Below are 72,089 nucleotides of genomic sequence, written 5' to 3' on the forward strand. Positions count from 1 at the left end.
GTCCAAGTAGCAGTTACTTTGAGTAGCCACGTAAAGTACACTAAGTCTGAAAGATTCAAAATTACATGCGCGGAACATAGATATCCTCTTGCGACGTAACTGGGCACGTGTCAATGTCGCCCGCTTGTATTACAGAAAACTAAGCTTCAATGCAGGAGCTCCCAGTCGTTCTGAGCTCCGTCAATTAAAAATGCTGTACCGGTCGTATGGCTTCAGTATTCCTGCTTCGGGAATCTGGAATTCTCACCTTTGAAGAAAAGCAAACTGGGACATGCTGGCTCTTAGGCTGTAGAAACTGCCAGAAAGATTTGCGATTAGCTGTGTCCAAGTATCAATTTCTTTGACCAGCCACCTACAGCACACTAAGCCGGATAAATTCAAAATTACATGTGCGTGACACAATATGCCTCTTGTGACAAAACTGGGCACACGTTTTGTCGCCTACAGCAACACTGAAGCCAGGCAGACAAGCGGTACGGCACCTTTAATTGACGGAGCTCAGAACGAGTAGGGACGCTTTCACTGAAGCTTGTTTTGCTGCAATACACACGTGCATTGCAGCAAAACAAGCTTCAGTGAAAGCGTCCCCAGTCGTTCTGTCAATTAAATATGCCGTACCGCTTGTCTGGCTTCAGTATTGCTGCTTCAGAGCAATCTAGAAAATCTAGAATCCTCACCTTTGAACGAGAACGAACTGGCGCCGGCTGGCTTGTGGGCCATGGAAACTGCAAGAGAGGTTTGCGATTAGTTACGTTCAAGTAACAATTTTTTTGGGTAGCCACCTACAGCACACTCAAAACTACATGCACGGGACACAGATGCCTCATGCGACGGAACTCCCTTCGTCCTTGTTTTCTGTTAACTCTGCTCACCTTCACCACTCGCCTCCAATTTCTGCGCCACTTCTTTAATCTCAATTCCCTGGTTCCCAAAGGCCATGCCATGGCTTGCGCCAGTCACGGATCTGTCAGCTCTGCGACTGGCGCTATTGTGGCAAAGACGCTACAGCACCTGGCGCTTGATGTGCTCTTTCAATATTTTGAGCACGGCTCAAAACAGGTGGATGGGTGTCTGGTATGTCCTTTGCTTATTTGCGGATCGTTCCGAATCAGAGGGTAGGCGCCTCTGCGACCTGGGCGCATGCTCGGTATTTTACAATAGTTGAAACCAAACTCTGCAGGAATCTTGAAACATAACAAACATAATGTGCACGCCAAAAGGCATAGCAAATGAAACACCCACCATCTATCTATTTTCGTTTCTTGTCCGCAAGAAGCTGTCGTATATGTAGCCTCCCTTGCTTAAGCCGTTCCTTCCTAGTGTCCCGGTTGGGTCTCGTCCTGATGAATCGTCGGTGGAGACCTGAGGAGCGGTCAACATCAGATTAGACCTTTTTGAGACAGAACCATATACTTGCTAAGAGGAAGTGCACCCAAACAAATCTCAGGCATGTCATTTATAGTGCGTTTTAAATTGAGACGAATGATGTAAAATGAGACGTCAATACTGACGCACCCCTTTTGCGAACCCAAAATTTTGAAGGCCTTGTCCCCCTCGCTAGGGGGACAAGGCACATGAATCCCGGCATGTGGATGAAATTTTTACCTTAACATCCCGACTCAATGCCCATCCCTGAATATTCGACCACCACACTTTTAGAAAAAAAATTTTTTTTTTAGAAAACATCGAGTTATTTACCGCTTTTACAAACGCCTGAACCAAGCATACTCATACCGTGGCTTGTTTGCTCAGTGCCGCCCCCGAGTTAATTCGGGCCGACAATGTTGAGTATTTTTTTTTTTTCAAATGGAACCCACATTCTTAGTTTTGGTTTGTCTTGTAGAAGCAGGTGGATACTTTTATAAAGCTTCCTATGCGCTTCCGAGTCAACATTTTTGCAATGGCCAACCCCCGGGCTTTGATTTTGCACTCCTTGATGAATGCTGAAACTCATATAGGCGGGCAATAGCTCGCCTTGAAAATACTTGCTTTTGGTGGCCGAGAAGAAACTCGTTTTCCTGATTGGCAGCCACTTGCTGCCAAGAATTGCTGCACATATCCTAAAGATTAGTCTAACACAGATGCTTTGGCCGGACAGAGACACAAAAGCCTGAAACAAGGCCACTATAAAGACAGGACATAGAGTGTCTGTGAGGAATGAAACAAACAACTCAGATAGGCATCAATCACTCACCTTGAAAACACTTGCCATGCGCGGCAAAAAACAAACTTCTGGCCTTGATTGGCTGGTTCTTGCCACCAAGCCCTGCATGTGTAAGAAAGAACCCGGTCTTAATTAAACTTGGGTGCTTTTGCAGAAGAGAGACAACAAAATACTAGTGCAAGACCACTACACATAGGTTATGGCATTCAAGAGGAATGAAATACAAAACTCATATAGGCGGGCAATAGCTCACCTTGAAAATACTTGCTCTCGGTGGCCGAGAACAAACTCGTGTTCGTGATTGGAAGCCATTTGCTGCGAAGAATACCTGTAGATATCCTAAAGAACCAAGTCTTAGTGTAACACAGATGCTTTGGCCGGACAGAATACAAAAGTCTGATACAAACCACAAAAAGCAGGAAATAGTGTCTGCGAGAGATGAAAAAAGACCCAAGTGGAGAGGCTCGTTCTGTTTCACGTTAGTCAAATAGTGTAGCTCATTTTGCTAAAACGATGCATATTTGCTAAAAAAAGTATCTATATTTTGCCCCATTTAGCAGAGTTTACTGCCAAGGGTACCTGCACACCAGAATAAGTCAGAATTAGCCAGTTTTTTTTTCTTCTTTTGATGAGCGACAACAGAATCCTAAACAGGTGATGAAACAAAATATGAACCCAGCAAGACAGGCTAGTTTGCCTTGATGCAAGCACAGTGCCTCGGCCAACCAAATGAGGTTCTATTCTTTATCACTTGTCACATTTGGTGGGAATAGTAAAGTAAATGAAAATAAGGCAACCTCTCTTCTAGCCGACAGCTGCAAACAAAATTCATATACCTCGATGAACGACCTGGAAATAAAATTGGGTGGTGACCAAGTGGTTTAAGGTGTCAAATTTCAAACTTACAGAATGTAGTTTTGGTTTAAGTCCTCCTGGTGTATATTTTTATCCTTAAAACTATATTTACATTGTTTTTTGTATTTTTGAGGCACAAGTACTTAATTTATACGCTAATTCACCTTTAGAAGCGTTTTAATTACACTCCATGCCTTTCTAGTGCTCGTAATTGATTCTTGGTGAAAGCGGTCTTAAATTTTTCTTTTCTTGCTGTCGCTGCTGCTTGCTTTCTCACCTTTAGAATGCTGACAACTCGACACAAAAGTAATGAAAAATGTGTTTAACATGTCATGAAGATTAGCATTTCCAAGCTCTACCCCTGCTTCATGCCCCGACCATGCCACCATACCATAGCTGAGTGCAGTGACAAATGGTCCCAGGTTCGTCACCCGACCAATTTTTGGGCTTACGGTGTGGCGCGACTCATGAAGCACCCAAGCTTCGCGATGGAGCCAGTGAGCGAGGTGTGACACACTAGAGCTGTGCAAGCCACAGCTTTACAGCCTGCAAAGCGTGGGAAGATCCCTCTCCCTTCGCAGAGCTGGCATTAGCTCACCGAGAAGCTATTGCAAGCACTAGAAAGCCACAGAGTGTGAATAAAAGCGCTTCTGAAAATGAATTAGTGTGTAAATTATGCATCTATATGTTAAAACTTAAAAAGAGTATATATGTATATATATATACCTATTTAAATAGTAAAAAAGGCAAAAAAGAAAAAAAAATGTTTCCAGGTGGGCTTGCACCCAGAGCTCCACGGCCCCTTGAATTCAGTTCCCTAAAGCCCGCTTCAGACAGAACAATTTCGCCCAGCAACTTCATGTCGCAACACCAGCAACACGGGCCGCCCGCGTTCACATGCAGCAACCAAATTGCTACGACTTGCCATCATCATCATGAAATTTTATTTTTTTTACAGTATTTAGACGCACAGTTATATCCTAAAAACATGTTTTATATCTTTAAATTGCGCTGAGAATACTAACTCATCTTTTTGAAACAGTTTATTTTCAAAAATGATCCATTTCAAACCTGAACTAAGTCCTCAGTTCTCATCATCACGACCACAGGGGTGTCACGTGAAAATATTGAAATCCTGATTGGCTGCTGCCGCTTCAAACATCTCCGAGTAGTCAAAGTTGCTCGTCCGCTTCGAGCCGGACCCAATCTCAGCAATTCGTGTTGATCTAGGGAAAACTAGGGAACAACCCGCCAGCAGCCCCAAAATTGCTGGAAAGGTTGCCCCGTCTGAAGCGATCCTATACTCTGTTTCTTACATAGAGTGCAACGCAGTCAAAGCTAGCGCACCGGTTTGCATTGCTGACCGTGCCTACGTTCGCCCCATAAGATAGTGCGTCCCCTGCAAAAAAAATTTTAAAAGTCGGAAAATGTGCCTCCTCGGGGCTAGTAACTGATAGTGGCGTTATGATTTCAACGGAGCACAGATGTTTTTCAAGAAAAAGGAAAAGATAATGTAAACCACCTTAAATTGTTTTCGTGTTCATCCGTGTGGCAGCCGCTGTGGGTTTTCGGGTTGTGTGGCACTGGCTGGTTTTGAGAAGATGGCGTCTTATGCAGCAAGCTCAAGTACCTCTCCTGCTCGGATGTTTTCGAAGATTCGTTGTGCGAAAATCTTGAAAGAGTGCAAGCAGATGATCGCCAATGTGTACGGGAGTATAAGAACACATTCCCCGGAGAATTCGGTCGTGAAGTCCTGGACACGGCCAGTAACGACACTGGAGTGTGCCCTGTACTGTCGCGAAGTGCAAGGCGCAGTGCCCATCTGGCAAGGTGGCGTCCCCGAAGCAAAGACCTCGCAACGTGAAAGTTTCGAGCACGGGGACCGTCAAGCATGACGAGTTCTCACAGAACGCCATTCACCTGAAGGAGCATCGCAAGTGCTCCGAGAGGGAGATTCCTACCCTTGACAGCTATTTCAAAATAAACTGTACAGGCCACAACTATTGTCGATTAACGTTTTATTATATATTTTGGGACAAGGCCGCTATCAGGGCGATTCCTCATTCCACGCTGCACGAAAGAAAATATAACTCGGCGCTGGAGGCAAATAACACTTGCAAAGCGGCAGACCAGCTGGTAGAAATCTGGCCTCTCGGCGACTTATAAATAAAAATCAAGAAGGAGGAACTGAAATATGCACTTCGTGAATGCGCACAATCTTGCACAAAAAGTATGTCGAAAAAAGAAAAAAAAAAAAAAAAAAAAACTTTGCGCGTAAAATGGGTTCAAACCACGGCCACCGAGACGTCAATATCGCCAGAGCAGCGCCTTCTACCACTCGTCCACGAAACGCGCGGAGTAACACTTTTTATATTTTTTCATGCGCACCACTTTAGTACCTTTCACAGCGTTGCACGCTAAGTATGAAACAGAGTATAAGACACCCTATTGTCTGGTACAGATACCATTTATGAACGCTTGGGTGTTTAAACGATGTACTGCACATTTTACAAAAAGAAAAAAAAAACATTGGGTGGTTAAACGTTGTACTACCCCTTTTTCAATAGAAAAAAGCTACAATAAAAAAAAAGAAACATTTCAGAAGAAAAAGTTAAGGAAACGGTATGTACCATTATGTTCAGTGAAGTTTGGTGACAAGACTCGGGACTCGAGCAGGAATGCAGTTATCCTTGGTGTGACCCCATGAGACTGTCTTGCTGCCTTTGCTGGGGTTTATCTAACTGAAGTACCTGTGCGAAAAGTAGAACACATGTGCATAACACTCATTATTCACAAGAAAATTTGTCAATATCCAAAATGACCCATGAAGAAAATTATGCGAGGAATTTTCTGGCTGCGTGGCCGAGTCACCTCTCGTGGCCAATGTTTCATAGCAACTTTAATTGTAGTGAACAGTTATAGGGTATATTGTCACGGGTGGTGAGTCGTGACCAATAAACAAGAAATAAACAGAAATAAATAAACGTTTAATGTGGCGAACTTGTGCCAAAAATAAAGAAGGAAACAGAAGAAAGCAGAGCGTCGCGGGCGTCGAAGTCGGCGTGTCAGCAGAATCGAGCGCTAGGGCGAGACTGACTCGACAAGGTCGCGGGCAGCCTCTTATCTAGAGTGAGTCAGTATCTCGAAGATTCGGTGGAGAAGGTTCGAGCGTAGCGCGCTCGGGGCGAGAATGAACAAGCACTTTCTAGAACAACTAAAACAGGGATGAACGACAGTTATGTCCGCAGCAAGAGTGAACGAGAACTTTCTAGAAGTCCGTGACCCCTGCGCGCGGCATTATCCCCCCCCTTTAAAAAGTGCATCGTCCCGATGCAGCACAAAACGAAAAACAACAAACAAAAACAAATCCAAAACAAAAAGGCAGCAGAATCGCGAGCCGCAGTTCACAGTTCACCCGTCGACGAGAGTGGAAAGTTCTATCGTTCGTAATACGGCTTCAGCCGGACGACGTGCACCACCTCGGGTCGCGGCTGACGTCTTGCAGATGGGCGCGTTCCGTCGGGGAGGACTTCGTAGTTAAGATCACCGAGGCGACGAAGCACTTTGTAGGGTCCAAAGTATCGTTTCAGCAATTTCTCACTGAGGCCGCGGCGACGGATGGGCGTCCATACCCACACCCTATCTCCGGGCTGGAAGTGGACGTCCCTGCGACGAAGGTTGTAGCGGCCGGCGTCGACGCGTTGCTGGTCTTGAATCAGGAGTCGGGCGAGCTGGCGAACTTCTTCGGCGCGTTGAGCAACCGCCTGGGCGTCGTCGCTCTCGTTGTCAGATGGCTCATGGGGCAGCATGGCGTCCAGCATGGTCGTTACGTTCCGACCATGTACCAGCTGGAAAGGGGTGAATCCAGTGGTCTCTTGAACCGCCGTATTGTAGGCGAACGTGACGTAGGGCAGCACCTCGTCCCACGTCTTGTGCTCTACGTCGACGTACATAGAGATCATATCGGCGATTGTCTTGTTGAGTCGCTCCGTCAGCCCGTTGGTCTGCGGGTGGTACGCAGTTGTACGACGATGGCTGGTGTGACTGAGTCGGAAGATTTCTTGGGTCAGTTGTGCCATGAACGATGATCCGCGATCTGTAATCAGAACCTCTGGAGCGCCGTGCCGGAGGACGATGGACTCAATGAAAAACTTGGCAACTTCCACAGCAGTCCCCGAAGGAAGAGCTTTCGTTTCGGCGTACCGCGTGAGATAATCTGTGGCGACGATGATCCAGCGGTTCCCCGACGTCGAAGGCGGAAAAGGACCAAGTAGATCCATTCCGATCTGCTGGAAGGGTGCAGTTGGAGGAGAAATAGGCTGCAGGAGTCCGGCCGGCCTCGTCGGAGGTTTCTTGCGTCGCTGGCACTCGTGGCATGATCGTGTGTACAGGTGGACGGTCTTGGGGAGCTTGGGCCAGTAATACTTTTCACGAATACGGGCCAGTGTCCGGCTGTATCCAAGATGTCCGGACGTCGGGTCGTCGTGACATGCTTGAAAGATCTCCCCTCGAAGGTCGGTCGGTATTACCAGCAGCCACGGCGAGTTCTTGTTCCCGAAGTTCTCTTTGTAGAGTACACCTTGTCGAATGGTGAAAGTCGGCACGGCTCGTGAGAAAACACGGGGTACGGTACCGCCGCGCCCTTCCAGGTGCTCGATTAAGGCTCGCAGCTCCGGATCGTCTCGTTGACGTCGTGCCATGTCATCGGTGTTCACTGCCCCTAGAAAGCACTCGTCATCATCGTCGTCGCTGCTGCCGGAAGGTGTTTCGACAGGGGCCCTGGACAGGCAGTCAGCGTCGCTGTGCTTGTGTCCTGACTTGTAAACCACAGTCATGTTGAACTCTTGTAGCCGGAGGCTCCACCGAGCGAGGCGTCCTGACGGGTCCTTGAGGTTCGCAAGCCAGCAGAGCGAGTGGTGGTCCGTGACTACGCGGAACGGGCTTCCGTACAAGTACGGACGAAACTTCGTGATTGCCCAGACGACCGCAAGGCATTCTTTCTCAGTCGTGGAGTAATTTCTCTCTGCCTTGGACAGTGTCCGACTTGCGTAGGCGATGACTCGTTCGGTGCCTTCTTGTACTTGAACTAGTACCGCGCCAAGTCCTGCGTTACTTGCGTCAGTGTGAATCTCGGTGTCCGCATCCTGATCGAAATGTCCAAGAACCGGAGGCGTCTGGAGTCGTCGCTTCAGCTCGTCGAATGCCTGCTGCTGTTCCTCGGCCCATTCGAACCTCTCGGCGTCCTTCGTGAGGTTTGTGAGCGGTGCGGAAATCCGTGCGAAATCCCGAACGAAGCGACGATAGTAGGCGCAAAGTCCAAGGAATCTTCGCACGGCCTTTTTGTCTGTCGGCACTGGAAATGACGCGACGGCGCGAGTCTTCTCAGGGTCTGGGCGCACGCCTTCGTTGCTAACCACGTGACCTAGAAACTTCAGTTCGTCATAGGCGAACCGACACTTTGACGGCTTGAGGGTGAGTCCAGCGGTCCGTATGGCTTGAAGAACAGCTCGGAGTCGTCGCAAGTGCTCGTCGAAGTCGCTGGAAAACACCACGACGTCATCGAGGTAGACCAGACAGCTCTGCCACTTCAGTCCTGCCAGTACGGTGTCCATAACACGCTGGAAAGTTGCTGGCGCCGTACATAGTCCGAAGGGCATTACCTTGAACTCGTACAGCCCATCCGGCGTGACGAAAGCTGTCTTCTCTCGGTCCCGTTCGTCGACTTCGATCTGCCAGTAGCCGCTCTTCAGGTCCATTGATGAGAAGTATCGAGAGTGGCGCAGCCGGTCTAACGTGTCGTCGATTCGGGGGAGTGGGTAGACGTCTTTCTTCGTCACCGCGTTCAGCTGCCGGTAGTCCACGCAGAACCGAAGCGTTCCGTCCTTCTTCTTAACCAGTACGACTGGAGAGGCCCACGGACTGCTTGATGGCTGGATTATGTCGTCGTTCAGCATCTCTTGAACTTGCTCCTGGATCACCTCCCTTTCTTTAACGGAGACTCTGTACGGTGATCGATGCACAGGACGCGCGTCGTCCTCGGTAATGATGCGGTGCTTCGCAACGGCTGTTTGGCGTACCTTCGACGACGTCGCAAAGCAGTCACGGTATTCGGCGAGGAGGTTAATCAGCTGCCGTCGTTTTGGGTCCGGAAGCTTAGGGTCGATGTCGAGTTGCGCTGGCGACGTACCGTCTTGCTGAGGTAGCGAGGATTCATCAGTAATGGCGGCGATTTCAGAGGAGTTTCGGAGATCCTCGACGTGGCCAACGGCTGCACCTTTCGTGAGGTGTTGCGTTTCATTCCGGAAGTTCGTCACGAGGACCACAGTGCGGCCATCCTGAAGTTCAGCTACTCCTCGTGCGACGCCTATTCCTCTTCCCAGGAGTAACTGGAGGCTACCTTCCAGAAGAACTTCGCTACGGGTAGCTGCATTGGTCACGACAGGTACGACAACACTTGATCGCGGCGGCAGATTCACGTGGTCGGCAGCGACTCGGACGGCGGCTGACGCAGTTTGGAGTTTCTCTGAAGGCGGAACAGGTGTCCGCAGCGTCAATCTGTTTTCTCCAAGGTCGATGACGGCGCCGTATTCACACAAAAAGTCCATGCCGAGAATGACGTCTCTGGAACAGTCTTGTAGAATGACGAATTTCACAGGACACGTCTCGCCGTGAATTTCGACGCGAGCGGTGCACCTTCCGACAGGCGTGATGAGGTGTCCTCCGGCGGTTCGTATCTGCGGTCCATCCCACGGCGTCGTGACTTTTCGAAGGTGGCGAGAGAGCCTCCCACTCAATACTGAGTAGTCTGCCCCGGTGTCAACGAGTGCCGATGCGTTTTGGCCATCGATAACAACGTTTAGGTTGTTGGACACCGTTGCAGGCGCGTCGGTGCAATGCGGGGCGTCGAGAGAGTGGGAGCGCTCCGGCGTTCTTGGAGGCTGTTTGCTTCCGTCGTTTTCGGCAACGTCACCTCCAGGCGTTGCCGCACTCAGTTTTCCCGACGACGCAGGGGAGACAGGCTCTCTCGGCGGGATCGTGGCCCTGGGGAGGCTGAACGTCGTGGCGATGGGGAGCGGGCTTCACGGCGGAGTGACGACACTGGGGAGGGGGAACGTCGGACGTACTCTTCGATGTCGTGAGGGCGTTCGCCGTACCTCGGGCGTGGGTCGTTCGGGTGAAACCCACGCAGGCCCATTTGCCGGTAGGGACAACGACGGTAGATATGGTCGGCCTCCCCGCAGTGGTAGCACAACGGGCGTCGATCGGCCGTCCTCCACACGTCGGTCTTTCGTGGAGCAGCTTGTTCTGGGCGGACGTACGCCCGATCTTCATGGCGTCGTGAATACTGCGGCGCTAGAGGTTCACGTCGAGGTGGCGCCGTATACGGGTGAGCAGGGGGCGGTGGTCGTCGGGTAGCTGCGGCGTAGCTCAGCTTCGGTGGTTCAGGAGCGGCGCTGGCGAGAACTTCTGGCTGCAGCGCCTGCTGAAGTTCTTCCCGGACAATCTCGGCGACTGAGGGCGTATCCAGGCTTGTGGCAGCAGGTAGCAACTTCTTCAACTCCTCCCGGACGGCTTCACGGATAAGGTCACGGATGTCGGGGAGGGTGGTGCCCAGGTCGGATCCAGATGTCGCTAGAGTAGTTACGCCAGGGTGTCGTTGGTAGTGTCTGGCGCGGGCTAGCAAGGCCCGTTCCATATTTGTCACCTCCGTGATGAACTCGTCGACTGTTGTTGGGGGATTCCGGATGAGACCGCCGAAAATCTCGCTTTTCACACCCCTCATCAGGTGGTGCAGCTTCTTCTCCTCGGTAGCCTGAGGATCGGCGCGGGCGCTTAGGCGGAGAACATCCTCCACGAAGCCGGTGATGCTCTCGTTGGGGCCTTGAGTCCTGGTACGCAGTAAGTCTTCGGCTCTCTCTCGGCGGTGCTGGTTGACAAATGTCGCCTTCAGCTGGCTCTTGAAAATGTCCCAGGATGTCAATGAAGACTCGTGATTTTCGTACCAGCTTCTGGCAGTCCCCTCGAGCGAGAAATACACGTTTTGCAGCCGTTGCTCGTTGGTCCAGCTATTGTGGCGGGCGACGCGTTCGAATTGGTCGATCCAATCTTCAACGTCTTCGTGGAGTTCGCCGTGGAACGGAGCCGGTGTCCGAGGAGCGACGGGTAGGTAGACGACGGCAGGAGCGGCGGGGGTCTGCGACTGGTTGGCCATCGTCGGCTGCCTGGTCCTGGGTGGTAGAAGTCCGTATTCCGGGTTTAGCCCTTGGGTGCGGCGACTTGATCGAGTCTCGATCTGGTCTTCGTTGGGTCCTCGGGAGCTTGGATTCGGACTTGTACTGCGGGAACTCGGAGGGCTGCGCTGCACGAACATGCGGTACCCCGCACCTCCACCAGGATGTCACGGGTGGTGAGTCGTGACCAATAAACAAGAAATAAACAGAAATAAATAAACGTTTAATGTGGCGAACTTGTGCCAAAAATAAAGAAGGAAACAGAAGAAAGCAGAGCGTCGCGGGCGTCGAAGTCGGCGTGTCAGCAGAATCGAGCGCTAGGGCGAGACTGACTCGACAAGGTCGCGGGCAGCCTCTTATCTAGAGTGAGTCAGTATCTCGAAGATTCGGCGCAAAAAGGTTCGAGCGTAGCGCGCTCAGGGCGAGAATGAACAAGCACTTTCTAGAACAACTAAAACAGGGATGAACGACAGTTATGTCCGCAGCAAGAGTGAACGAGAACTTTCTAGAAGTCCGTGACCCCTGCGCGCGGCAATATTACGAACAAAGTGCAATTTGGTTTTGTAGGAAAAAAAACGACACTTGAAAACAGTATGTTGAGGTACCTCTAAACAAACTCCAGGGTTTCATGGCGCCTCCTTCAGATACCTGATGTTGAACATGAAATATGTGCACCAAGGAGTGAGCAAACAGCGACTTCAGATTTGTCTCTAACACCAGCGACATGTCGACAAGGAGTGCAACGTGTAGAAGGTCGTCTTGAAGTGTGCCAAGATGAAAAAGCAAGATGTAATTATATCAGAATAAGATCACACCAACGAGGCACCATTGTGGTGAGACAATCTACGATGTAGAGACAGTAATCGGGAGTCAACCGACGTACGGCCGCGATTTACTTTGCGGCGATTAAAATAAAACATGGCAAAAAAAAAAAAAATTTTTTTTGAAAATTAAAAAACGCGTTTTTTTTTTTACCTTATTTTTTGAGCGCAGCCGGTAGCAGAGCAGTTGGGCGGCGTCACGAAAATCTGACAGACTCGCTAGCTTTTCTCAACTTCGTACGGCGCCAGTCGGCACCACAGATGAATGGTCGGCACTCTTAGTCTACCAGGGAAGAAAAAAGTACGAGCTCAGAGCCCAGCGTCGATCGCGACTTTCGTAAAGAGAAGCTCCGGTAACACTTCGGCGACTCGTGAGCGTTAAACAACGCCTCTTCGAACGAGCCCACGAATCCAACACGTCGAACGGTTTGCGCCGGTAAGCACCCTGGGAGCCAGGGGGCTGGAGCTTGAATATCCGAAAGAGACGAGGCGCTGGTTTCTACGTCTATTTCGCACATGAGATAACAAGCCGAGTGATAGCTAGCCGAGTGTAAACACTGACAGAAGTTACATCAGAGTACACGCAGTCGAAATGACGTCTGCAACAGAGCACAGCCAGACGCTTTCAGCAGGGGACGCATGCGTTCAAATAAGCTGCGATATCAAAACATCATGTAACCCTTCTGTCCGTCAGTGTTCACTTTGATCTGTGTATACCAAAGCACTCAATGCTGCAAGTAATAAAGTCGTCTATACGTACCTTTCGAAGCGATTGAAAGTGCGTTGCTTTCACTTGGAGCCCACAAGCAAAGTGCGCGACGAACTTGACGAGCCGTTATCCGTCGGTCCCGCCATCGCCGCTGTCTCGCTGTCTCGCTGTCTCGCCGGGTTGGCGCGGTCGCGGTCGCTGCGCAATGGCCAACGTTACTAAAACACTCAGTTGGGAAACTCCCATAGAGACAGCCCTAAAAATATGGCCCCAATCTGTCTCCGAGCATCGAGCTAATGACGAACACAACGCCACCATTTCTCCCGCAGCGGCCACTCGAGGAGCTGCACGTGACTTCTATTTTTTGGCTTTGACAGGGGTAAACCCCCGTCTCCCCGGCGGACGCGCCGCGTCGAACTACCGAATTTAAAATGCACCTAGGTCGGGACGCGCTACCTGGAAGGCCCGCTGAGGCATGGTTTTATAAAAACAATATTAATTGTTCCGCAAAACCTTGCGAACTAAAGATGAAAAAAACATCACGCGCCAATCATTTGGTACTAAACTCCAATAAATTTAATACAAAAAGAGTCTTTTCCGTTTGTTTTTACGCAAAAACAGGCTTTCAAAAAGCTCAAGGTGATTACAGTACAGACAAATGATAAAGAGTGGCGCTGTTGTCGCATTTAGCTCGGTCTCGGTGGACGCCAGCGGCCCAGGTTTCGACGGCGAGTTTCCCAACTGAGTGTTTTAGTAACGTTGGCAATGGCGTAATCTCGGCGGCTTGGCTAGGCTTGGCTGGATCGGCGGATTCGGCCACTCAGCGGCTCGCTCAGCCGCTTGTCTGGCTCGATGGGCTACTCGCGGCTCGCTCGGCTCGCCCAGCTCGCCTCCCTTCGGAATTCGAACTGCCTCCGAAGCTCGAGCGCTCGAGCTTTCGCGCGCGCGGGTTGACGATGGAAACTTTTCTCATAAAACGAGTCTGTAACGTATCGTTTGATGGCGCAAATGCACGTATTTTTCCCGTCGTTTTTTACAGTGTGTGAATCTTGTGAAACAGGCGACGAAGAGTGGTGGGTGAAATGTGCTCGTGTGTGGTTGTGGATTTTGTGTACGACGTATGATTACCCAAAAAGGTGGGTCAATATCGATAAATGTGCGGGTAAGAAGCATGTGACCTGTGAAGCCCATTAATCCTCATTATTTTATCGTGCGAACTGACATTGTCACGTATCGCGTTCGATTTGGGTTTCAACATCGGTAACCTAACTTTAGTTGCATTAAAACTACAATAAACATTTGTTTGAAAACGATCACTCCAATGAGCACTTCGTTATTGGGCCTTCTCATTGAAAGGTAGGTCGCGGGTGTCCCAGCTAGTTATTCTGAATGGTTTGGTGGTTGTCTAGCATTTCAAAGGCTCGAGGCTCAGTGTACTGTGTGCCGTACGTACACTTGCGCTTTCGGTCAATGTGAATGTGTTTGCAACGCGGAAAGTTTGTGTTCTGTGTGTATCCACCTCCAATATCGTTCTCTCTCGTATTGCCGTATGGTAACTCCTGCTGTTCTACGATATCATTCACGCGATGTCGTATATGTGGGCGTACCGATATCCACATGTTGCTTCACGGGCGATCAATACTGTGTTACGTATCCTCTTAGTCCGCGGTATATGCCGACGTAATTCATGTTGGTAACTTGGAATTCGTTCTGAGATTTATCCACGCGATATTGTATTCTCCTTTGGGCCCGTGATCGACGACCGATATTTATATATCGTGTGGCCGCACAGTATGTCCATGTCGGTCACCAATATGCACGCGGTGTCGTATTCTATTCCAATAACCGTAAGTTCTGTCGGGATATTGTGCTTCGATATCGTGTTGTATACCAATAACCGCAAGTTATATCGGGATATTGTGCTCCAATATCCTGTTGTATACCAATAACCGTATACAATATCGGGATATTGTGCTCCGATATGAATTCCCATCGTGCGTATTGGGTTAATCGGATAACAATAAGTTTTTATTGGTTTCCATCAACTTCATTGGAATACAATATTTCCAATAAGCCGAGTTCATATTGGCCTTTTTCAATAGGGTAACCTTATTAAGAAGGGAATTAGAATTCCTCAAGCCTGAACTTGAAAAATATCCCAACCCCCCGTAAATACACAACATCACGGTAGTTCTGCCCGTGCCTCGTGGTTCCCCTTTTCCTTCTCCTTCACCCCTTCAATCTTCCAGTTTCTTTTCCCCTTTATCACCTTTTTCACCTCCCAGGTTCCTTTCCGTCCCCCCTATCACCCTTTCCATCTCCCTGTTAGCCTTCCCCCTTATCAACCTATCTTGTAGGGGTCTCGCTCAGGGTGCAATGTCTTTGCCCGAAATAAACGTCGTTGCGAAATGAAAGAACGTGGTTGTACTGTGCTTGTCCTCTGTGTTTTATTCTTTCAATTTTTCGTATATGTATTGCTACTTTGTTGCGTTCGTTTTCCTCATTTCATATTCTGGACTAATTATAGAGATTGTCTTATTTTCAGATGCAGATAAAAATGACAATCGAAAATGTCCAACCGAAGGGGCATTTAATATAAAGAGGAAATATTTGGCAGGTCTAAACCTTTCATAGTTTCATTTGCACTTACCTTGTAACTTTCCAAATGTTCGCACTGATGATATATGTCATCCCACTGGTGCGGTAGACTCCCCTTAGCGGCTGAAAGCACTATTTGTTAATGTAAAGTGATGAATTAATTATAAACATCTATATTATTTATTTGCAGAACTAGCACTCACTCGGAAGACCGTAAGCAATAAACGTAAGTATTGAAAGAAATATTGTCAGTAATTTTGGTGTTTGGTTAGGTAAGAAAGGCGTTTCTATCAGGATAATACAACTTCTTCATACATTTTCTGCAACATCACTTCTAACACTGCTGAATAAACAATATGTGGATCATACTGAGAAAAGAAAACATAATAATTTGCTTGCGGAAAAAAGGAATTATGCATAAGAGATACACCCAAGTTTTCGTGTTTATTGCATACAAATGTTCCGGACAACTCGGAAACGATTACACGAATATAGGTGTCGTCGTGCACCCTATATTTCTTTTACAAAATTGCTTAGCGGGCATAACGACCGGAAGTTCTTTTTATGAAACAAGGAGATATTTACTAGCAATATAACTTCAAATGACTAAACTTTGCTTACTGAGCAGCTGTAATTTTTAATAAAAACATATTTTTATATGTTTTTATTAAACAGTCACGACATATTTTTTAACAGTTATTCCCAGAATATTTGTCTCGGCTCCAGATTATGAAGTGTCCCGTTTAGCGTTTGGAGCAAGGTTTCTACGCAAGAAAGTATTAATAGATGCAGTTTAATTGGTGTAGCAGTTGAAATGTTATGATTTTATGACAACTCTGAACACCCTCACGGTGCACTCAAAATCGTGTTGTCTAAAGGGAGGCATAGATTAGACGGCTTTGATACAAGAAAATAATGTAGAGCGGTAATTTGGTGTGGCGACTATCAAGATGAATCTAATACAAGGTTTTTGTTGCACAAAAAAGGTGTGATAATTTTTTTATAAATTTCCGTTTTTTTTTTTTAATTTTGTTTTTAGATGCATCAGTTTCTGCACTCTTTTCTGCATGAGTGCTTCCGAACAGTTGTAATATGCGGTTGACACTTCTGTGCTTGTAACAACAGCCACCGCAAATTAAAAAAAAAAAAAATAGAAACGTGTCTGATTAAGCTTCCATGTCTTTCTCGTGATATTTTTGTTTTGTTGACAGCTTGCCATAAATAAGTAATACGTATAGGGCGGCGTCAAGGACCACGTTGAGTACGACGTCCTAGAGGACGACGTTAAAAACGACGTCTAGGATGGCCTCTAGAACGAGCTTTAGGGTGACCTGAAGTGCGGTATTTAGGACAGCGTCAAGGACAATGTCCTAAAGGACGACGTCAAAGGCGATGTCCAGAATGACCTTTTAGACGATCTCAAGGACGACCTCTAGGACGGCTTCTAAGGTGACGTGACTTGACGTCAAAGACGTCAGGCCACGTCAGCCTCAGCTCCTGGCGCTTACTAGCTTACGGGACCGAGTCTTACGCTACCGGGGCTTACGCGACCGTGGCTTACGACCGGCGCCTCAGCAATGGGTGCTTGAGCCACTTGAATTTTATCCACCGGCGGTTCAGCCACATACACTTCAACCACCATCGCTTCAGACACGAGCGCTTCAGCCGCAATCACCTCAGCCACGGCCAATTCAGTAACAGGCGTTCTGGGACTAGTTCCGCGGTCATGAGCGTTGTTTACCTATCAAGTTACGGCTTTAAAAGGAAATACATCTGCATATGTTGCTTTTACGTGTTTTATTGCACTAAATTACAGAATTTGAAAGGCGGAGAATGAACGTTAACTTTAGTAATATATATTATTTACACAATCATATTTCGCGAAAATGTTGAGTGCATAAAGGGCAGATGTATCTTTTATTGATTTGAAGGGGCCATGCCACTTATATTTGTACTTTTAGTGAGTATAGCTCAGAAGTATTTCTTGACATTTAAGAGTTATGAAACACGAGTTAGCTGTTTTTTCCAAGCAACAGCAGTCGTATAAAAAAATCCACAAAGACGAGTAGCGTTTTCGCCCTCAACTCGCAGTCATCACAAGCGGCCATGGGAACTAAAACCACCCAATGAGTGGACAAAATCCACATTATTCCCCTTTTTAAAATCAGAAAAAGACAGATCTAATTCCCTTTGTTACCGCCCTATTGCGTTGACAAGTTTTCCGGAAAAGACTTTTGGGAGACTTGTAAACCACAGGCTTTTCTATTCTAGAAAGCAACAGTCTTAAGTCGTTTTCAATGTGGTTTCCATGCTTCAAGGTTTATAGCTGATCACATTGTGCGTTTCGAAATTAATATCAAAGAAGCTTTTGTTAAGAGGCAGTTTTACATTTCTGTGCTTTTTGATCTGGAGAAGCCTTATGATATCACTTGGTGGTACGGTATTTTACAGGATCTTGTGCGGGTTGGTATACAGGGAAGAATATTCAACTGCATCGCCAACTTTTTAAAAGATAGAGCTTTTCAAGTGCGTTTAGTAAATACACTTTCTGCTTCCTTTGTTCAGGAGAATAGTGTCCCCTAGGGCTGTGTTCTGAGTGTGATTTTGTTTCTTTTGAAAATCAATTCTTTGTAACAGATGATACCAACAAATGTTATGCACTTGTTCTATGTAAACCACGTTCAGATCTCGTTTGCGTCTTGCAATCACTCCACTTGTAAGCGCCAAATGCAGATAACTATAAAAAAAGTGACGAAAAGGGCCGATCAAAACGGGTTCAAGTTTCCGACAGAAAAAACTGTTGTCTGTTTCTCCCAGAGAAGCGGCCTGATTTCCGGGCAGGGGCAGTGCTGCCAGTTAGAGCCGAACATAGGTATCTCGGTGTCACCTTTGATAAAAAGCTCCCTTTTGGTTCACATATTATGTCGCTCAAATCTAGATGCCAGAAAAAGCTAAATATTATGAGAGTTCTTTTGCATAAGTCCTGGGGTACGGATCGGGTCTGTCTTTTGCGCATTTACAGAGCAGTTGTACGCTCAACTTTGGACTTTGGCTGTATCGTGTATGGGTCAGCCAAAGCAACAAATCTCAAGATGTTGGACCCCATCCACCACCAGGGTAGCGGGCTTGCAACGGGGGCATTCCGCACGAAACCGGTGCCTAGTCTATATGCAGAAGCAAATTAATGATCTCTTGAGAGGCGCAGGTTTTTTCTTTGTGTTCAGTACTATTTCCGAAAACGGTATTTGTTAAACAATCCTGTTCACTCAATCATACATTATGTAAAATCTGAACTCACCTTTCAAAATAGACCATCTATCACAAAACATTTTTCTTTGCGCATAAAAGCACTGACTGAACAACATAGCTTTGAAGCACCTGGTCCTTTTGTTAAATTGCAGCAACCACTAGCCCCTCGGAAGAACAAGAATATAAACTGCAATCTCTCCTTGACCAAATATAACAAGCAAGAAGTGTCTGCAGACATGGGACGAGGCAACACCTCGTCCCATGTCTTGTGCTCCACGTCGACGTACATGGAGATCATGTCGGCGATGGTCTTGTTGAGTCTCTCCGTTAGCCCGTTGGTCTGCGGGTGGTACGCCGTGGTGCGACGATGGCTGGTGTGGCTGAGAGGAAGGACTTCCTGCGTCAGCTGGGCCATGAATGATGATCCACGGTCTGAGATCAGTACTTCGGGAGCGCCGTGCCGGAGGACGATGGACTCGATGAAAAACTTCGCGACTTCAACAGCCGTTCCTGATGGAAGGGCTTTGGTCTCGGCGTACCGCGTGAGATAATCGGTTGCGACGATGATCCATCGATTTCCTTGCGTCGACGGTGGGAAAGGTCCGAGTAAATCCATACCGATTTGCTGGAATGGGGCAGATGGCGGCGCAATAGGCTGAAGAAGTCCTGCCGGTCTCGTCGGTGGCTTCTTTCGTCGTTGACACTCGTGGCAAGATCGGGTGTAGTGGTGCACAGTCTTCGCAAGCTTGGGCCAGTAGTACTTTTCGCGTATCCTGGCAAGAGTCCTGCTGTAACCAAGGTGTCCCGCCGTCGGGTCATCGTGGCAGGCTTGAAACATTTCTTCTTGAAGACTGGAAGGGACCACCAACAGCCACGCCGTGCTGTTGTCGCTAAAGTTCTCCTTGTAGAGCACACCTTGTCGGATGAAGAAGGTTGGCAGTGTTCGTACAAAACCGCACGGAACGGCGCTTCCTTGTCCCTCTAGGTGCTCGATGAGTGCTCGCAGCTCAGGGTCATTTCGCTGGAGTGCTGCCATGTCGCTGACATCCAGAGCGCAGAGGAAACAGTCATCGTCGTCCTCTTTGGTGCAGGAAGGACCGGCCTCGACTGGGGCCCTCGACAGGCAGTCGGCATCATTGTGCTTCCGGCCGGACTTGTACACCACGGTCATGTCGAACTCCTGCAGTCGTAGGCTCCACCGAGCGAGGCGTCCGGAGGGGTCTTTCAGATTCGCCAGCCAGAAGAGCGAGTGGTGGTCTGTGACCACGCGAAAAGGACTTCGATACAAATATGGGCGAAACTTTGTTATTGCCCAGACGACAGCAAGGCACTCCTTTTCAGTCGTTGAATAGTTCGTCTCCGCGTTAGCGTCCGACTTGCGTATGCGATAACTCGCTCTGCACCGTCCTGCACTTGGACTAGTACCGCACCCAGTCCGGTGTTACTGGCGTCGGTGTGGATCTCGGTTTCAGCAAACTGGCCGAAATGGCCAAGAATCGGGGGCGTATGGGGTCTTCGTTTGAGCTCGTCGAATGACCTTTGGTGTTCTTCTGTCCATTCGAACTTCACGGCGTCCTTCGTGAGGTGTGTCAGCGGTGCGGATAGTTTGGCGAAGTCTCGAACAAAGCGCCTGTAATAGGCACAGAGTCCGAGAAATCTTCTTACTGCCTTTTTGTCAGGCGGCGGCGCAAATGCAGCTACGGCGCGGGTTTTCTCGGGGTCAGGTAGAACACCTTTGTTGTTCACAACGTGGCCGAGGAACTTTAGTTCCCCATGGGCGAACCGACACTTTGTTGGCTTGAGTGACAGGCCGGCGGTCTTGATGGCTTGAAGCACGGCTCGAAGTCGTCTGAGGTGTTCGTCGAAATCTCGTGAGAATACCACGACATCGTCCAGGTAGACGAGGCAGCTCTGCGATTTCAGACCTGCCAGCCGGAGTGAGCCATACGGCAGGCCGCTCCCAAGGGTAGTCCTAATCGAGTGGCCGTGCAAGAGGAATGAAACACAACACTCATATAGGCGGGCAATAGTGTCACGGGTGGTGACCAAAAACAATAGATGAACAGGAAGAAATAATCGTTTAATGTGGCGAACTTGTGCCAAAAATAAAAGAGTACAAAAGATAATAACAAAGCGTCGCGGGCGTCGAAGTCGGCGAAACCGCAGGATCGAGCGCTGGGACGAGACTGACTGCAGATCGCCACGCGGAGCCCCTTATGTACACGTGTGGGCTTCTGGAATAATCGGCGTGGAAGGTTCGGTGTGTAGAACATTCCGACCTCGAACAAGCAACATGGTTCTCGAATTTACCAGAACATTACTTTACAGAGTCAACAAAAAAATGTGCCTCCGCGGCCAGGAATTGAACCCTGGCTTTCAGCTTGGAAAGCAAGCGCGATAACCGTTAGGCCACGCGCGCGCTGCCTACTTGGCCAGCCGCGCGCGCGACATTACTCCCCCCTTTAAAAAAAGGGCATCGTCCCGATGCAACCCAAAAACAAAACAAAGCAAATAAAAAGGACGGTAAACTAAAGAGTCATTTGGAACACCTAGGGTCCACAGTCCTATCGAGCGTAGTACGGCTTCAGTCGCACGACGTGGATGACTTCCGGTCGTGGAGGACGGCGTGAGGAAGTCCGTGTTCCGTCGGGCATCACCTCGTAGTTCAGATCCCCGAGTCGACGAAGCACTTTGTAGGGTCCAAAGTAGCGCTTCAGGAGTTTCTCGCTGAGACCACGGCACCTTGAAAATACTTGCTCTCGGTGACCGAGAACAAACTCGTGTTCCTGATTCGCAGCCATTTGCTGCGAAGAATACCTGCACATATCCTAAAGAAATCAGTCTTAGTCTAACACAGATGTTTTGGCCGGAAAGAGACACAAAAGTCTGATACAAACCACAAAAAGCAGGAAATAGTGTCTGCGAGAGATGGAAACAGACCCAGGGGAAGAGGGTCGTTTTCTGTTTCACCTTAGTTAAATAGTGTAGCACATTTTGCTATAACAATGCATATTTGCTAAGAAAAATATAATATATATTTTGCCTCATTTAGCAGAGTTTACTGTCGAAGGCACCTACACACCAGAACAAGTCGGTCTTAGTCACAGTTTTTTTTTTTTTTTCTTCTTTTGATGAGCGACAACAGAATTTTAAACGGGTGATGAAACACAATTTGAGCCCAGCAAGACAGGCTAGCTTGCCTTGAGGCAAGCGCAGTGCCTCGGCAGAAAAATGAGGTTCTGTTCTTGGTCACTTGTCATATTTGGTGAGAATAGTGAAGTACATGAAAATAAAGCAAACACTCTTGCAGCCGACAGCTGTACATGAAATTCATATACCTCGCTAAACCTGGAAATAAAATTGGGTGGTGGCCGAATGGTTTTAGGTGTCGAATTTCAAACTTAAGACTGTGTAGTTCTGGTTTAAGTCCTCCTGGTGTATATTTTTACACTTATTAATTATATTTAAATTGTGTTTTCGATTTTTGAGGCACTAGCACATAATTTATACGCTGATTCACCTTTAGAAGCGTTTTAACTATACTTCGCAGCTTCCTAGTGATCGTAATAGATTCTCAGTAAGAGCAGCTTTCAATTTTTGTTTTCTTGCCCTCGCTGCTGTTTGCTTCCTCACCCGTAAAATGCTGACAACTTGACACAAAGTAATAAAAAATGTGTTTCAAATGTGATGAAGATCAGCATTTTCGAGTTGTACCCCTGCTTCATGCCCCGACCATTCCACCATACCATACCTGAGTGCAGTGACGAATGATCCCAGGTGCCGCGACCCGAACGTATATGGCCTTACGGTGTGGTGCGACTCATGCACCAGCTATGCTTCATGATAGAGCCAGTGAGCGAGGTGCGACCTGCTAGAGCCGTGCAAGCCACAGCTTTACAGCCTGCGAAGGGTGGAAAGGTGCCACTCCGTTTGCAGAGCTTGCAATAGCTCAACAAGAAGCTATTGCAAGCACTAGGGAGCTACAGGGTGTGAATAAAAGCAAGTCTGAATGTGAATTAGTGTGTAAATTGTGCGTCTATATGTTAAAACTCTAAAAAACGTATATACGTAATGCTAAAAAACTTAAAGGCTTGAAAGTGTTTATAAACAATGATTACTTGCAGGCTACACTCATGAAAAGAAAAATGCTGTCGGAGAGTGCCAGAAACGATGAAGATAGAGGCGCCCGTGTTTATCTATTTAATGATAAGCTTCACGTGAATGACGATGTATTTGTATGGGACGAAAACAAAAACACACGCGCAAGTATTTCAACCCAGATAAAAACCACCCGTTCTGGCTGACTTGTACCTAATCGTAAACAGTTTCGACTTTTGAACTTAAATGCACAGAGTGTCGTCGACAAATCACATGCACTTGAATCTATCCTTCTTACGCATGACCCGCATGTTTGTGTTGTAACCGAAACCTGGCTTACTCATTACATTAGTGACGGAGAAGTATTTCCGGATCAGTACAATGTATTTCGCAGGGATCGTGATGGAAGGGGTGGCGGACTGGCTGTTTTACTTAAACCAGGCATTGAAACGGTCCTGGAAACCATAAAAAATCATGAAAGCTTGTTTCTACGCCTTAGCTGTTGGGGCAACACTGTGATCCTTGGAACTGTTTATCGACGCCCCTCTGCTACTCCTGACTACTTGTGCAGGTTATTTGACCAGTTGTTTAAATTTAGCAGCCATAAAATAATCCTGGCTGGTGACTTTAATACCCCGTCCGTTGACTGGGCGAATATGTGTGGTTCTTTTTCTGCAACTGAAATTATTTTTGATATGATGTTCGCCTTTGATCTGACGCAGTTAGTTCAGGATCCAACCGGAGTACATGGTACAAGTCACTCAATTCTTGATCTTGTTTTCGTAAACAATCCGCTTAGTGATTGCACCATATCTGTTGAACAGGGTATATCTGATCACTATTTGGTCCTCTTGACTTGTTTACTTGAGCGCTTTTTACCTACAAAAAGAGCTATATATTCACCTTTCAAAGACTACTCGGGAGCTGACGATACTAGCATACTCGATTATCTTGACATAAATCTTGATAATTTCACTGATACAAATGTTGATACCCTTTGGCTAAAATTTAAGAACTTATGGGAATACTGCCTTGACAAATTTGTACCTACAAAATACAAGCGTATTAATCGTAATAATCCGTGGATTAACAGAAAAATCATACATCTCAAACGCAGGATAAAACGAGCGAAGAAATCAAGGCCGGTTAACTGTGATGTCACCAATCAGCAGAGCGATCTTCGTAGCCTAATTGCAGTGGCTAAAAACAACTACTTCTCCGGAACGCTTCTAAACTATCTTAAATATGACCCCCAAAAGTTTTGGCGCTACTTGACTGAAAAAAATAAGCCTGTTGAGCAAATCGTGGTGGATGACACTGTCTCAACTGATCCTGGTGTTATAGCGTGCCATTTCAATGAGTATTTTCAGTCGGTTTTCTCCGATATTCGTAACCATGTTTATGTGATTTCCACCACATCAAACTATCACTCTGAGTTCATAACTTAATACGGCATAGTTTCTTTGCTGTTGCCACTGAAAACGAAAACAAGTGCTGGTCCGGACAAGATTCCAAACACGTTTTTACGACGGTACGCGGAGTCCCTAGCCCATTATCTTCTCATTATTTTTCGTGCATCATACTCAAACAGCTCGGTGCCAGATGATTGGCGCACTGCCATAGTGGTAACTGTGCACAAAAAAGGGGATCGCCTAGCAGTTGAGAACTACCGTCCAATTTCCTTGACTTCTTCTTCGTGTAAATTAATAGAGCACATCATCTGCAGCCAAATCAATGAACTGCTGGACAGTCGTAATCTTCTAACAGAATTTCAACATGGATTTCGCAAATGCTTATCAACTACGACCCAACTCGTCACTACCATCCATGAGTTTGCGCAAATCCTCGATAGGGGGGGTCAATTTGATGTGCTTTTCCTGGACTTCAGCAAAGCTTTCGATAAGGTGCCTCATGAAAAACTGCTTTTTAAACTTGAACAGCTTGGTCTTCCACGTGGTTTTTTTAACTGGATTGCTGCATACTCGTCACATCGCACACAGTCTGTTTCCGTCGGAGGTTGCATCTCTCCAGTTCTGCCTGTAACGTCAGGGGTCCCCCAAGGGAGCGTTTTAGGTCCTCTTTTGTTCTTGGTGTACATAAATGATATTGTACCAATCATTGATGCAGGTGTCCATATACGTCTTTTTGCCGACGGTTGCATTATTTTCAAAGAAATAACTTCGAGCTCGGATCAGTTATTGCTAGATCATAGTTTGCATTCCGTTGTATCATGGTGCGATAGCTGGAAAATGAAGCTTAACTCTGCTAAATCAACACTTTTACGTATTACAAAAAAGAAGCAACCCTTTGAATACATTTATAATATCGCGGACACCCCGGTTACTGTGGAGCGAGAATGTAAATATCTTGGTTTAATTATATCGGACACACTTTCTTGGTCTCCTCATATAAAACATATCTGTACCTCGGCATCCAGGAAGTTGGATTTCATTAAAAGAAAGTTGAACGACGCTCCGATTCAGGTTAAGCTGCATGCGTATTATTCATTAGTCAAATCCAAGTTGGAGTATGCAAATATCGTTTGGGATTCATTCACTCAGAAAGATACCCGGAAGTTGGAGATGGTGCAACGTCGAGCGGTTCGGTTTATTTACGGAAAGTATAGAAGGCTCGATTCACCATCTCAACTTATGCAGGCTAACGGAATACAGACTCTGCAGGCCAGAAGGAAACTAGCGCGGTTGAAATACTTGTTTCATCTTCAGCAAAGACAGACTCGCATAGACCCATTGCAATATATTTCCCCTTTAGCGTCAAGAGCTACGCGGCACAGACATCAGTTTTCACTAACACCCATTTTTGCGCGTACTAACATGTTTAAGTTTAGCTTTTTCCCTCGCACTCTTAGCGACTGGAACGGTTTACCTCTCGAACTATTTATCGACACCAACTTTGAGAAGGTCTCGAGCGTTTTGATAACTAGCATGTTTTGCTTTGTACATTGCTGCACCTTCATCTTTTTCGCATGGACATTAGGATTGTATAAACCTTCATACTACATCTGGATAGGTCATTTTGTATTAGTGCATGATGGAATTACATACTGCTTGGTGCTTGCTTCTCCCCCCTCCCCTTTTTTAAATATTATATCCTGTATATTTGCTAGTTAGTTGTAAACCTTTTAATGTCGTGTTATTTGCTTTCGTTGTATGTGTGAATGTATATGTTGTATCCCACACCTACTTTGGCCTTCAATGGCTTGTAGTATCCTCTAAATAAATAAATAAATATATATATATATATATATGTGTGTACTAAAAAAAAGGCAAAAAAAAAAAGTCTCCACGAGGGTTTGAACTAGAGCTCCACTGCCCTTGATTTCAGTCTTGATTTCAGTCTGGGGCAACTTTTCTAGCAATTTTGAGGTATCTGGCTGGTTGTTCCCTAGGCTTTCCCGGATCAACACGAATTGCTGAGATCGGGTTCGGCTCAAAACGGACGAGCAACTCGAACAGCTAAAAGAAGTGTGAAGCGGCAGGAGCCAATCGGGATAGTGATATTTTCACGTGACACCCCTGTGGTAGTGGTGATGACAGCTAAAGGCTTCGCTCTGGTTTCAAAATGGATTGTTTTTGGAAATTAGCTGTTTCAAGAATATGAGTTAGTATTCTAAGCGCAATTTGAAGATATAAAAACGTGTTTTTTTCGGATATAACTCAGCATCTAAATAGTGCAAGAAAAATAAATATCATGATGATGATGGCAAGTTGTGGCAATTCGGTCGCTGCGTGTGTACGCGGGCGGCCCGTGTTGCTGGTGTTGCAACGTCAAGTTGCTGGGTGAGATTGCCCCGTCTGAATCGGGCCTTGTCCGCCCGCTTCAGACGAGGCAATTTCACCCAGCAACAAGACCCGCTTCCGGCGGGAAAATTTCACCCAGCAACTTGACGTCGCAGCACCAGCAACACGGGCCGCCCGCGTTGACAAGCAGCAACCGAATTGCTACGACGTGCCATCATCATTATGACGCACAGTTATATCTTAAAAGCATGTTTTTATATCTTTAAATTGCGCTGAGAATACTAACTCGTATTTTTGAAACAGTTAATTTCCAAAAACAATCCATTTCAAACCAGAACCAAGTCTTCAGTTGTCATCATCACCACCACTGGGGTGTCACGTGAAAATATCGCAATCCTGATTGGCTGCTGCCGCTTCAAACGTCTCAGAGTTGCCAGAGTTGCTCGTCCGCCTCAAGCCACATCATATCTCAGCAATTCATGTCGATCTAGGGAAAGCTAGAGAACAAACCGCCAGCAACCCCGAAATTGCTGGAAAAGTTGCCCCGTCTGAGGCGGGCCTAAGACACCCTATTGTCTGTTACAGAGACCATTTAGGAACGTTTGGGTGTTTAAACGTTGTACTACACATTTTACAAAAATAAAAAAATGGGGTTGTTTGAACGTTGTACTACCCTTTTTTCAAAAGAAAAAAACAACAACAACAATAAAAAAAGCCATTTCAGAGGAAAAAGTAAGGAAAAGGGAATGCACCATTATGTTCAGTGAAGTTCGGTGACAAGATTTGGGACTTGAGCATGAATGCCGTTATCCTTGTTGGGACCCCATGAGACTGCCTTGCTGCCTTTACTGGGGTTTATCTAACTGAAGTACCTGTACGAAAAGTAGAAGAAACACATGTGCATAACACTCATTATTCACAAGAAAATTTGTCAACGTCCAAAATGACTTATAAAGAAAATTAAGCGAGGAATTTTTCGGCCACATTGGCGGAGTCACCTCTCGCGGCCAATCTTTCATTGGAACTTTAATTGTAGTGAACAGTTATAGGGTATACTACGAAGAAAATTCAATTTGGTTTTGTACGAAACTACAACACACAAAACGGCACTCTAATCCGCATGTTGAGGTATCTCTGAACAAACTCCACAGTTTCATGGCGCCTCCTTCAGATACCTGATGTTGAACATGAAATATGTGCACCAAGGAGTAAGCAAACAGTTACTTCCTGTTTGACTCAAACACCAGCGACATGTTGAGAAGGAGTGCAACGTGTAGAAGGTCGTCTAGAAGTGTGCCAAGATAAAAAAGTAAGATGTAACGATATCAGAATAAGATCACACCAAAGAGGCACCGTTGCAATGAGACAATCTACGATCTAGGGGCAGTAATCGGGAGTCGACCGATGTAAAGCCACGATTTACTTTGCGTTGACTGAGGTGAAACATGAACGACAAAAAAAAATAATGAAAAGCGCGTTTTCTTTTGACATTATTTGTTAAACGCAGCCGGTAGCGGGGCAGTTGGGCGGAGTCACGGAAATCTGACTTACTCGCTGGAGTTTCTCAACTTCGTTCGGTGCCAGCCGGCACCACAGATCAGTGGTCGGCACTCGTAGTTTACCAGGGAAGAAAAAAGTACGAGCTCAGAGCCCAGCGTCGATCGCGACTTTCGTAAAGAGAAGCTCCGGTAACACTTCTGCGACTCGTGAGCTTCAAATAACGCCTCTTCGAAGGAGCCCGCGAATCCAATACGTCGAAAGGTTTGCGGAAGCAATCACGCTGGGAGCCAAGGGTCTGGAGGTTGAATATCTGAAAGAGACGAGGCGCTGGGTTTTATGTATATTTCGCACATGAGATAATAAGATAGCGAAGCTAGCTGAGTGTGAACACTGACTGACGTTACATCGGAGTACACGCAGTCGAAATGACGCCTGCAAAAGAGCACAGCCAGAGGCTTTCAACAGGGGACACATGCGTTCAAATAAGCTGCGATTTCAAAACATCCATGTCTCCTTCCTGTCCTTCGGTGTTCACTTTGATCTGTGTATACAAAAGCCCTGAATGCTGCAAGTAATAAAGTCGTGTATACGTACCTTTCGAAGCGATTGAAAGTGCGTTGGTTTCACTTGGAGCCCACGAGCAAAGTGCGCGACGAACTTGAATTGTCATCCGTCGGTTTCGCCGGGTCAACAGGGTCGCGCGGTCGCGGTCGCTGCGCAGCGCGCGCATGCTCAGCGGCTCGGCTGCTCGCTCAGCCGCTCGGCTGGCTCGATGGGCAGCGCAGGCAGCGCAGGCAGCGCATGCGCGCAGGCTCGCCGGCTCGCCTCGCTGGGCTCGCTCCCTTCGAACGTTCAAACTGCCTGCCTCCGAAGCTCAAGCTGGCGCACGCGCGGGTTGAAGATGGAAACTTATCTTTTCAAAAAAACGAGGCTGTAACGTATCTTTTGGTGGCACAAATGCACGTATTTTTACGTCGTTTTTTACAGTGTGTGAATATCGCGAAACAGGCGATTAAGAGTGGTGGGTGAAATGTGCTCACATGTGGTCGTCTATTTTGTGTACGACGTAGGATTACCCAGAAAGGTGGGTCAATACCGATAAATGTGCGGGTAAGAAGCAAATACATGCACGTGACCTGTCAAGCCTATGAACCCTCATTTGTTTTATCGTGCTAACTGACATTGTCATGTATCGCGTTCGATTTGAGTTCCAACGCCGGTAACCTAACTTTTGGTGCATTACAACAACTGCAATAAACATTTGTTTGAAAACGATTACTCTAAAGAAGCACGTCGCTATTGGGCTTTCTCATTGAAAGGTAGGTCGCGAGCGTTTCAGCTAGTTATTCTGAATGGTTTGGTGGTTGTCTAGCATTTCAAGTGGGCAAGGCTATGTGTACTGTGTGTCATCTTAATAGCCCTACGTACTTGCGCTTTCGATCAATGTTATTGTGTTCGCAACGCGGAACATGTGTGCGCTGTGTGTATATCCACCTCTAATATCGATCTCTCTCGTATTGCCGTATGGTAACTCCTGCTGTTTTACGATATAATTCACGCGATGTCGTATATGTGGGCATACCGATATCCACGTTGCTTCACGGACAATCAATATTGTGTTACGTTTCTTCTTATTCCGCGGTATATGCCGACGTAATTCATATGCACGGGATATCATTGTATTCTCCTTTGGGCCCGTGATCGACGACCAATATTTATATACCGTGTGGCCGTACAGTATGTCCATGTCGGTCACCAATATGCACGCAATGTCATATTCTATTCCAATAACCGTAACTTCTATCGGGATATTGTGCTCCGATATCGTGTTGTATACCAATTACCTCAAATTATATCGAGATATTTTGCTCCAATATGCTGTTGTATACAAATAACAACATATTATATAAATTATATCGGGATATTGTGCTCCAATATGAATTCACATCGCGCGTATTGGGTTAATCGGATAACAATAAGTTTTTATTGGTTTCCACCAACTTCAATGAAATACAATATTTCGAATGAGCCGGGTTCATATTGGCCTCTTTCAATAGGGAACGCACATCAGCATACAAGGAGTGCTGTCTAAGACACCATCAATCAGCACTACCTTGCAGACTCTGCAGACTGCTGTTGCGTGGCGAAACATCCTAAAGGAATTACCAACGTTAACGCAGCCATGCAACACCACGGTACCAGTAAAGCACACCATTACTCACTGCATTGGTACCCACAGATCTCCAGTTTTTGCCAAGCCGCGACGACTCACCCGGACAAGCTCAATATTTCAAAGACAAATTCGAGCACATGCTGGAACTCGGATTTATCCGTCCGTCATCCAGCTTGTGGTCCAATGTTCTGCACATGGCACCTAAGAAGTCTGGCGACTGGAGACCGTGTGGGGATTCAAAGCCTTCAATAAGGTCACTATACCCGATCAGCGCCCAATCCCCCCCATTGAAGACTTCGCTGGAATGCTGCACGCGTCGAAAATCTTCACAAAGATAGAACTTGTGAAGGCGTTTGATCAGGTCCCAGTCGACCCATCTGACATTCATAAAACCGCCATAACCACACCTTTCAGTATGTTTGAGTACGTGCGCATACCATTTGGCCTGCGAAATGCAGTGCAAATGTTCCAGCCTTCTATGAAGCAAGTCACACATGAGTTAACCTTCTGTTTCACCTATATGGATGACATCTTAGCCTAGAATAAAAATTACGAACAACATAAACTCCATCTTCGCCAGCTGTTCTTCCGCCTCCAGGGATAAGGCGTCGTCCTGAACGATAAGTTCGAATTCGGCGTTGTCGACTTGGATTTCTTGGGCCATCGCGTAGACGATCATAGTATCCGTCCTCTACAGGACAAAGTGAACGTCATCCTAGAATTTATGCAGCCACAAACAACAAAGAAACTTCGCGAATTGCAAAGGCTAGTCAACTTCTACAGGAGATTCATTCCAAACTGTGCAGTCATCCTCCAGCCACTCAACCGATTCCTCACAGGAAATCCCAAGCAATCCATACCACTCTAGTGGAACGAAGCTGCAGCTGAATCGGTTTAAGCAATCAAGCACAAGCCTCCCGATGTTAGGACGTTGACCCATCCGAGACCTGACGCACCGCTCTCCCGTGTTACTGATGCCTCTGATAATGCAGAGGAAGCAGTACTCCAGCAGTTTACCAAATCCGGTTGGGAACCCCTTTTATTCTTTTCAAAACAAATGACGCTAACCAAATCGTGTTACAGTACGTTCGGGCACGAGCTTCTAGCCGTTTACCTTGGTGTGAAACGCTTCCGCCATTTTCTAGACGGACGTCAATTTCAAATCATGACTGACCATAAGTAAGCCCCTAACGTACGCCCTTACATCAGACAGTTCCTCATAAACACCAAGGGAAATGCCACAGACGGCCTACATTGCGGAATACACCAGCGGTAATCGTTTCATAAAAGGTAAAAAAAAAATACCGTAGCTGACGCTCTATCTGGAATTGGTCTCAACAACGTCAACAACTCTCAGCCGATCATCAACTTTCAGGAACTGGCTGCTGCGCAACAACTTGACCAGGAACTACAACATCTTCGCTCCTCCTCTACAGCGCTGGACATGGAAGACATGACAATTTCTGAATGCGACAAAACACTTGTTTGCGACACTTCTATCGGCCGCCCTCAACCATATATCGTGCCACACAGTTCCGACAAGCCGTTTTTGATGCCTCCACTCGCTCTCCCACCCTGTTACACGAGCGTCACAACGGCTAGTCTCTGCTCGCTACGTCTGGCCGAGGATGAAAACGGATACTGCATACTTCACACGAACGTGTCAGCACTGTCAACGAGCCAAGATCCACCGCCACACTGTCACACCCAAAGGCACCTTCCAGCTACCCGAGGCTTGATTCAGCAACGTCCACCTCGACATCTTCGGATCATTACCTCCATTTCAAAACTACCGTTACATCCTCATATGCGTAGACCACTTCACCCGCTCGCCAGAGGCAATTGCGATGAAGGATATGACCACAGAAACAGTCGCACAGACCTTCATCTCCATGTAGATCAGCCGTTTCGGAGTACCAACCACAATAACAACAGACCGAGGGAGACAATTTGAAAGTCATCCATTTCGCAAGTTGTCAGGCCTTCTCGGTAAGCACCCCATCAAAACAGTGGCATACCATCCTTCATTCAATAATCTCGTGGAGCGATTCCACCAAAGAATAAATGCTGCCATTCGAGCGCACGGCTCATCAAGCTACTGATCCGAAGTCCTACTACCAGTGCTGTTGGGCATCCGCACCCCTTTGCGTGACGAACTGAAATGCAGCGCCGCGGAATTGGTTTACGGCTCTAACCTTCGATTGCCCGGCGAATTCGTTCACAGTACCGAAAACGCAAGCGACATGGACTGCGAAAGCTAAACAAACAAATTAAGGTTACTTCTACAAAATCTGCGACCAACCACACCCAGAATAAAATCACGCAAGGTCTTCGTAAGCCGTGACCTCGAGCGTTGTAGTCATCTGTTCGTGCGAAGCTACACCGTCAAACGTTCACTACTACGCCTCCACGATGGACCTTATGCGGCACTTGAACGTAATGAAAAGACATTCACCCTAGCCGTCAGAGTTCGCAAGGAAGTCGTATAGCTTAACCGAATCAAGCCAGCACATCTACCCAACACCTTTCTAAAAGACATTTCAGGAAATGCCTTTGCTACAACACCGTCAACACCACTCGTCTCACCGACCTCCTCGCTAAGGGGGGAACCTTGTAGCGACTGGCAACAAGGCGCCGGAGAAAAAGACAAGCTGGTGTGAAATGCAGTTCGCGGATCCAGCTACTGGTTCAACAAACTCCAGCACCCGCCGGCGTAGTTACAAACGCCTACGATTTTGAATTATATAAATATTGTAGAATAAATGAGTGGCATGATTGTAACCCCGCCCTTCAAATTTGTAGTGTTTGGTTGAATGAAAAAATAAAAAAAAATGTTTTAAAATGTAGGTACTACGTGACTTAATAAGAAGTTGAAAGAGTCGCTAAATTGTGAATAAAATCTTTAGTGAACGCCTGACCTATTGTTTCTAACGGCGGTGAGCAGTGTTATAACGTACTTATAGTGATTGATCTTCCACATACATTCTTGTTTTAAAATGCGATATATCTTGAACCGCAGAAATAAGCAGGACATCGAGTTAGTTATTCGCAAGGAGTTACAGTATGTGGACGTTTAAAACTCTGTTGCTTTGAAACAACAAAATCACTTCAGAACGACTTGTTTTTATTGATTGTTTCTGAGTGGAGATTTAAGTCTCAATTTTCGATGGGATACAACTGGCCAATTTTTTCATCAATACACAGTCCACTTCTGCACCGGCCGGGCCCAGTTTTGAACTGGAACGAAAGAAGAGTTTACGGTTTTATTTTTTTAATGTTATGAGTATGCAAATAGACTGATTAGGGTTCTACTCGTTGTCAGTTTATAAACCAGAGCAAAAACGTTCAGTTATGCGTTATTTTAGCTCTGCAAAGGCATCAGACTGCAAAAATTCTACCTCTATTTGCTCGCAAATGCTAATTCAACACTGAGACGGCTTTGATACAAGCGTTAATGCAGCCTTGACTTTTAACTATCTAGGCCTTTCTCTATATGTGTCAACAGTTGTCACTTTAAAACAAGTATTCGTTAGTTTATGAATTCCCCATATTCAAACCACACAACGTATTTATTTTCTGACAATTAAAGTGTGAAAAAAGTTTTCTGAATCAGTTAGAATAAAACTCTTGAATAAGACTTTATATCGGGAGTTTTCGATAGGTTCGAGGGCACTTGAAGGAGGCTTTGATTGCCTGAAATATTATTCTTTCACCGGTGAGGTTTGAACATGGTATGATCGAAGTTCTGTCAACCAAGAGTTTGTGTGTAGATGTGGTTCGCCTAAAACTTTTCAGGAATCTCCCCTACAAATAGGCAACTTCACAAAACCCTGAAAGGGACACTGACAACATTTGTTATTGTTACAAACACAAGTAAAGTATCCCTAGCAGTCGTTCGAAAATTTTAAATTTCAGAACGGCGTAAAGAAACAAAAAATTCGAAATGCGAGTTTCGCAAGTTTCGAAAATTCCTCCCGAAAAAATGACGCAGATGGAAAATGGTGCACTCATTGCTTTTTTAGGTGACTCCAAAAGGAAGAGTTCTTAGCTTTTTTCTCCTCTAAATAATAACGTCGATCACGGGCTTAGGCGAGTAAGCTTTCTCCTTTCTGCTTGCTGATTGGCTTCTAGTTTTTTTTTTTCTGCTGCGTACGTTTATTTGTTTTTCTTTGCGTGAAGACGAAGCGTCACTTTTAGTTTAATGTGTTCTTTCAGAAGTATTTTACTTAAAATGTCTTAAACTTTTTTTAATATTTTTAATACATTTTGGTAGACGAAGAGTAAGATGAAATGCAAAATATAACCAAACGTTCCTGATCACTCAACAATTGCTCTCTCAAAGTTTGAGAGGTTAACCGACACCGAAGAAACAACCCTTCCTATTCGTCGCCGACTTCCAATGGTCCCCATGTTTCTCAGCAACTCTAGCATAGCTTCCGGGCTCTGCCATATTGAGAGTAAAAAACAATAACTTCTGTGGTTCATCCTGAGGAAACTATCTTGATCTTACGGACAATTTCGGTATACACAGAATGTGTTTTCGCGGCATTCCTTTAGTTTGTGGCGAACTTTGCAGCTGTTTTTTTTTTTGGTTTATACGAGTTAAAACTGAAGGGGAGGAAGATATGAGAGCATACCGGGACTTTAGAAGCACAAATATTCGGTGGAAATGATAAGTGCATAGACGTAAAGCAAGTACTTAGATTGTTGGGACGCTGTCATTTACTGGGATGTACTACAGCGTACTCTGAAAAGGGATTTTTTAATATTTCATCCTCGGATGAGTTTCCTGCCGGTTGTATCAACAGACTCTGTGAAATATGATTTATTTATTTTGGTTCGGATTACAAAGTACCTGTAAGAGCCGCATATGATAGTGCAGATGCCGATTTAAAGGTACAAGCTGTAAGCGGGTACGTTTTTCGGAGAATCATACGAATCTGAGTGGTGTATCAGGCTCTGGGAGATGTCACAGATTGGTGCCCTGCCCTCAACAGACGATTTGATTTAAGATATATTGAGTCAATCAGTGTTGGCCGTAGGTCCGCTGGTGCGTTGGCAAAATCTTTGCCTGCACGAGTTTTTGTGCACGAACAACATTTTGGCAATAAATAATAAAATAAAAAGAACGGAATGCTAGCTGCCTTTATTTTACTGTTTGAACCCGATCAAATGTCGATCGCCGGTGCCCAACACTCCACGTTCGCATTCACGACCGCCTCTCTTGCGCCGACATTCTTGCCTAACCTGTAGCGTGCCGATTATTAAGAAAAAAAAATAAACACTTTTTTGAAACAAAAAAAAAAGAAAAAACAAAACAAAAAAAAAAGTTACTTGATTTAGCAGTAGAGTGTCGGTCTCATAATTGTGGGGTCGTCGGTGTCAATCCCATCTGGGTGCGTTTTTGAATCATTTCTTTCTTCATCCTTTACGATTTCTACTCAGTTATGCGTTTTCCTCTATTTTACAAATTGTGCTGTAAACCACACCTATCATACATTTGGGACGATTCGACTGCACCCTAACGGGTGTGCGCTTAATATTACTCACCTTGCAGGGATTATGATCCAGGTATATTCCCAAAAAAAGTCCATACTTTCCAACTGAATGAGTTTTGTTGCAGATATGCAGGCATTTCTCTACGGGTTCCTTCTGAAGAACGGAAGTTACAAAGCGTCATGAATCACTCTTTATAAAAAAACAAGTAACATTTCCTTACTGGCATCGATGGTAGAGACATAGAGCGTATTTCTGTCAAACGGCGCAGAATTAAAAAAATAGCTGGTGCTCGCTACGTGTTTTGAACCAACGCCGTATCGTTCAAAGTTCTATGGCGTTGGTCAATATATCTTGCAAGTGACTGAATAACAGATATAAGTAAGCTAACTTTTTAAAGACCTTCCTTTGTGTCGTATTTTTGTTTAGGTATACCCTTCGTTAGATGATAATGCAATTAAATGCAAAGGTGCAAGCGCGCTGAAGAAGAATGATGAAAATAATCTCCGGAGAAGGGGAACAACGATCACAAAGTACAAACATAAATCTGTTTTAAATTCCTGTTTGTTCTTTGTCCCCCTTCTCCAGGGATTATTTTCGTCACCCTTCATTTGTACAATGGCTTTAGCTTTAATGAAATATACTGAGAAGTTAAGAAACAAAATTTTATATGCCCTAGCGAAAATATCAAGGTTTAAAGGAAGTTAAAAAATATAAAGGGTACAAAGGCTATTGCACCGCGCCGCAACTGCACACGACAAAACAGCACAGCGTCAAAACAGCACCACGTCAAAACCGCACAGCGACAATACTGCACGCATCCAATCAGCACGCGTCAAAACAGTAGAGCTACAGAAGAGCACGTGACAAAACAGCACACGATAAAACGGCACGCAGGTAAATGCAGGCTTTTTTTGTGTGCTGTAGGACACATTATTAGCAGCACGCACCATAATTAAGTACTTGCGGCTAACGTGTTCCACGAAATATATGTATTGTCGTTCGATTTTATAATCTACCGCTTTAGGATTATATATTATTACCGCGCCGTTATGTTTTCGTTACCAGCGTTTAATTTTTCATGCATGTTTAGTAATAAAAAGAAAATTACCCGCCGCCATCCAGTCAGGCTAAATTCTTGCCGTCGTTTTATTGACTCAATGATTAGTAATCCGTTAACGTATTATATTGTACAAAGGTGACACCCTATTTATCCAAAGGAAGAATGAAGATCACGATTGGCGAGTTTAGTCGAACTGCTAAAGAAATTGTTTATTTGACATACGCTCTTGTTGTACATATAACTGACATGCAGAAAGAACTATTTCCTACAGAAACCACTAATGTTGGTTGTTTATGAATTACGATAGCATTCGTTATGAGATTTACGACACAGGTCACTGTGAGTGCGACGACGCAAATGTTGAATAAGGACTTTATTTTATGAATGGTTTACGACGCAATTATTGACGTCAGCGCGACTTCAGCACGCCACTTAGAAATTGAGTGATTGCCTCGTCTCTGTGTAATCGTTTAATCTTATGTCTCTATGTAATCGTCTAATGTACAAGTTATTTCCCAAGCATCATCGCAGCTTCGTGCGAGTGTGTTGCCCTGTCTCTCTTTAATCATTAACCATGTACGAACTAGCTCAACTGCAGCCGAAAATTGCTTCGTAGCTTGGGCGCAAATGTGAAGTTGGGTGTACTGCTCCTCCGTGTATGCGCGACGCGGGTTCATCTGCTTGCGCCGCCGCTATGAGTGATTGCTTCGTAACTTGGGCGCAAATGTGAAGTTGGGTGTACTGCTCCTCCGTGTATGCGCGACGCGGGTTTATCTGCTTGCGCCGCCGCTATGAGTGATTGCTTCGTAACTTGGGCGCAAATGTGAAGTTGGGTGTACTGCCCCTCCGTGTATGCGCGACGCGGGTTTATCTGCTTGCGCCGCCGCTATGGGTGATTGCTTCGTAGCTTGGGCGCAAATGTGAAGTTGGGTGTACTGCTCCTCCGTGTATGCGCGACGCGGGTTTATCTGCTTGCGCCGCCGCTATGGGTGATTGCTTCGTAGCTTGGGCGCAAATGTGAAGTTGGGTGTACTGCCCCTCCGTGTATGCGCGACGCGGGTTTATCTGCTTGCGCCGCCGCTATGGGTGATTGCTTCGTACCTTGGGCGCAAATGTGAAGTCAGGTGTACTGCCCCTCCGTGTATGCGCGACGCGGGTTTATCTGCTTGCGCCGCCGCTATGGGTGATTGCTTCGTAGCTTGGGCGCAAATGTGAAGTTGGGTGTACTGCTCCTCCGTGTATGCGCGACGCGGGTTTATCTGCTTGCGCCGCCGCTATGAGTGATTGCTTCGTAACTTGGGCGCAAATGTGAAGTTGGGTGTACTGCCCCTCCGTGTATGCGCGACGCGGGTTTATCTTCTTGTGCCGCCGCTATGGGTGATTGCTTCGTAGCTTGGGCGCAAATGTGAAGTTGGGTGTACTGCCCCTCCGTGTATGCGCGACGCGGGTTTATCTGCTTGCGCCGCCGCTATGGGTGATTGCTTCGCAGCTTGGGCGCAAATGTGAAGTTGGGTGCACTGCCCCTCCGTGTATGCGCGACGCGGGTTTATCTTCTTGCGCCGCCGCTATGGGTGATTGCTTCGTAACTTGGGCGCAAATGTGAAGTTGGGTGTCCTGCCCCTCTGTGTATGCGCGACGCGGGTTTATCTGCTTGCGCCGCCGCTATGGGTGATTGCTTCGTAACTTGGGCGCAAATGTGAAGTTGGGTGTACTGCTCCTCCGTGTATGCGCGACGCGGGTTCATCTGCTTGCGCCGCCGCTATGAGTGATTGCTTCGTAACTTGGGCGCAAATGTGAAGTTGGGTGTAATGCCCCTCCGTGTATCCGCGACGCGGGTTTATCTGCTTGCGCCGCCGCTATGGGTGATTGCTTCGTAACTTGGGCGCAAATGTGAAGTTGGGTGTCCTGCCCCTCTGTGTATGCGCGACGCGGGTTTATCTGCTTGCGCCGCCGCTATGGGTGATTGCTTCGTAGCTTGGGCGCAAATGTGAAGTTGGGTGTACTGCTCCTCCGTGTATGCGCGACGCGGGTTCATCTGCTTGCGCCGCCGCTATGAGTGATTGCTTCGTAACTTGGGCGCAAATGTGAAGTTGGGTGTACTGCTCCTCCGTGTATGCGCGACGCGGGTTTATCTGCTTGCGCCGCCGCTATGAGTGATTGCTTCGTAACTTGGGCGCAAATGTGAAGTTGGGTGTACTGCCCCTCCGTGTATGCGCGACGCGGGTTTATCTGCTTGCGCCGCCGCTATGGGTGATTGCTTCGTAGCTTGGGCGCAAATGTGAAGTTGGGTGTACTGCTCCTCCGTGTATGCGCGACGCGGGTTTATCTGCTTGCGCCGCCGCTATGGGTGATTGCTTCGTAGCTTGGGCGCAAATGTGAAGTTGGGTGTACTGCCCCTCCGTGTATGCGCGACGCGGGTTTATCTGCTTGCGCCGCCGCTATGGGTGATTGCTTCGTACCTTGGGCGCAAATGTGAAGTCAGGTGTACTGCCCCTCCGTGTATGCGCGACGCGGGTTTATCTGCTTGCGCCGCCGCTATGGGTGATTGCTTCGTAGCTTGGGCGCAAATGTGAAGTTGGGTGTACTGCTCCTCCGTGTATGCGCGACGCGGGTTTATCTGCTTGCGCCGCCGCTATGAGTGATTGCTTCGTAACTTGGGCGCAAATGTGAAGTTGGGTGTACTGCCCCTCCGTGTATGCGCGACGCGGGTTTATCTTCTTGTGCCGCCGCTATGGGTGATTGCTTCGTAGCTTGGGCGCAAATGTGAAGTTAGGTGTACTGCCCCTCCGTGTATGCGCGACGCGGGTTTATCTGCTTGCGCCGCCGCTATGGGTGATTGCTTCGCAGCTTGGGCGCAAATGTGAAGTTGGGTGCACTGCCCCTCCGTGTATGCGCGACGCGGGTTTATCTTCTTGCGCCGCCGCTATGGGTGATTGCTTCGTAACTTGGGCGCAAATGTGAAGTTGGGTGTCCTGCCCCTCTGTGTATGCGCGACGCGGGTTTATCTGCTTGCGCCGCCGCTATGGGTGATTGCTTCGTAACTTGGGCGCAAATGTGAAGTTAGGTGTACTGCCCCTCCGTGTATGCGCGACGCGGGTTTATCTGCTTGCGCCGCCGCTATGAGTGATTGCTTCGTAACTTGGGCGCAAATGTGAAGTTGGGTGTAATGCCCCTCCGTGTATCCGCGACGCGGGTTTATCTTCTTGTGCCGCCGCTATGGGTGATTGCTTCGTAGCTTGGGCGCAAATGTGAAGTTAGGTGTACTGCCCCTCCGTGTATGCGCGACGCGGGTTTATCTGCTTGCGCCGCCGCTATGGGTGATTGCTTCGTAGCTTGGGCGCAAATGTGAAGTTGGGTGTACTGCCCCTCCGTGTATGCGCGACGCGGGTTTATCTGCTTGCGCCGCCGCTATGGGTGATTGCTTCGTAACTTGGGCGCAAATGTGAAGTTAGGTGTACTGCCCCTCCGTGTATGCGCGACGCGGGTTTATCTGCTTGCGCCGCCGCTATGGGTGATTGCTTCGTAACTTGGGCGCAAATGTGAAGTTAGGTGTACTGCCCCTCCGTGTATGCGCGACGCGGGTTTATCTGCTTGCGCCGCCGCTATGAGTGATTGCTTCGTAACTTGGGCGCAAATGTGAAGTTGGGTGTAATGCCCCTCCGTGTATCCGCGACGCGGGTTTATCTTCTTGTGCCGCCGCTATGGGTGATTGCTTCGTAGCTTGGGCGCAAATGTGAAGTTAGGTGTACTGCCCCTCCGTGTATGCGCGACGCGGGTTTATCTGCTTGCGCCGCCGCTATGGGTGATTGCTTCGTAGCTTGGGCGCAAATGTGAAGTTGGGTGTACTGCCCCTCCGTGTATGCGCGACGCGGGTTTATCTGCTTGCGCCGCCGCTATGGGTGATTGCTTCGTAGCTTGGGCGCAAATGTGAAGTTAGGTGTACTGCCCCTCCGTGTATGCGCAACGCGGGTTTATCTGCTTGCGCCGCCGCTATGGGTGATTGCTTCGTAGCTTGGGCGCAAATGTGAAGTTAGGTGTACTGCCCCTCCGTGTATGCGCGACGCGGGTTTATCTGCTTGCGCCGCCGCTATGGGTGATTGCTTCGTAGCTTGGGCGCAAATGTGAAGTTGGGTGTACTGCCCCTCCGTGTATGCGCGACGCGGGTTTATCTTCTTGTGCCGCCGCTATGGGTGATTGCTTCGTAGCTTGGGCGCAAATGTGAAGTTAGGTGTACTGCCCCTCCGTGTATGCGCGACGCGGGTTTATCTTCTAGTGCCGCCGCTATGGGTGATTGCTTCGTAACTTGGGCGCAAATGTGAAGTTAGGTGTACTGCCCCTCCGTGTATGCGCGACGCGGGTTTATCTTCTTGTGCCGCCGCTATGGGTGATTGCTTCGTAACTTGGGCGCAAATGTGAAGTTAGGTGTACTGCCCCTCCGTGTATGCGCGACGCGGGTTTATCTGCTTGCGCCGCCGCTATGGGTGATTGCTTCGTAGCTTGGGCGCAAATGTGAAGTTAGGTGTACTGCCCCTCCGTGTATGCGCGACGCGGGTTTATCTTCTTGTGCCGCGGCTATGGGTGATTGCTTCGTAACTTGGGCGCAAATGTGAAGTTAGGTGTACTGCCCCTCCGTGTATGCGCGACGCGGGTTTATCTTCTTGTGCCGCCGCTATGGGTGATTGCTTCGTAACTTGGGCGCAAATGTGAAGTTAGGTGTACTGCCCCTCCGTGTATGCGCGACGCGGGTTTATCTGCTTGCGCCGCCGCTATGGGTGATTGCTTCGTAGCTTGGGCGCAAATGTGAAGTTAGGTGTACTGCCCCTCCGTGTATGCGCAACGCGGGTTTATCTGCTTGCGCCGCCGCTATGGGTGATTGCTTCGTAGCTTGGGCGCAAATGTGAAGTTAGGTGTACTGCCCCTCCGTGTATGCGCGACGCGGGTTTATCTGCTTGCGCCGCCGCTATGGGTGATTGCTTCGTAGCTTGGGCGCAAATGTGAAGTTAGGTGTACTGCCCCTCCGTGTATGCGCAACGCGGGTTTATCTGCTTGCGCCGCCGCTATGGGTGATTGCTTCGTAACTTGGGCGCAAATGTGAAGTTAGGTGTACTGCCCCTCCGTGTATGCGCGACGCGGGTTTATCTGCTTGCGCCGCCGCTATGGGTGATTGCTTCGTAGCTTGGGCGCAAATGTGAAGTTAGGTGTACTGCCCCTCCGTGTATGCGCGACGCGGGTTTATCTTCTTGTGCCGCCGCTATGGGTGATTGCTTCGTAACTTGGGCGCAAATGTGAAGTTGGGTGTACTGCCCCTCCGTGTATGCGCGACGCGGGTTTATCTTCTTGTGCCGCCGCTATGGGTGATTGCTTCGTAGCTTGGGCGCAAATGTGAAGTTAGGTGTACTGCCCCTCCGTGTATGCGCGACGCGGGTTTATCTGCTTGCGCCGCCGCTATGGGTGATTGCTTCGTAGCTTGGGCGCAAATGTGAAGTTAGGTGTACTCCCTCTCCGTGTATGCGCGACGCGGGTTTATCTTCTTGTGCCGCCGCTATGGGTGATTGCTTCGTAACTTGGGCGCAAATGTGAAGTTAGGTGTACTGCCCCTCCGTGTATGCGCGACGCGGGTTTATCTTCTTGTGCCGCCGCTATGGGTGATTGCTTCGTAGCTTGGGCGCAAATGTGAAGTTAGGTGTACTGCCCCTCCGTGTATGCGCGACGCGGGTTTATCTTCTTGTGCCGCCGCTATGGGTGATTGCTTCGTAACTTGGGCGCAAATGTGAAGTTGGGTGTACTGCCCCTCCGTGTATGCGCGACGCGGGTTTATCTTCTTGTGCCGCCGCTATGGGTGATTGCTTCGTAGCTTGGGCGCAAATGTGAAGTTAGGTGTACTGCCCCTCCGTGTATGCGCGACGCGGGTTTATCTTCTTGTGCCGCCGCTATGGGTGATTGCTTCGTAGCTTGGGCGCAAATGTGAAGTTAGGTGTACTGCCCCTCCGTGTATGCGCGACGCGGGTTTATCTGCTTGCGCCGCCGCTATGGGTGATTGCTTCGTAGCTTGGGCGCAAATGTGAAGTTAGGTGTACTGCCCCTCCGTGTATGCGCGACGCGGGTTTATCTTCTTGTGCCGCCGCTATGGGTGATTGCTTCGTAACTTGGGCGCAAATGTGAAGTTAGGTGTACTGCCCCTCCGTGTATGCGCGACGCGGGTTTATCTGCTTGCGACGCCGCTATGGGTGATTGCTTCGTAGCTTGGGCGCAAATGTGAAGTTGGGTGTACTGCCCCTCCGTGTATGCGCGACGCGGGTTTATCTGCTTGCGCCGCCGCTATGGGTGATTGCTTCGTAGCTTGGGCGCAAATGTGAAGTTAGGTGTACTGCCCCTCCGTGTATGCGCGACGCGGGTTTATCTGCTTGCGCCGCCGCTATGGGTGATTGCTTCGTAGCTTGGGCGCAAATGTGAAGTTGGGTGTACTGCTCCTCCGTGTATGCGCGACGCGGGTTTATCTGCTTGCGCCGCCGCTATGAGTGATTGCTTCGTAACTTGGGCGCAAATGTGAAGTTGGGTGTACTGCCCCTCCGTGTATGCGCGACGCGGGTTTATCTTCTTGTGCCGCCGCTATGGGTGATTGCTTCGTAGCTTGGGCGCAAATGTGAAGTTAGGTGTACTGCCCCTCCGTGTATGCGCGACGCGGGTTTATCTGCTTGCGCCGCCGCTATGGGTGATTGCTTCGTAGCTTGGGCGCAAATGTGAAGTTGGGTGCACTGCCCCTCCGTGTATGCGCGACGCGGGTTTATCTTCTTGCGCCGCCGCTATGGGTGATTGCTTCGTAACTTGGGCGCAAATGTGAAGTTGGGTGTCCTGCCCCTCTGTGTATGCGCGACGCGGGTTTATCTGCTTGCGCCGCCGCTATGGGTGATTGCTTCGTAACTTGGGCGCAAATGTGAAGTTGGGTGCACTGCCCCTCCGTGTATGCGCGACGCGGGTTTATCTGCTTGCGCCGCCGCTATGAGTGATTGCTTCGTAACTTGGGCGCAAATGTGAAGTTGGGTGTAATGCCCCTCCGTGTATGCGCGACGCGGGTTTATCTTCTTGTGCCGCCGCTATGGGTGATTGCTTCGTAGCTTGGGCGCAAATGTGAAGTTAGGTGTACTGCCCCTCCGTGTATGCGCGACGCGGGTTTATCTGCTTGCGCCGCCGCTATGGGTGATTGCTTCGTAGCTTGGGCGCAAATGTGAAGTTGGGTGCACTGCCCCTCCGTGTATGCGCGACGCGGGTTTATCTTCTTGCGCCGCCGCTATGGGTGATTGCTTCGTAACTTGGGCGCAAATGTGAAGTTGGGTGTCCTGCCCCTCTGTGTATGCGCGACGCGGGTTCATCTGCTTGCGCCGCCGCTATGGGTGATTGCTTCGTAACTTGGGCGCAAATGTGAAGTTGGGTGCACTGCCCCTCCGTGTATGCGCGACGCGGGTTTATCTGCTTGCGCCGCCGCTATGGGTGATTGCTTCGTAGCTTGGGCGCAAATGTGAAGTTGTTTGCACTGCCCCTCCGTGTATGCGCGACGCGGGTTCATCTGTTTGCGCCGCCGCTATGGGTGATTGCTTCGTAGCTTGGGCGCAAATGTGAAGTTGGGTGTACTGCCCCTCCGTGTATGGGCGACGCGGGTTCATCTGCTTGCGCCGCCGCTATGGGTGATTGCTTCGTAGCTTGGGCGCAAATCTGAAGTTGGGTGTACTGCCCCTCCGTGTATGCGCGACGCGGGTTCATCTGCTTGCGCCGCCGCTATGAGGGATTGCTTCGTTACCTGGGCGCAAATGTGAAGTTGGGTGTCCTGCCCTTCTGTGTATGCGCGACGCGGGTTTATCTCCTTGCGCCGCCGCTATGGGTGATTGCTTCGTAGCTTAGGCGCAAATGTGAAGTTAGGTGTACTGGCCCTCCGTGTATGCGCGACGCGGGTTCATCTGCTTGCGCCGCCGCTATGAGGGATTGCTTCGTTACCTGGGCGCAAATGTGAAGTTGGGTGTCCTGCCCTTCTGTGTATGCGCGACGCGGGTTTATCTCCTTGCGCCGCCGCTATGGGTAATTGCTTCGTAGCTTGGGCGCAAATGTGAAGTTAGGTGTACTGCCCCTCCGCGTATGCGCGACGCGGGTTTATCTGCTTGCGCCGCCGCTATGGGTGATTGCTTCGTTACTTGGGCGCAAATGTGAAGTTGGGTGTCCTGCCCCTCTGTGTATGCGCGACGCGGGTTTATCTGCCTGCACCGCCGCTATGGGTGATTGCTTCGTTACTTGGGCGCAAATGTGAAGTTGGGTGTACTGCCCCTCCGTGTATGCACGACGCGGGTTCATCTGCTTGCGCCGCCGCTATGGGTGATTGCTTCGTAGCTTGGGCGCAAATGTGAAGTTGGGTGTCCTGCCCCTCTGTGTATGCGCGACGCGGGTTTATCTGCCTGCACCGCCGCTATGGGTGATTGCTTCGTAGCTTGGGCGCAAATGTGAAGTTGTTTGCACTGCCCCTCCGTGTATGCGCGACGCAGGTTCATCTGTTTGCGCCGCCGCTATGGGTGATTGCTTCGTAGCTTGGGCGCAAATGTGAAGTTGGGTGTCCTGCCCCTCTGTGTATGCGCGACGCGGGTTTATCTGCCTGCACCGCCGCTATGGGTGATTGCTTCGTAGCTTGGGCGCAAATGTGAAGTTGTTTGCACTGCCCCTCCGTGTATGCGCGACGCGGGTTCATCTGTTTGCGCCGCCGCTATGGGTGATTGCTTCGTAGCTTGGGCGCAAATGTGAAGTTGGGTGTACTGCCCCTCCGTGTATGCACGACGCGGGTTCATCTGTTTGCGCCGCCGCTATGGGTGATTGCTTCGTTACTTGGGCGCAAATGTGAAGTTGGGTGTCCTGCCCCTCTGTGTATGCGCGATGCGGGTTTATCTGCCTGCACCGCCGCTATGGGTAATTGCTTCGTAGCTTGGGCGCAAATGTGAAGTTAGGTGTACTGCCCCTCCGTGTATGCACGACGCGGGTTCATCTGCTTGCGCCGCCGCTATGGGTGATTGCTTCGTTACTTGGGCGCAAATGTGAAGTTGGGTGTCCTGCCCCTCTGTGTATGCGCGACGCGGGTTTATCTGCCTGCACCGCCGCTATGGGTGATTGCTTCGTAGCTTGGGCGCAAATGTGAAGTTGTTTGCACTGCCCCTCCGTGTATGCGCGACGCGGGTTCATCTGTTTGCGCCGCCGCTATGGGTGATTGCTTCGTAGCTTGGGCGCAAATGTGAAGTTGGGTGTACTGCCCCTCCGTGTATGGGCGACGCGGGTTCATCTGCTTGCGCCGCCGCTATGGGTGATTGCTTCGTAGCTTGGGCGCAAATCTGAAGTTGGGTGTACTGCCCCTCCGTGTATGCGCGACGCGGGTTCATCTGCTTGCGCCCCCGCTATGAGGGATTGCTTCGTTACCTGGGCGCAAATGTGAAGTTGGGTGTCCTGCCCTTCTGTGTATGCGCGACGCGGGTTTATCTCCTTGCGCCGCCGCTATGGGTGATTGCTTCGTAGCTTGGGCGCAAATGTGAAGTTAGGTGTACTGGCCCTCCGTGTATGCGCGACGCGGGTTTATCTGCTTGCGCCGCCGCTGTGGGTGATTGCTTCGTAGCTTGGGCGCAAATGTGAAGTTGGGTGCACTGCCCCTCCGTGTATGCGCGACGCGGGTTTATCTGCTTGCGCCGCCGCTATGGGTGATTGCTTCGTAGCTTGGGCGCAAATGTGAAGTTAGGTGTACTGCCCCTCCGTGTATGCGCGACGCGGGTTTATCTGCTTGCGCCGCCGCTATGGGTGATTGCTTCGTAGCTTGGGCGCAAATGTGAAGTTGGGTGTACTGCCCCTCCCTGTACGCCCGACGCGGGTTCATCTGCTTGCGCCCCCGCTATGAGGGATTGCTTCGTTACCTGGGCGCAAATGTGAAGTTGGGTGTCCTGCCCTTCTGTGTATGCGCGACGCGGGTTTATCTCCTTGCGCCGCCGCTATGGGTGATTGCTTCGTAGCTTGGGCGCAAATGTGAAGTTAGGTGTACTGGCCCTCCGTGTATGCGCGACGCGGGTTTATCTGCTTGCGCCGCCGCTGTGGGTGATTGCTTCGTAGCTTGGGCGCAAATGTGAAGTTGGGTGCACTGCCCCTCCGTGTATGCGCGACGCGGGTTTATCTGCTTGCGCCGCCGCTATGGGTGATTGCTTCGTAGCTTGGGCGCAAATGTGAAGTTAGGTGTACTGCCCCTCCGTGTATGCGCGACGCGGGTTTATCTGCTTGCGCCGCCGCTATGGGTGATTGCTTCGTAGCTTGGGCGCAAATGTGAAGTTGGGTGCACTGCCCCTCCGTGTATGCGCGACGCGGGTTTATCTGCTTGCGCCGCCGCTATGGGTGATTGCTTCGTAGCTTGGGCGCAAATGTGAAGTTGGGTGTACTGCCCCTCCGTGTATGCGCGACGCGGGTTTGTCTGCTTGCACCGCCGCTATGAGTGATTGCTTCGTAGCTTGGGCGCAAATGTGAAGTTAGGTGTACTGCCCCTCCGTGTATGCGCGACGCGGGTTTATCTGCTTGCGCCGCCGCTATGGGTGATTGCTTCGTAGCTTGGGCGCAAATGTGAAGTTGGGTGTACTGCCCCTCCGTGTACGCGCGACGCGGGTTTATCTGCTTGCACCGCCGCTATGAGTGATTGCTTCGTAGCTTGGGCGCAAATGTGAAGTTAGGTGTACTGCCCCTCCCTGTACGCGCGACGCGGGTTTATCTGCTTGCGCCGCCGCTATGGGTGATTGCTTCGTAGCTTGGGCGCAAATGTGAAGTTAGGTGTACTGCCCCTCCGTGTATGTGCGACGCGGGTTTATCTGCTTGCGCCGCCGCTATGGGTGATTGCTTCGCAGCTTGGGCGCAAATGTGAAGTTAGGTGTACTGCCCCTCCGTGTATGCGCGACGCGGGTTTATCTGCTTGCGCCGCCGCTATGAGTAATTGCTTCGCAGCTTGGGCGCAGATGTGAAGTTGGGTGTACTGCCCCTCCGTGTATGCGCGACGCGGGTTTATCTGCTTGCGCCGCCACTATGAGTGATTGCTTCGTAGCTTGGGCGCAAATGTGAAGTTGGGTGTACTGCCCCTCCGTGTACGCGCGACGCGGGTTTATCTGCTTGCGCCGCCGCTATGGGTGATTGCTTCGTAGCTTGGGCGCAAATGTGAAGTTAGGTGTACTGCCCCTCCCTGTACGCCCGACGCGGGTTTATCTGCTTGCGCCGCCGCTATGAGTAATTGCTTCGCAGCTTGGGCGCAGATGTGAAGTTGGGTGTACTGCCCCTCCGTGTATGCGCGACGCGGGTTTATCTGCTTGCGCCGCCACTATGAGTGATTGCTTCGTAGCTTGGGCGCAGATGTGAATGTGCGCGTACTGACCATTCGTGTATGCGCGACGCGGGTCAATCTGCTTGCTAGGACGACGTCAAAGACAATGTACGATGTCTAGTACACCCTCTAGGACGACCTCTAGAACGATCTCAAGGGCGAACTTTGTGGCGACCTGGAGGATGCCTTCTAAGGCGACGTCGAGGACGACGTCCTAGAGGACGACGTCAAACACGACGTCTAGAACGACCTCTATGGCGTTCAAACAGAGACGTTCTTTAGGACGACTTTAAGGGCGACGTCTAAAACAAGCTTCAAGACGACGTCCACGACGACCTCTAGGACGATCTCAAGGACGACGTCTACGCTACGCGCTATGGGAGGACATCAAAGCGACGTCTAGAACTACCTCTAGGACAACCACTAGGGTGATCTCAAGGACGACCTCTAGGACGAAGTCCGCATACTGGTGGCGCCTGCGAATGCGTACGTCGTGCGTATGCGGACGTTCGGCATTTCGCGCCGCGCATAGGCAAGGGGCATTCGAAGGCAGAGAGCGTATCGCGAAAACTGGGTGAAGTAGCTAAAGAATGGTATCGCATTAATAGCGACGGCGCAAAAGAGTGTCGATGAGGGTCTGTGTCATACTGGGACAGGACGTTCAGTAGTCGGCGAGATCCTCGCGCATGGCTCAGAACCCAATTGAATTTTTGGCCGCCATACATCCGCAGGGTGATGATTTGACCGGTCTTTAAGGCCAAGTTACACTAACCTCGTCAATTGTGATCTGCATTATTCCTTTGGGTAAATAGGCTGCCGTCTTTGGTCGATATAAAGCGTAAATGGTTTAACAATCCATCAGTCAATGAACGATGGCAAGAACCTTAGCTTCATCGGATTGTGGTGGGAAATTTTTCTATTACCAAACATGCAAGCGAATATATAATTAGATGCAATAAAATATAACGGCGTAGGTAATACTATAAAGTCTCATAACGGCAGGAAATATCATGCAATGGCAATGCACATGTTCTGTTGGACACGTTAGCAACAAGTACCTAACTTTGGCGTGTGCTGTTATTAATATGTGCTACAGCAAAAAGAAGCACGCCTTTACGTGCGTGCTGTTTTGGCCCGAGCTGTTTTAGCCCCTGGTCTTCTGTTGCACTGGTGCTTTGACGCCGTACTGTTTTGTCGCGTGCTGTGTTGTTGCTGTGGTGTTTTGACGCTGTGATGTTTTGACGCGGTGCTTTTTTGACGCGGTGCTTTTTTGACGCGGTGTTGTTTTGTTGTGTGCTGTTTTGACCGCGTTGGTTTGCCGCGTCCTGTTTTGTCGAGTGCTGTTGTGTCACGTTTCCGAAGGATACGTTGGTGGAATCGACACGTGAGGATTTCAAACGCGATCAACATTTTTTTTGTATTGGAGGGTCGGTGTACAATTTAACTATTAAACTCTCTCGACAGGACTTTGAACAATTCTGCATTGGTTCGACAAGCCCACCGAGCATATTATTTTTATACATTGGTACCAATTAACAACAAAAAAAAATCCACATATGATTACTTATAAAAAATGGTTCTAAATTTTTACCTCAATATGGAGTTGCCTGCTCACTGTGGAATATGGCATTTGCTAAGATTGTCAGTGAGCTGTAGTGCTTAGATATCTGAATATAGTAATATGTGAAGTAAGCTCAACGATAAAAACGTTTGTACATTACTTCTAATTTGTTTTTGTATTTGATTAACATATATTTGGTTCGTAACTCACGCTTGACTTGTCGTCGCAATTGCGAAACTCGGGTTGCGTCTCAGGAAGTTTGCTCCATACGTCGTGAATGTTCTCTGTCGCCAAGCAAATGTATAAAATATCAGTTTTGCGCGGTATTAGGTATGGTTACAGAAGAACTCTAAAATAATGTACTTTATAACAAATATTTTTAAAAAGTAAAAAAAAAAAAAAAACTTATGTTGCAGGAGCATGACAGTTTAAACGTATAGTTGCAGTTTTTTACGGATATTCTTGAGAATATAAGAACGTCGCGTGTTCCTTTAAGTACCTGGGATATGGTATAGTGAAACATACTCTAAGAGACGTTTTGTTTTTGATACAGTCATCTCTCATTAATATGAACTCCGTTAATATAAATACCCCGCTATACGAACACCATTTTTGGGGATAAGCTGGGAAAATACATTCATTTTTGTCTCGTTAATTTGTACAACTCACATTATGGACGATTGTTTGGAGGAACGGAGGCGTCCATAATAACGAGACATCACTGTATAACTACACCTTTAAACAAAATGCTGAGACCTCTAGGATACAATTGAAAAATATAATTTGTTCGAGGGGGAAATTAGAATTACTAAAAAACGCTTTTGGAGCAAAAAAAATGAATAAGAGTATGTGTTATGTAGTTTCAAGAGAAAAATTGAAATATTTTTATATTGTATACAATTTAATAGAGGTATGCTTGCGTGTGGAACGCTACACAAATTGGACCCAGAACTTCTGCTTTCGTGGATAACACACGCATTCAGTAGGATTAGCTAAGTGGCAAAAAATGGAAGAGTCCTGGGTTAATTCAGAGTACAGCCAGAGCAATAGCTGCGACACGTGGCGGAAAATCGCTGGGCATTGGCGCCGCGTTCACGCACCGTGGGGCAGTGGGATGCGTTAACGAAAGCGTTCGGAACAAAATGGAGATCTGTTTTGTTTCGAACGCTTTTGTTTTCTTGTATTTTGCACCAAACGCGTTTTTAGTTTTGTTGTTTTGTTCCAAAGCGTGCCAAAGCGCGTCTCCCTGTACTAGCTCTTGGCATTGGCAGTGATACGACGGCATTTTGTTATAGGGTATTTTGTTTTTCAGAGAGCGCGTGCAGTGGGCATTGGATACTACAAATATGCTGAGTTTAGAGCGGGTTACTAACGCTGTGGCATGGCTCAGTGGTAACGCGCCCACTTCTCACGCAGTGGACCTGCGTACGATCCCAGCGGGCGGCGGGTGATCTTTTTCAAGAATTTGACAACATGGACGACGGACGCCCTGCATCTCCAACTACGAGATCAACAATGACAATTTCTACAACAAAAACGGTCGTCATTTCCAGTTATAAGAAGAGCGCATAACAGCTATCGCTGTAAAGCACTACCAAAATTCCTCGAAAACGAATGCCGGATCGCTGTTTTACAAAATCAAAGGCCATCTGTTCCACTGACACGCCACCGCATCTATCTGCATCGCGCGTTTTTTATTATGACAAAGCGCAAGTGCCGTCATTGTTACGAAAATGCCATATTTCCTGTGCCCACCAAGAGCTCCTAAATCGTCCAAAGTTTGAGGTTCCGACAATTCCTTATAAGAAAACTGTGGTGGCCAGTCAATGTGGCTATGATACGCTATCGTCTCATATTTATTTTTTGGTGTGCGCAGATAACAGCAGATGGTTATCAGGTTTCTGATATAGCAACCTCAAGCTGAGCAACCAATTATTATTCTATACATCTTTCTAAAGATCGACATGACCTACTTCAGCACCAGGCACCAGTCCAGCTTATAAAAAACAATCATCCTGATGACGTGTTGAAACCCTATAATGCTTTGTAACCGATATTGTATTAGAAATGCAGGTTAACTGCAGTGAGGTTGACGTTATGTAAAAAACATTTGATATCAGATTTTCTACTTTCTCGATGATAAATGGCATGAGTATATCTAAACAAACAATAATCTGCGTCCAATGTTTCATTAAATAAAATGCGCGACATGTTAACTTCGTTTTTGTGCGGAACACACCTACGGCTCTTTATATGACCTGCAGGAAGGAGCTTAGTTATTGTAGACATCTCAGTTATTGGTAATAAGGTGCCAGGAACCATGGCGGCAATGCGGTCGCCATGAGATGCTGTGGGTGAGCTACACATGTTACTCTTATATAATGTTTACTTCAGAAAAGGATGCGTGCGGTGAACACTTAAGCAAAAAGTAGAAATCAGTTTTGAATTCACCAACTGGGCGGTGACTGCAAGAGATTCGAGCATTTTATTTTTTGGAGGCTGGGAGGTGCTACAAGCTTCGCATGAGACCGTCATATTAAATGCAATGATAAATAATATACACCTGTTCAAAGTGAGAGTTGAAGGGTTCAAGTGTGTTCAGTCAATAAGGTAAGCAATAACATATTCCGCGAAAAATTCGTGGTTTTATTTAAGAACAGGAACAAAAATAAACGGTCGAGTTAGGAATTCATTTCGCGTCTAGAGAAGAACTGTAACAACCGAAAAGGACACGTCGATATAGTGCCAAGGTACGATCACCGACAGGTAGATAAGCAGATGCAAATGTGACTGAATGTGACCGCAACCCGTGTGCTGAAACTGCTGGTATTTTTGCTAAACATTCACGAGACTGCAGGAATAATTTAAAGATTAGATTTTTTTATAACTTTTGTTAGAGCAAAATATTTTTTACGAATACTATGTTTTCTCTATTGATCATTTTAATAATTTTTGGTGCGAGCTCAAAATTTTCTTGTTTTTTCAGACCAGGTTTTAACGACCAACAGTAGCTCTGCTCAGCAAAATAGGACATGCCGTTGGGCGTCTGCTCTTCAGTAACGCGTCAAAGTAAGCTTGAACAAAAATATAAAAAAACACTGGTAAATTTAAAACATGCTTTGAGCCATGCTTTAAAATATGCTTCAGGAGTAAAAAAAATTTTTATTAAAATGAACCAAGATTTGCAATTTTGGGAATTTTCTGTCCTTTTTTTTCTCTCGCGAGAAAGTTGAAGTCTTATTGGGAAGTAAGAACTTGATACGCCCTGTCTTGTTCAGGTTTATTATCTGCTTTATTTTGATTTACTTTCTAGAAATTCTGATTTTGGTCATAAGAAGCGTCTCAATTCTTGTCCAGGGGAATCTTTTCTGAAATGTTCTACGCCTTACAGGTGAACATCGCTTCTTTCTTAATCAAAAAGAGTATATTTTGGAAAACTTTGAGAACAAAAAATATGGTTTGGGGGTCTTTCAAGACTTTACAAAGGCGTTTGACTGCCTTAGTCATGTGGTTTTACTTAAAAAGCTTGAAGCGTATGGCATCCACGGACAAGCTTTGCTACTTTTACAGTCCTACCTAGAATATCGCCAACAGTATGTAAATGTAAACGGTTATTCATCCACTGTAAGGTTCATCACGTCAGGGGTCCCACAGGGGAGCATATTGGGACCTTTTCTATTTAATTTATACATTAATGATATCGTTAACGTAAATAAGCACGCAAAATTCGTGATCTACGCGGATGATACGAGCGTATTTTTTTCTTCCGATACTTGCGACGATTTAATCGATATGGCAAATCTGACCTTATCAAAGATAAAAAGTTGGGAAGATAGCAACTCCTTGAAAATCAATATTCATAAAACAAAAGCTGTGATTTTTCGTCCAAAAAACAAGCCTGTGGTGCTGTCTAGAGTGCTCACTTTTGGCTCTACTCCAATCGAAATTGTTAGTTGTTTTAAAACTCTTGGAGTCATTTTTAGTGAGGGTATGTCTTGGGATAACCATATAAATTATCTTATCCCGAAAATAGCTCGAGTAGTGGGTATTATAAATCGATACAGATCTGTGTTACCAACAAATTTTAAATTATTGCTTTATAAATCATTATATTTCTCCCACTTACCGTATTGCCACCTTGTTTGGGGAACGTCAACATTTACCAATATTGATAAACTTTTTATGTTGCAAAATAAGATATTGAGATATATATGTAACGTGCCACGCGACTTTCATACCGCTGATTTATTTAAGAACTTGAAAATAATCACTAGTCACAATTTATATCAGTATCGGCTTTTACTTGTTATAAAAGTGAAAAAATAAGAGGTACATGTCTTTTAGAAAACCTTGCGTCGCTGAGGAAAGCTTCTCCTCCGTATCCTACCCGTAACCCAGAGAAATGGAAGATGGTCACGCAGCGAACAAATTATGGCTCTCAAATGTTAAGCTCCACACTCCCGCATTTGTTAAACAACCTTAACAGCAATAACATTGATCTAGAAAATCTAACCTTTAGAGACTTGCGCTTATTATATGCTTGTACATGATCCTTTTCTCTCTTAACATTTGCAAAAGGTGCTTTTAGTTTTGTGTACTGATTTGTAACATCATTGCCTCTAGCACGTTATTATGTTGTTTTTCGTTTGTTTTCCCGCATGCTTCCTGCTGTCCATTGTAGGGGCCCAGGGACTCGTCAAGCTGCTTACTGCAGCTTTTTTTCTTGGGCCCCACCATCATAAAGGATGGAAATAAAGCATTATTATTATTATTATTATTAAGTGAAGACAACGAGAACTGTGGAGGAGGATGGCACTGGTGCCCCGTGTTCCTTCTCGGGCATGTTGCCCTATGCCAGAACCAGCTGACCATATTCACGTGCGTGCTAGCCAGGGACAGCACGCCACGTGAATTTTGACGCTACTTTCGAGCTCTATATGAGACTCTGTATGTTGATGTTTCGCATCCTGTGCTCGTCAAATTAAATTCAGTGCTTTGTTCCTAAGCTAAAATCATCGTCTTGTGTTCTTCATCCGACTTGGGCACGCCGAGGAGCACTTCAACTAGTAATATAGCGCCCATATTAAAGATCAATAAAACAATCAGTTTGGTTCTTTAAGACGATGTTGTTGTGTCGTTCATTTCTTTCGCGTCGCTCTTTTTTGTTGAATATGTTACACCTCACCAAGATCTCCGCCAATATCACCATGGCATTAATGGTAGGTCATATTTTAGAGTTTTCAGGATACATAATATGTTCAAAGATGACAGCAAGAAGGAGGTTGTACAAAAACTCTGATTGAGAACGATTTCCGCGTGCTCATTGAGGCATGAGATACGCAGGATGTTTGGCTGCTAACCCTACTTGGCAAAGAAGATGTTGCACAACAAATTATCATGAAAATCTATAATTTTGTTATTCTTAGCATCTTAAATATTATGTTTACATGCAAGATATTGTCACCTTCTTTATATTCAACGCATATTCCCTTGTCGCAAGTCCCAATGTGATCGAGCTTGTCAGAGTCACCTCCTTCAAGAACCTGCAAGGAAAACATGTCTAAGTACGCATACCGCGCTCTTTTAAAAAGTTCAATAATAGTATTGTGGTTAGGATTGCCGCGTAGTTTGTTTAGTTCAGTGCGCTTTTATAATGTGAAGTGTAACCCTAAAAAGGCCCCTAAAGCTGTTTGGAAGACACACTAAAACTGATTGATTGATTGATAATGATACAAATATTAATATTATGTAAACGAAAATACAAAGATTCAGGGATTGAATTCATATGGCAACGCACATGTATAGGAAACCTAAGATACTTGGATTATATTACCATATACTGCGAACCCTCTGTATAAAGAATGGATTCTTACAGGTAGGTTGACGGTGGCTGAAATACGTCAAGGCTACCGTGATTAAAGTTGGTATAGCACTCGACGGGGATGTATTAAAAATGACGCTTCTAGAGCATCTCCATAACATTAAGAATAGCGAAAATACGAGCAACATGAAGGTTTTTCTAGAACTTGCCCGAAAAAAAGCGTTCCTTTTTTCATATATCATTAATTCTTTCGTCGTCTTCGGTATTTCAGAACGTGTAACGTGTTCACAAACTGTTTACAAAACAAATGAATGATAAATGTTTCGCAGTAAACACGCAGCCCTAGTCAGCTGGCGATCCGAATAAGGGATATGAACGTGGCTTTGTATTTTGATTATAGAGGGTGATCCCGAATATAAAGAACTGTGTTTTTCGACCCGGGTAGATAAACTAGGCATCACTGAATGCTCAAATTCTGTGAAAGTGTGATGCCACGGTTAGGATAGAATGCACAAGTTTGCGAATTACATGAAGTCACCTGAATCAAAGAAATTATTTGAGAAAAACTATTTTTCTCTATGAGTCGACGTCCACCTAAGCATAATTTTGTCGAGAAAGAAAGCGACATTGCTGGATCCGTCTAGCATCTATTTCAATGAAACAAACTTGTTAACAAAAAAGAAAGATTATTATATTTCTTGTATGAAGATATTTGACTCATAAGTCCCACGAGTGTTCACAATATGCTTTTTTTTTGTTTTGACGATGTTAAGCTTAGGTGGGTAATGGTTCATAGAACATTTTCGTTTTTCTCGATTTGTTCTTAGTCCAGGCAACGTCATCTTGTAAAACTTTTGCGTTATATTTCAACCACTAGTTTACGTCCTCACAGAGTTTGCCCTTTCTGCGATGCATAGTTTATTTATCTGGGCCGAACAACACTGTACTCTTTTCTCAGAAACATTTTGTATATGTATTTGTGCTCAGTAACCACGGTATTCATTCGTTATTAATATCAATCTAGTATTTATTTTTTAACTTTTTTGAGTAACAGAATAACGAACCTGTAGATTAAACAATACTCTGGAGCAAGATATTGTCAAAAATAAAATGTCGTGAGCTGAAAAATATATTTTGCGTAAACAAGGTATAGAATGTAGCGTCTTTAAGTATAATAACTGAAAGAATATCTTTCCATAATACAGGATATCCCAACAGTAATGCTTGCGTAATATTACGTCTTGACCAAGTACCTTATTCACACTGTAGGGCTCCAGAAACGTTATTTGTTCTCTCTTCTCTGAATAGTACTATTACCGAGTATATAAAAAACTGTAGGCATAAATACCTACCCCCCCCCAAAAAAAAAGAAAAGAAACGTTGCTTGCAACTATATTACGTCTGCCTCATTTAAGTATTTCAAAACAGCTGAAAAGACCGGGGCAAAAATGTCGCAAACAGCACGGACGGATGCTAACTTTCAACTGGTTTAATAAAAATTTTGGTGGAATCAATTCAAACACCTACCCTGCTACTGACGCCAGAAAAAAACAACTAATATGTTTCCCCATCACAGAATACACGTCGGAAGGATCATTTGCACAAAAATGCTCAAATCAACGAAACCTTTTTGTCATTTACAAAATTCAATAGTGTGCCAACGTACTTGTCACAAAATGGTAACAACAAGCGCTTGAATCATCTTTTTTTCAGTTTTTTTTTAAATAATTTTTCAGTCAAAACCACGGTTCGCATCTGAAACTCATCAAGTGTACGGAAAGATGGCCCCCACAATTGTCACAGTCCGTCGAAGCTCACGCACCCTTTTATTGGAACGTCGCCGCTTTTGTCCAATGCACACGTGTACATAACGTAGCGGGATTTCGTAAACAATAATCGCGAGGCACATTTTAAACAAAGTATAGTGATTCTTGAATCACTAAACGAGTTTTTTTTTGCCTTCAAATGACAAATGCTTCACACCTTGCAAAGTTCCGAAAAAACAGCATTCAGAGAATAAGTACAGCTAACTTCCAGTTGTTGAGTTAGATCTTGTGGGGAAGAACCAGCCAGCACTTCCGATTTGGACTGCATTGGGTGTTTTCTGTCACAAACTCAAAATTATGTTCTGTCTTTTTTGACAAAACGGATGAACGTTGGATAAGTTCTAAACAACTTCTAAAATGCGAGTTATCTTATTAAAATAAATAAATCAACTAAGAAGGTGATTTGTCATAAGTAGAAATTGTACCAGTTAAGAAGTGTTTGCGCTGTATAAAAATATCGAGGTGTAGGAAATAATTTTGATCAACAATGATATAGAAATTATGATTCCGTAACATAATGTGCGACCTTCAACGTAGCTATCTCACATAAAGACAGCCATTAAGACATTTCCTTCTATGATGCATATAAATATGTCTTGTTCTGAACGAACGTAACTGCGAGCCATCTTTTGAAATTATCAGCTGAGCTTATAGCGTTAGGATTTTAAAATTAATGTCAATATTTCAATTAGTTTGCATTTAAAATGCACGCTCACTGCCATTTGTTGAGTCAGTAATCACACTCCCTCCACAAGCTGAACAAAAGGTCTTATTGCATTAATATATCATTTGCTTGCAGAAATTATTTATATTATAGTTCTTCAACAAAGACCTCAGAATAGAAAACAAAATTACATAACAAATGCGATAAAATTATGCAGTCATCATGAATACAAATACGCATGCCGCAGTTATACGTATTACGCCTAGATAAAGGTTACAACTAAAGGGTATCAGGGGCATGCATGAGGTTAACAAGTCTGTTGGAGTACTTACCACACACACGGTACCATCCATGTAACGACCCCAATACGTGTTGGGGTCTTGTGGGTTTCCATTTTTACAGGGGTAAGTGCAGCCCAGCGAATATCCCGGCTAGTTCATATGAAAAGAAATACTTGAATAAATATACTGTATAATGCAATGCTAAATAAAAAAAAAATAACACTTTAATTTAAATAAAAAATTTCGAGGCGTATGTGTTCTGAATATTTCAGTTTCTTTCGGAATCAGAAAGAGATCAGTCGTTAATTGATCCACAGGAAAACAGCAATGCACTGAATGGGTGTCAATAGGCATAGATTTTAAATAGTCGGGTTTTGTTTGAAAACTTCTGTTTGTGTAACACTTCTGTGTTGAAGCAAGCAAAATCTTGATTGACTTTGAGTGTGCTTTTCCCATACCTATGATATATTTAACTAGATTTAGCTCTTTAGAGAAGTATTTTGCTATGGTTTTCTATTTTCTTTCTCGTTTAGAAACCTGTTATAAGCAATCAGTGTAGTTGAGTCAACTCATGCCTGTTGCTCGAGCATTAGTGGTGAAGTCCATTGGAATAATTTTTCTATGAAAAGAAACAAAAAAAAAAACAACAACAACAACAAACATGGACATTGCGCTCGTACTGTCTTTTTTGATAACTTCGTCGCTCAGTGTACAGGCTGTACAGCATTAAAACACCCGTTTGCAACTTACGCTAAAATTCTAAATGACGTGCAAATGCGTCATACCAAAACCAGAAATTAACAACACTGTGATTGCTTATGAGCAATGAGAATGCACTTACATCGTCGAACGGTTTGTCGGGACATCCCCAAAAAGGAGGTACTTCATCGCACGTTATTGGGCCTGTTGAGTAGAGCAGCAATAATATATGAAACCCATGAAACTTTAATATACGATATCCACGACTTACCAAAAGTAGCAATGATTACTGTGAAAAGTGTCGTGGCCAGCATTATCACTTCTCGCTAAGAAACCAAATATAAAGAACAAGAACAGTAGACTAGTGTGATATGAGCCTCAGAAACGAGCTAACGACAAAAGGCTAGCGCTCTCTCTGCCGGCTAGCGATAAGTATTCCCCTTTTTATACATGAGGTTGTGTGAGCTAAGACACGTGAACGTATAACCAAAATGACCAATGAGAGAGCGCGGGTTGCATTATAATGGCACTTGGCGAAAGTAATTCGTTGTGGTAGGTGTTGACGATCCTACACGTGCCATGCGTCACTTTACTCTGAACAATTGAACTCACACACCTGGCCCTGTTGAAAGCCATGACAACAATGGGTGTTTTTAAGGTAAAAAAGTTACAAAAGACGTGCCCCCAACCCCCTCCCGCAAAGGAGAAAACAAAAAATAAAGAAAAAATAAATGTAGACAGAGCTAAGTTAGTAAAAATGCTTGTACCACAGCTTCAATCGAAATGCCCTATCTAAGGATCTTTAATAATAATTCGTAAATTGAGAAAAAGAACACTTAAGACATAGATTGTAGAATCCTTCCTCCTGTAGAAGTGGCATAGCAAAAAGCTTTAAGACCAAATTTTGGAAGCGAAAGCTGTGAGAAAGAGTGATTCTTCTCTCCATTATTTTTGTCATTTAAACGTTGTTAGCAGAATGAACTCTTAGTGAGAAGTTTGGAATTCTTATATATTTATATATATATATAAATATATATATATATATATATATATATATATATATATATATATATATATATATATATGGGTGATTAATCTGAACTCAGGCACGGATTTAGGTTCGAATTTTTAATTTTTACGAAAAAATATATGTTTTGGGGCAATTCCTGTAATAAAAAAAGACGCAAACGGCAATATCGTCGGATTTTCCGTTTTCAAGTTATGGACCGTTGAAGCGGTCAAGGTGGAAACTGACGTTTTTCCAGCTTATCGGAGGCGCCATATTTCACTCCATCCCTTTTCTCTACTTTTCACGCTACACCAATATACATTCTAGACATAGGCTTTTTTATGCTAATTAAGTGTTTAGGTCATAACATTCTTAATGAGTATTTTTTTATAAACCAAACCGCCTCCCTACGACGATATTTGACGAAGTTCAGCAAGGTGTGTTATGTGACCTAATCAACATATTTTTATGACCTTTATATCACTGTAAAGCTCCAATCAAGTTCTTTCTTTTGGGCATATTTTTAATATTTTGTGGTAAGTAAATAATGCGCTACGTGTGCCTGAAAAACAAAAATTTTGAAAACCTCGCAAGTTTAGAGTCGGTTTTCTAAAAGCAAAAACACTTTTCATTTCTTCTATTTTTATCCGCAGTTAGTTAATATAGCAATCTATCAGAAACTATCAACATAAATTGTAATATGTTGTTTGTATGGTCACTATTAAGTCTCGAATCTCGTGCTATAAGCGTTTTAAACGGGACTTCGCACAGGCGCTCTCCTGAGCAGTATTTTGGCCTATGTAAGGTTTTAAATTTATCGTTAGCAGTTACCCCAACTCAATATACAACCATAAACATTAATACAATTTTAGTAGTGTACTTATAAAAAATTTACTTCGAAGTCCGTATCCACAAGTGCGGGCACAGCGCTTACGTCATCCCAATACGGGGGAATTCAGATCGTTAGAGACCTTCTCTTGGCCTTTTGCTTTTGGCTTTGAGTTCTAAATACCAAACTTGACATGTAATTGTCATATTTTCTTATGTCAAAGAGATATGCAGTGCATATACATATGTACGATTTAGCATCTGACGCTTAGGAAGTACGGTTTATTTTGTGCGCGCTCGGACTCTCGTAAATAACAAGCATTTCGTAGCTTGTAAGGCTTCCGACGTGTTAGTTATGTGTTTAGGTTTCATTTCTATTTTCAGTAATTCATGCCGGGTCACTTAGACTTTTTCCTTTTAAGTTTGTCCGGGAGTCTAGATGTTACGTATTTTCCCCGTGAATACATAGGGCGAAGCTCACACACCTTGCAAAGCACGCCAGTGCCAAGTAAATAAATATTGTTAGGATAAATATTGTTGCTTCACTAGCGTTTACGCTCAGATATTGAGGTAAGTAGTAACCAGGGATGGGCAGTATTTCAAATACAAGTATTTAATAATAATAATAATAATAATAATAATAATTTTATTGCAAATATGAAACATCAATACAAAAGAAAGCAAGTCTGTCAAAAGCCAATAGCGGCTTGTAGGACTAGACTCGGCATCGACGTAGAGAAAAAAACAGTTATATGTAAACATAGCGTAAGACGAAAGTAAACACAAGTTACAAAAATTGCAGACAAACCTGCAAAAAAAAAAAAGAAAGAACACGCCAAAGAAAAGAAATACCCCCCAGCATAATGGTTCTGGAACCTTAACAAACAAGATAGGTAGAAAACATAATACAAAACATCGCATTAAAAAAAAGAATACTCCAAACATGCCCAAAAAAAAACTACAAAAATATATTTCACAACTCATACATAAAAACGCGCATAAGTCAGCTAAAAACACAGGGGAAAGAGAAAAAAAAAACACCCACACGAGCCATACATGTACGTACAGTCGCCGGCCATATGAGCTCCCCCGGCCGAACGCCGAACGGAGCAGCGAAAATCCCGCATGCGGCGCGTCGAGCGTTGCCGCGTTCTGGGGGCCAGGCTATTGAGACCAAACCATTCCGTCATCAAAGGGGTGGACGCAGGAATTAATAGCATTCCGGGTTTTGGAACGTGAATCTGAAGCACGGCCGATTACAATCCCGCTTCCGGTTGTAGGTAAACGCAAACGGCTTATCGAAACTTTTCATTGCCTAACATCTCTGACGTTATATGCTACTTTTTTATTCGAAAAACCGGTTTGTCATTTTAAATATCTTCTACCCGAAGAGTAATCCTACGCACAGGCCCCCTTTCTTACAACCTTTCTTAAAACAAGATTAAACAATGACAAGCGACTTTGAAATAACTTATTTAATCTATAAGGATATGCAATAGACAACAAAAAAAATATTTATATCGAAGCTGAATAAAGATTCAGGAACTTTTCATGGACGCGTTTTATCGAGGAGACTCTATTGTTATGCGTTCAGTAGCGTGCTGCTTCGCCAAGGGTAATTCTCTTCTCGATGACTTTGCAGATGGCTTCCTGGTCGGCCACTTCTCGCTTGCCGAGGGATCCTGATTGTCATGCCTATTATCATATCAAACATAGGGTTTCTAGATTTGTAAACATCGATCGAACACTGCTGCTTTATCTATACGCCTGAAGCAAGCTCCAGTTTATCAGCAGTTATAACACCATCTCCGAAAACTTAGGGCTGAAACCCGAAGACGGAAATTCTGATCGGCCATGTTTTTGTGATTCACACTTCTAAAGGCTGGAATCCCGATAAATGCTATGCGTCCACCCCTTTGATAAAGGAATGGTTTGGTCCCAATACCCCGGCTCCCAAAGCGCGGCAACGCTCGACGCGCCGCGTGCGGGATTTTCGCTGATCCGGTCGGCGTTCGGCCGGGGGAGCTCATATGGCCGGCGACTGTACATATCTGAAAAGAGCAGTGAAATGAAATATTAAAGGCCGAGTTTTCAAGGCCTTAGCAGATCGTTCTTAGTAGTTTCTTAAGTTTACGTTTTGAATCTAATTCAAAAAAGGTATTGGACAGGCCGTTTAAAATTTCAGGGACATAAAACGAGGGCAGTCGTTGTCCATACTTCGTATACACACGTGGGATGATGAAACCTTCACCATCTCTTAGAACGCGATGTCCAACACTAGGAATTTTAAAAGGGCTTTACAAAATGTGTTTACTAATAACAGACCTTTGGAATAGAGCTAAAAACGCGGAAGACATAAATATTCAAACAAATCCTCACTTGGGATATTTATCGATGTATACGCTACGCTTTTTAAAATGCTTTTCAAGATGCTAATAATTTTATCTTGCCAGAGCCTAGAACACTTTGCGTAGACAGTAATGCCATATCTCAACAGACCATACGCTAAAGCATTCGCAATCATTTTTCTAACAGAAAGTGGGAGAATTATTTTGGCAGAGTATAACATATATGATACACTTCGTATTTTTTTAGCAACGTAACTAAGGTGAGAGTTCCAGGGCATGTCACTGTCAAAATAAATTCCTAAATCCTTATATGTATGAACATATTCGGGAGGATTACATCTGCAGCTCGTACAGTTTGAAGAGTGTAGTACAAAAGGAAGATGGGAACTCATACGTTTTAAAGGACTATTGAAACAGATCAGTTTTGTTTTATGAACATTAATTTTAATAAGATTGGCGTCAAACCAGTTCATTACCTGTGTAGCATTAGCTTGCAGTCAGTTAATCGCATTGTTACAATTTATATGCGTTGACACTGGCAGCGTGTCATCCACGTATTGAAATATTTGACATTCTGAGACAGATTTCGCGAGGTCGTTTACGTACAAATTAAACAAAAGTGGAGACCAAATAGAACCTTGAGGTACTCGTGCTTTCAAGGACACTTTGGCGCTACTGGTATTCCAAACTGAAACATGCTCCGTCCGCTTTGCTAGAAAATCTTGAAGTAAGTTGAAAGAAGGCCCTCTGAAACCGTAGCTGAAAAGTTTTTTTAACAGTATTTTATGGTTGTTGGAGTCAAACGCCTTAGCAACGCCTAAAAACAGAGCGCATGCATATTTGTTTTTTTAAACGTGCTATGTAATGAATCTACGAGGTCTTTCAGTAGAGATTCGGTGCCACATCCCGCAATAAAACCATACTGCGACGGAGCTAGTAAATTAGACTTTTCAAGAAAAATTGTCATAGTTTTCAAAATGTGCTTTTCAAATGGTAACGCTAAGCACGGAAGAATAGAGATCGGTCTGTAGCTTTCTGCGTTGTTTCGCGTGCTTCCTTTGTAAAGTGGTCTCACGATAGTACTTTTAAGGCCAATAGGAATGATCCCTGAATCGACAATACCGTTAAAAATATTGATACGAAGAGGAGAAAGAAGTTTGAGCTCGGCTGTTGAAAAAAGAAGGGGAAGCAGCAGCGTTGCTGGGGTTTCGCAGGACTGCCATCTTTCAACTTCTCTTTCATTGTAAAATATAGTATACCATAATCACCGTAACACTTTTGGTGGAAGTGCGGGGTACCGTTGGCGTACCTTGGGGCGGTGTACCGGTATCGGGCATTTCGCCCTGTGGAGGAAGTCGGCGCCGGGTTCGGGTGTCCAGGATGGGTGAGGCGCAAAGGTAGAGGAAAGTATTCACCTCCACCAAACCTGTTACGGTGATTATGGTATACTATATTGGTTATATAGTATACTATATTGGTTAGTGATACGAAGAGGAGAAAGAAGTTTGAGCTCGGCTGTTGAAAAAAGAAGAGGAAGCAGCAGCGTTGCTGGGGTTTCGCAGGACTGCCATCTTTCAACCTCTCGTTCATTGTAAAATATAGTATACAATAATATTCATAACATCAAAATTGCGCCGTAAGTCACAAGGACGAATATTGTCCGCTCCAGGCGCCTTTTTGGGCTTCAAGCTAAATAAAAATATACATATATCTTCCACAGTTCTGTTGGGCAAAAAGGCGGATGACAAACTCGAATATTGCAAATGAATAGGCGTGATAAGATCGTCCTGTGACGCACCTGAAACAGTAGCAAAAAAGCGATTAAAAGTGTCAGCGATTTGCGACGCGTGGGAGCCAAAATATTTTGCAATTGAATTATTTATAAATGACTTGCTGGAACATCCCTTTACTTCATTTAAAATAGCCCAGGTTTTAGAAACGTCATGACAAGATTGGAAAATTTTTTGTTGGAAATGTTGGCGTTTTTTGGAACGTAGTAATGCATTCGCGCGGTTTCTAAGACTCTGGAATTGCAATTTTAACTCCTTGTTATGGGGAAAACGACGACATCTCGCCTATAAAACGTCTTTTTCTTGGATAATTGAAATTACGTCAGCAGTTAACCAAGGTTGATTTTGTTTGTGTCTTTTGATCCCAGTGGTTTTCGTACAAATCGCTTTAAAAGTTTCGAGTATATCAACTAATTTTGCATAGGCGTTATAATAGCCGGAATTTTCGATAAGCTTATTCCAGTCATAGTTGGAAATCAATTTATCAAGTCGACTCGATTCGATTATTGTTGCATGACTTTGATGATTAGGCGAATCGGAAATGACAATAAAATTAACTCGACATCCCACAAAGTAGTGGTCCGCCAATTTTTGCGCAATTACAGCCGACATTACTGGAACCCCCGAATTTCTAATGTTTATATGATCAATGCAAGATGAAACAAGGTTGCCAGATAAGCATTCTTCTCTAGTGGGAGCGTGAATGGCACTTTTAATGCCGTAGTCTGCAAGGATATCCAAATAATCACACACATTAGATTTAGAAGGCTTTAAAAGGTCAATATTTAGGTCACCCACAAGGCAAAACTTATCAGTAGACACAAAATTGCCTAAACTCGTGTTCAGCTCATTTAAAAACGTAAATACACTCTCTGAGGGCGGCCTATAAAACGCCAAGAGGGATATAATACAATTCGATTTACTGAGTTTTAACGAAAGGCACTCTGCAGATTTGAACGAGATATTTAAGTCAACTGTTGACCAAACGTTTTTTACATATACGGCTATGCCTCCTCCTCTAGCCGAGATGCGAGTCAGAAAGAAAGTTTCAAAACCGGATAAAGAAAAATGACCGTGTGAAACGGCCACCTATTGAACATTTATTTCTGTTTAGACAAACACGTCGACAACGTACTCAACTGCTAGAACGAACCGTTGAAATTCGTTCCAATATTCTCTAATGCGTCTTATGTTTACATGTATACCGTGATCGCACTAGCACTAGGCGGAAAAGTGTCAAGAAAGGAAGGGAAGTCAGAAAGTACGTTAGTGTTTTCCTTTGTTACGTTATTTTTTCGATGTCCCTAGTGCTGGCGATGCGTAGCGCCGTTGAGGTCTCGTCCTTTTTAGCGAAGATGGTCCCGTTCTTTATCCATACGAACTTGTACGATTTTTCTCTGCCCTTTGTTATCGCCTGCCAGAAGATGTCCTTACTCGTTCGTGCTAAGTTGTCATTAAAGTATATTTTCTGCTGTCTTCCTGCCCGAGGAAGCGTTGCCAACCTCTTTCGAGCCCTCATCCATTGTTCTTTCCCAGATGCAGATGTGAACTGAATTAAAATCGGAGGTGCACCTTCACGCCTGGAACTCAGGCGATGGCATGCTACCACTTCGTCCGGGTTAAAGCCCTCGATGCTCAGTTTTGTTACAAGGTAATCTAAAGTGACTTTCAGGTCTTCTTCATTTGTAAATGGAACACCGTGAATTTCCATTTTCCACCTTCTGCTGTACTGCTCGGTCGAATTTACGTTGTTTTGCAAGTGTTCAATCATTGAGGTTTGCTCCGACACAGTAGCCTGCAGCACTCCAACTTCCGATCGGTGTAGTTTAATATCTCTTTCATTTGCTGCGACTAGCTGCATGACGGATTCGCACTTTTTTACAGATTCTTGGAGCTCCTCGATCGTCTGTTTCATAGCGACTACGAATGGCTTCAAAGATAAAATATCGTCTACTTTTGCAGGAAGGTCGCAAAGGCGAGCGACTAACTTCAACAAGTGAAGCAGCTCCAGTTTTTTGTTTATGTCGACAAGTAGTCCTCGACGCTGCCCTCGACGGCTGGTGTTATGGACTCATCGGGAGTGCTGACGCTTAACCTACTATCGCGATTCCTGCACGTGCGGCAATTCCAATTTTCGCGTTTAGCGTTTGAAGTACGTATTTTAAATACTTTGTGTATTTTGCATTTGTATTTAATTACAAATTGGGTAATGTATTTGACGTCTGTATTTAAATACTAAAACGTGGGTATTTCAAATACAATTGTAATTGAATACAATTTTGTGGGCGAAAACACATCTCTCAAATTTATTGTCACTGTCCAGAGCAGGAATAAAACTACGTTCTGTACCCAATGCAGTGTCTCTCAATCAAGCACAAGCGTTTAGTGACTTTGTGATTACGGTGCTAGTCCAGGGCAAGAATAATGACGAAATGGACGTTCACAGGCAGACTGGCTAAATAAGTGCCTGTGACAACTTGTGATGCTTTCCGGTCTGATTTCCATTCATAATTTTGCGTGGAACATTCTAAATGCGCGGGTCGTCCAGATTTTCGTAACTGGTGCGAGTTGCAACAATAAAAAAATTCTCTAGCTAGTGCTGCGCATCTTGGTCGTCTCCGTTCTTTGTTGGTCTCTACCAAAATGTAATCGACAAAAAAAAGCTGCTTGAAACTGTACTTTTTTCACCTATCACGTCCAAGCTGATTACATTTTTTTTGTGATTATATTTCTATTACGGTAATAGAGCCTCGCACACTAACTCCCGAGTGTGCGATGCAAAATTAAAAGGTGATACCCAGAAACCCATTGCAGGTGCCCTGAAGTCGCTGACGCAAATTTTGAGGAATGTATTTGGAAAAGTATTTGAAGGAGGCCAAATACATTTGGTTATATTTGTATCTTGTACTTAAATGCTTTTTTGGAAATGTAATTAGATTTGTATTTAAATACATTTTTGACGAAGTATTTTGTATTTGTATTTTGATACATATTTGCATGTATTTTGCCCATCCCTGGTACTAACATTAAATGGAAAACCTTACATAGGTCAAAATTCTGTTCAGCTGAGCGTCTATGCGAAGTCCTGTTCAAAACTCTCACAACGCGAGATTCGAGTCCTATTAACGGCCATACAAACAATATATTTCAATTTCTGTTTGTATAAATCCTGAGAGATTACTATATTACCTAACTGTAAATAAAAAAATGAAATAAATAAAAGGTGTTTTTTTTAGAAAATTGACTTCAAACTTGCAAGTTTTTCTAAAGAAAAACATGCAAGTTTGAAGTTTGCAATTGCAGGTGCGTGCCTTGCTCCATGCCCACCTTCCCGGCTCTAAACTATGCAGCAATAGGAAGGTTCAGCATCGTGAATTATATAGGTTTTATAGAGCATACGCGAAATAGCTCTTGGGTATCATCATCCTGCCGCTCGGAGCCGGCATGTGGTGGGTTTTGCTATCTTGAATGTGCAAAAGCCACTATACCTCGTCTCGCCTCAGCATGAACTAACTGCGAAAGCTGTGCAAGCGGCAGCGGGTAGCCTTGACTGGAGCAGCCGCTGAAGCGTGATCCAAAGCATTTAGCTGGCACTTTTAGCAGGCACGACCAACAATGACTATTTACCCATCTAAGGTTTGCTGAGCCTCACGAATATACAGTGACATCAGTTGGCATTCAAGTAGCTATCTCCTTTTTTTAATTAGGTGAAGAACAAAAAGGAAACACTTGCCAGTCACTATTCACTTCAACTAGGAAGTTTTGTTTTAGTGATAAAACGCTATTAAAATATTTAAATATTATTTTCAGACATCATCTTTGAGTATATACCTCTGTCTTTGCAGCAGTCACGGGCGAAAAAAGTCACACTCTTAAATTCTGGCGACCTCAGCTGATTTTTAAATCTCTCGGCTCTGTCTATTGGCTGACATGTTTACTTCCTTGGAGCCGCCAAGAAAGTGATTCGGGGAAAGAGGGTAGCACTGTGTGTCCTATAATGAATCAGTACATTATGTAGTGTGCCTAAAGGGATGCTGAACCGAAGTCTGCATTTCATCTAAAAAGACAGAGGGTGTGTTCTACTGGGAGCTACAAACCCCAAGGCATCACTTTTATAACGACATGTCGAATAGATGGCCATGCTTTCTGGCAAAAGAAAAACGCAATTAAGAGGACTTGACGTCACGTTACTAGGCTTCTGACCTTCTCCTCTGTCCCCAGGCTAGCCTCGGAGGAGCTGTGTGATGTGATGACGTCAGACGTCAGACGTCATACGGCCTGCCAGCTTCGCTTAATCGCATCTTTCTTTTCCAAAAGATACAACCGACCGTTCAATATGTCGTTGTAAACGTGATGTCTTGGGGTTTGTAGCTTCCCAATGAACGGCCCTACGGAATTTCGGGGAAATAAAATTTCGGTTCAGTATCTATTTACATGGCCTCTCGGACAATTTTTTGACTGGTCTGAAACTTGCGGCGAGGTTTATCTCTGACAACATGGTAATACAGTGAAACCTTTTTTTTCGCAAAATTTACATTGTTTTGGAAGTTGTGAGCGAAATAAAATAACAAATTCAAGGAAAATAAGGATTTTTACTTGCATGATATGGCCCTTCCAATGGTGGGATGGTTGCGCCACTCCTCGGGGGACATATCAACTAGGTGCCGTTCTCGTGTTTTCCACAGTTTTCAAACTTCATTCGTTTTTTTTTTTTGTTTTTTTTATCGCTCTCAAACCTCGATAAAAACAACTTTTATGAAGAGTTAGGATTGTGAATTCATAATCATACTTATTATTTTGCGCTCAGAAGGAAACTTTTAATGGCTGTGGCCAATTGGGAAGCCAGGTAAGGTAATGTCATCAGCTGCACGCGTTTACCATCACACAGTGCCATTGTACATATCCAAGTGTTCTTCGCCTTGTCGAATTAAAATATAGTCTGTTTTCTGAGTCTTCTGAACCACTAAGGAGGCGGGAAGCGCAAAAATAGCAGATTGTTTAATATCTTTAAATATAACCATAATTAAATTCCTTGCACTTTATTTTTTTTTTTTTTTTTTTGAGGCGGGGGGGGGGGGGGGGGGGGTTGATCATTGAGGCATTTTGAAAATGGATCTGGAATGCCTCATAATTTTCATAGCATTCAAATAGCCATCTATGTCTTGTCGTTCTGGGTTTTACCGTCTCAGGTAAGCGGGCTTTCAGAAGAAAATTGGGATTAACCTGAGTTTCATAAAACTCATTCGGATTTCGAAAACTGGAAAATATTGCCGCGCGCACAGCTGAACTAGTTGGCAGCGCTCCCACGGCCTAACGGTTATCGTGCTTGCTTCCCACGCGAAAAACCGAGGTTCGATGCCTGGCCGCGGATACGCCTTTTTGTTGTTTCTGTAATGTCGCAGTCCGATAAATTCAAGAACCCTCTTGCTTATTTGAGGTAAAATGTCCTACGCGCCAAGCTTTCTACGCCGATTGTTTCAGAATTCCACACGTCTACGTAAGGGGCTCGGCGTGTCGAGCCTGAGTTAGTCTCGCCCCAGAATTCGATCCTGTTGTTTTGCTGACATCGACGCCTGCGACGCTAACCTTCTATTTCGTTTTGGGCACAAGTTTGCCCCATTAAACGTCTCGTTCCCCAGTTATTTGCCGCCTCATCATTCGCCATTCATGACAGACAATATCTGGGCTTTTTCGAAAATGAAAGCCTACCCTTAATGCATTTCATCACATCCTTGACTGGCAACTGGTTAAACAAGTGAAGTTTTTTTATACTGCTCAGAATCTGCAATCCTGTATCCAGAAAATGATTGCTAGGCTAATAACAAAACTATATTTAATTTTGGCAAGCCTCCATGGATAACCTGGTATCTTTAGATGTCCTTTTTTTTGTTTTCCTTATTTTATTCAGCGAAAAGAAACCGTTCTGCCCTTTTGAGACAGTCTTGTTAAAATATAATCATAAAACGATTTAGAATTTCCTGCGTTTGATAATTGTCTGTTTTATTTTTGCAGCTGGCTTATCTCACTACGTGAAGAAGAAGAAGACCGCTGCCCCCCCGACAAACGGATTGCCAAAGCCGGCTGCTATTTTTCAAACTACCTAACCGAAAAGGGTACTGACTCCTGACAAGCTGGCAGCCGTGGGCATCAGGTTGTTTTTCTTTGCTCCCAACATGCCAAACTCTGTCATTTATTTGCAGCCATGATTATGACTTTATGTTGCCTACTTAGTGAGCTTGGTCTCTTTATTCAGAAAATACAGAATGAAGTATATGCAAAAAGTTGCTTCCATATAAAGAAAAGCACCATTCATTAGGATAATGACAAGCCTGTCGGAAGAATGTCTCAATCGCTCTAATTATTAAAGCGTAAAGTGCTGTTTGCCCATACTAAACAGTCCTTAGTAGCTCAGTTAAATAATTTGCAATTGTTTCCAACTTTGTCATGCTTGTTGCCAACATGCAGAAATTTGATTAGTTTTTTTTTACCTGTTTACTGAAGATCGCTTTGGCTATCGTCACAGACGTAGCTTTGTATACAGCTGCACTTATCAGTTTTCTCCACCGAGCCACAATAGGCTGTAGTTGCAGAGGAATATCTGGCACTATTACGGCGAATATGAGCCGGAACGCCAAGACACCTTGTGCTCGGGACTATTAGTGCTGTTTGTCGTATCACTTGGCAAACACTTGTGAACGCTGGGGCCGAGACATATTTACTCCTGTGCTCGTTACGCCGTTCCAGTGCCCGTTATGATAAGTGCACCTTGCACCGATTGTCAATAGACACTTGTGAAAGTCACATTTTTAGGTAATTCGCCTCTCTTTCTTTGCCAGTGAAAGGATAAATTAAATTGTTATTTACTAGCTTGCTTTTTATTTGGGGGAATCTAACTTTATTCCGCAAACAACTGCATGATTAAGCCTTTTTGGAGCTTTCACCAACGCGCCCTCAGAACCGGCATTTCTGCCGCTGTATTGGGGATGAGAAATTTAGCTGGGGAATGCTCTAACAGGCATCACACAGCAGTGATGCATGGCCTGCCAGTATAGTGCTCATCCCATATGACAACAGGCAGGCGTGGCGATTGAGGGAAGGAAGTAGGTCTGGGTTTCCACAGCGCGATCCTTGGTTTTCTTGAATGGCAAGAGTTATGCATGGAACCGTTTGCAAAATTTA

General features: G+C 45.6%; 1 protein-coding gene across 1 annotated transcript; it reads right to left on the reverse strand.

Annotated features, from left to right (window-relative positions):
- Window positions 1-33,315: 33,315 nt before the first annotated feature.
- On the reverse strand, window positions 33,316-59,249 carry LOC121835685. The gene is made up of 7 exons (XM_042290134.1): window positions 59,207-59,249; window positions 59,078-59,139; window positions 58,288-58,386; window positions 55,109-55,187; window positions 49,855-49,928; window positions 35,710-35,811; window positions 33,316-33,396 (listed from the first exon to the last, which is right to left on the reverse strand). The coding sequence occupies exons 1-7, from the start codon at window positions 59,247-59,249 to the stop codon at window positions 33,316-33,318; spliced, it is 540 nt and encodes a 179-aa protein (XP_042146068.1).
- Window positions 59,250-72,089: the final 12,840 nt, after the last annotated feature.

The sequence above is a fragment of the Ixodes scapularis genome, unplaced genomic scaffold, assembly GCF_016920785.2.
Source record: "Ixodes scapularis isolate PalLabHiFi unplaced genomic scaffold, ASM1692078v2 PGA_scaffold1__304_contigs__length_218370807, whole genome shotgun sequence".
Lineage (NCBI taxonomy): Eukaryota > Metazoa > Arthropoda > Arachnida > Ixodida > Ixodidae > Ixodes > Ixodes scapularis.

Coding starts and splice junctions, on each gene's coding strand:
- LOC121835685 (XM_042290134.1), bottom strand. CDS start 59,249: ATGCTGGCCACGACACTTTTCACAGTAATCATTGCTACTTTTG. Junction 59,140..59,206: donor AGTAATCATTGCTACTTTTG/GTAAGTCGTGGA, acceptor TCTACTCAACAG/GCCCAATAACGTGCGATGAA. Junction 35,812..49,854: donor ATTGCGACGACAAGTCAAGC/GTGAGTTACGAA, acceptor TCCGTTCTTCAG/AAGGAACCCGTAGAGAAATG.